This window comes from Pyrus communis, chromosome 6 (genome assembly GCF_963583255.1).
Source record: "Pyrus communis chromosome 6, drPyrComm1.1, whole genome shotgun sequence".
Lineage (NCBI taxonomy): Eukaryota > Viridiplantae > Streptophyta > Magnoliopsida > Rosales > Rosaceae > Pyrus > Pyrus communis.
This window is the reverse complement of record NC_084808.1, coordinates 3364522-3436155: the sequence shown is the minus strand read 5'-3', so window position 1 is coordinate 3436155 and position 71634 is coordinate 3364522. Positions and strand designations below refer to the sequence as shown.

Genomic DNA, 71634 nt, shown 5'->3' with positions numbered 1-71634 from the left:
TAAGTCCAATTTTATCCAAGAAGATGAAAATTTACATCTACAAACACTACCCTAAATCAAATACTATTTTCATATTTTGGTATGTGACCCCTCCTCAACGATATTAGTTCAACAACCGTAAACCCTAGTTATTTAAATAACAACACAGTCCCTAGCTGTCTCTCTCCTCAACTTTTGTCTAAAAACCCTAGCAAGTAGTCACTACTCTCTCTCCCTCCTCCCAATTCCATTCGCAATCATATGCCTTTTCCCCTTCGTGGGTTTTGGATTGATTCGCATCAAATTCCGATCGTCGAGTTTTGATCCGAATTGGAGCTCCGATCGTCAGCTATGGATCTTCCTAGCATCGCTGTGATACTACAGGCTGCTCTCAGTACCAATCCCGATGAGCGCAACGCCGCCGAGCAGAGCCTCAATCAGGTGCATACATCCTTCGGTTCGCTTAAATTCGTTCAGCAATGCCTTGTACTGAAGCTGTTTCGCCATTTTTTTTATTATTAAGTGGTTGTAATTTTGATGCAAAATTGGGCTTTTTATGGTTGGATAAGACCTTGATTGTGCAATTTGATAGCTTTACTTGTTTTTGTGGTTGACTTTCTTTGTGTGTGTCTTTCGGTTTTCTTCTTTTTTCCGTATTATATATAATATTAATGGATACACTTCAATCCCAATATTTAGAAAAACTCTTTTTTTTAGTCTCTCCAACGAAATTTCACTACTACATATCAACTAGAACATGACAAGTGGATAGTTGAGGAGGTTTTTTTCTTCTAACTTACAACTTTATTTCCTTTGACGGAGTCGTCAATATGGGGTTTTTGTTTATTACAGTTTCAGTATACACCACAGCATTTGGTGAGAATGTTGCAAATTATAGTGGACAGCAATTGTGACATGGCTGTGCGGCAAGTTGGCAGCATCCATTTCAAGAATTTCATTGCAAAGAACTGGTCACCTCTTGATCCTGGTATTCAATGATTGTGTAGAATTTATCTAGTATCGAAAGCCCACTGGTGATTCCAGTTGGCAGTTGCTTATTCTTTGCATGTTGATGTAGATGAGCAGCAGAAGATATCACAGAGTGATAAAGACGTCGTGAGGGATCACATTTTAGTCTTTGTAACACAGGTTCCCCCATTGTTAAGGTACTTGCTATTTTGTTCACTGTTTTCAGTTACTTTAGTTGAGATGTGTGCATAGCTAGGTAGATGAAACCACTATGGCTGCGAATGCAGACATAAACATTCTCAGTAGTTTTAGTTTGTTAGCTTTTTATAATTTTATGTGTTGTGTAATAATGTTTTGTTTTTCTTCTTATTTGCTGGCAATGTCAAATTTCAAATGTCATGTTGTACAGGGTACAGCTAGGTGAGTGCCTGAAGACAATTATTCATGCTGATTACCCTGAGCAGTGGCCACGCCTTTTAGACTGGGTGAAGCATAACTTACAAGATCAACAAGTCTATGGAGCTTTGTTTGTTTTGCGGATTCTCTCTAGAAAATATGAGTACGCTATGTTATTTGTGCTAATTTTAAAATAATTCCTAGAATAGTGGCTATTATGTACAGCTGCATTGCCTTCTGCTAAAGCTACAAGCCTGGCTAGTTTTATATCTGATGCATGCTAATGATTTTGAATCTGTAGTTGGTTTGTGAGTCTGACTTATATAATTGACGACATATGTTCTCTTATATGAAGTGCTTCCTATCTACTATTCATTGGAAAACTATAGGATTCAAATTTCCCCAAATTTACTTAGTTACAATTTACAACTTACATGTTGAATAGATTTTATAAATACCCTTTTGTGCTTGTAACCATCTTTGTGTGTGTGTGTGTGTGTGTGTGTGTGTGTGTGTGTGGGTGTGTGTGGTCTATTCATGTATCTAGACATGCAAACTGACTATTGGACATTGTGAAATTGTCATTGCAGTGGTGAAAGCGTGGGGTTGATTCAGTCCACCCAAATTAAAATATAGGATTACGCGTGCATGTTGGTTAGGGTTTATGTATATCTGTAGGCCAATATTATTTCATTCCAAATTCAGAGCATTGCCTATCACTACTAAATACTAATTCAGCTTTCATTACATCATCAAGACTATAAATATGATCAATGTCATCACCTTTATGAAGTACAGTATAAAGTTACTATATCATTACTTCTCTATTATATTTCTTTTTCTATCGTTTTACGCGCACCCGCAGTTTACACTGCTAATTTGATTCGCTCAAAATGAATAGAATGAGTATCAAAGTTGCATATATTTTATGCAGTGCAGAATTCTAATACTTGCTATGCATATCAGAACTGCTGAAAAATTCACAAATTCTCACTTTTTAAGCTTTTTTTTAATTATTTCTATGTTGAAGTTGTATTCTTAACCTAGTTTGTGTAATGGGTAGTTGAGACTTGAACCCACTGTGCGTCTGTAAGTGTAAACCTTCAAAATGATCCGTAGTTTTACGCAACATGGCATCTTCATAGACAATTGTTGTTTTGATTAAGCTGTCATCTTTCTAGTATTTCCAAGTGTTGATATAACTTTCAGAAAGCCTTAAGTTTCTATATTTGTGTAATATCTATCTTCCGAGTTACTTTGGAAGTTTAACTTGTTATTTTAAATCTTAGGTTCAAAACTGATGAGGAAAGGACACCAGTTTATCGCATCGTTGAGGAGACATTTCCACCTCTGCTTAATATATTCAACAGGCTTGTCCAAATACCCAACCCATCACTTGAAGTAGCAGATTTGATCAAGCTTATCTGTAAAATTTTCTGGTCATCCATATATGTATGTTCTGGACATAGAGGTCGAAGGAATCATGATTATTGTTCAGTAGTATAAATTAATATTAGACAAACTTTTATATGTATCATTTTTTGGTGCCTCTTTCAGCTAGAGATTCCAAAGCAACTATTTGATGGAAATGTGTTCAATGCTTGGATGATGCTTTTCTTAAACATATTGGAGAGACCTGTTCCTTCTGAAGGCCAGCCTTCAGATCCCGATCTTAGAAAAGCATGGGGGTGGTGGAAAGTGAAGAAATGGACTGTCCACATTTTAAATCGGCTGTACACTCGGTAAAGATTTAGATAAGGTTTTTTTTTAGAATAACTTTTAGATCAAATTAACAATGAACAAGAACTAGGCATATATCTGACATTTTGTCCCATTTAATATTTTTATTTCTAGGTTTGGAGATTTAAAAATTCAACTGCCAGAAAACAAAGCATTTGCTCAAATGTTTCAGAGGAGTTATGCAGGGAAGATTCTGGAGTGTCACTTAAATTTGTTGAATGTGATCCGAACTGGTGGCTACTTACCTGACAGAGTTATCAATCTCATTCTTCAGTATTTAAGCAATAGGTGGGCAATTTTTTTTTCATGGGTTAAACCCTTCTATTTGACTGCATTTTGTTTGTCTGGTGCTGTATTTATTCTTTTATTAATGATCTTTTTTGTTAAATTTCATTTAATCGATAGTAAGGTGGCCTAAACTTAAATGGTGTTGCCGAATTATTTTTTTGTGATTCATATGGTCCCAAATGTCTAATGAATATCTATTGGACACGGAGAAATCATGCACAAGGGAGAACAATAGTAGTTCTGACCATGCTTTAAATTCAACTCTGCGTTGTCTAGCGTGGGGTTTAAGATGTATGATGTGGAAAAGTTACTTGTTTTCGGTAAAATTATTGTTTTGTGGTACATCTCTGAATATTTTTGGAAAATTGAGTGCTTTTGTCTGTCCAATATAAATTCAATGAAACTCCATAAGGACTGGTATCTCTTGACTAAGATAATTTTTCATGTCAAAATTAGAATATTTGATGTACCAGATTTTTGTGAGCATGGTTCAATAATGTTATCTAAAACTTCAAAGCTTTCTTTTAGCCTGAAGAACCTTAGAACCACCTCATTTGTTACTATTCCATGATGCGGTTCAGCATATTATTCATGAATATTCTGAAAGTTTGACGTGATTGTTACTTTTCCATTTTATTATCTCCTTTCAATTTTAAAATTACTGTGATCCTATGAATATTAAATGTACTTGACTTTTCATGTAGTTCCCCTGAGAAAGAAATCCTTGTTTTTGAGGTGAACTTATTTCATGTGACTAATCAGTAATGTTGTAATCCCTAAAGAAAAAAATTTGTTAAAACTTATGTTGTTGAGTGGTTTCTGTTGTATTGGATCTGTCAACCTTCAATATGAAGTCTCTGTATACAACCATGTTGTTTTTTTGTGTTAATTAACTTATGATTTGCCTAACCTCCTTTCATTTGTTTATATATGCAGTATATCAAAGAATAGCATGTATAATCTGCTGCAACCTCGACTTAATGTTCTTCTTTTTGAGATTGTTTTTCCCCTTATGTGTTTCAATGACAATGATCTAAGGCTTTGGGATGAAGACCCGCATGAATATGTGAGGAAGGGTTATGGTCAGTTTTCAAACTCTTGTTTTATCACTTGAAGATAACTGTTCATTGGTGGTTTATTCGTTTTCTTGCTGGTGCAGATATCATTGAAGACTTATACAGTCCAAGGACGGCTTCCATGGATTTGGTGAGTGAGTTGGTTAGAAAACGTGGAAAGGAAAATCTTCATAAGTTCATTCAATTCATTGTGGAAATTTTTAAGAGGTAGCTTTTCGTGATCTTTTGAAAATGATACGTGTGTATTGGTGATTCAACATTGACTTTTTTTCCTCTTAAAATTTTTATTTCCTGATGCAGGTATGATGAAGCACCAGTGGAATATAAGCCGTATCGACAGAAAGATGGTGCTCTTCTTGCTATTGGAGCACTTTGCGACAAACTGAAACAAACCGAACCCTACAAGTCTGAACTTGAGTGTATGTTGGTGCAACATGTATTCCCAGAGTTTAGCAGTCCTGTTGGTCATCTTAGAGCTAAGGTTTGCTACATGAAATTCCTTTTCTGTATTTCTTACAGTAATTGTTCGTATTTTTTCGGTTATGTTGCACCCCCGTGGTATTCTATAGATCTCTATTAAGACTTTCAACTTGTTGCCCCCATCCAAGAAAGTATTGCATATGAATAATGAGGTGGACGGTGACAAGAGGGTAGTCTTGAGATTCCAAGAATTGGTAGTATGCAAACAAGCATTACATGACTGGTTGACCACCAAAGCAGTACAAGAATTAAGTTACAATCAACTTGGAACACCGACCCTAAAGATCCTTGAAAGGATATCTGATCTTTCCATAATCAAGAATCTTTTGTCTCACTTTATCCATACAATCTCAAAAGAAGCCCTCTTGGTCTTACAAATTGGCGCATGCTTGCTACACGACAGTCAGGAATCTGTCATCACTTGCAACTTTGTCTAGAAGAAACTCGAAATGTATGCCCTCGCAGACATAAATATATTAGATAGATACAGTGCACGTGCACCATAGTGGGAATTATTGGTAGAAAGAGAGGGCCTGTATGCAAGGAGTATGGGTTGGAAAAATCAAAGTAAAAATAGTAAGTCGATTTTAAATGAACCATAGAACATCCTCTTTTCCTCAATCTATTATCAAATGTTTGTGGTGAAATGTTGGACAGCCTCTTTGTCCCGCAAGGGAGAGTGAGCTTTCAATAATAGTATTAATGAACTTCATTGGATTCCAAGATAAAAGGAATAAAGCTTTTCCTGATGCTTGTCAGTAACAACTGTTGCTTGATAACAATAATCTTCAGTCATGATAATTTCTGTGCAATAGTCTTTGGTTTTCATTGTTGAATTTTCGCAAGTGTTCTTAGTGTTTTATTGAACCCTTTGTAAATTAATGGAGGAGAGTAGAAGTTCTGTCTTTATTCATTCTTACACTTGACAGCAGTTTTGAATAATATGTACTTTATTCTTCTTCCCTTTTGTAGAGTTTTCTTATGTATTGTATTCATTATACCTTTTTTTTTTTTTTTTTTTTTTAATTAAAAAGGCATTCTTATCCTTCATTATGAAATGAATATTAGGCAGCCTGGGTCGCGGGACAGTATGCTCATATTAAATTTTCGGATTCGAACAATTTCCGTAAAGCATTGCATAGTGTTGTTGCGGGGATGCGAGACCCAGAACTTCCTGTTCGAGTAGACTCAGTTTTTGCATTGCGCTCTTTCGTTGAAGCTTGCCGTGGTACATAGCTACATCTCTCTCTCTCTCTTGCATTCATGTAGTCTTTTTCCGTGTGTAAATTTTTTTTGTATGCTGTGCAGATTTGAATGAGATCCGGCCAATTCTTCCTCAGCTTCTTGATGGTATGTGGATAGAAAACTTGTTATGCATCATTAACAATCATCATGAGACTTGCCCAATGTGTACATTTTTCTGTGCAGAGTTTTTCAAGCTCATGAATGAGGTTGAGAATGAGGATCTTGTCTTTACTCTGGAGACAATAGTAGACAAGTTCGGGGAAGAAATGGCACCTTATGCTCTTGGTTTGTGCCAAAATCTGGTAATATCTACTTTTCAGTTTTTTTGAGAGTACTTCTGCTTCATTCAAATATGCTTGCATAATTCTGTTGTTTACTTGTTTGTAGGCAGCTGCATTTTGGAGGTGTATGAATACAGCTGAAGCTGATGATGACGTTGATGACCCTGGTGCTTTGGCAGCAGTTGGTTGTTTGCGTGCTATTAGCACCATTCTTGAATCAGTGAGCCGGCTTCATCACCTTTTTGTCCAAGTTGAACCGACTTTGCTTCCTATAATGCGCAGGATGTTGACAACTGACGGCCAAGGTTTGAATGACACTTGTATTCCTTTGTGTCATATATCTACTATCTAGTACTTCTGTTTAGTCCAGTTCAAAAAGTGGTATGTTTTACTGCTTTCTCTAGGGTCAAGGTCACTGTTATATAAAAGAATGTTTCACTCCTTTCACCAGGGTCGAGGTCACTGTTATATAAAAGAGAACATTGCTTGATGGGTGTATCCTCCATCCTGAACATCATCAATTCTTTATATGGCAGTTTTTAATAATAGGGAAAAAAAAAAAAAAAAACTCTTGGGTATTTTTGTTCCTTTAAAATCCCCTCAAGTCAGAAAAAGAAACTCTTTTTCTCTGATGCCCAACTTGATTTATACTACTACTTTGAAAAAAATTTGCAATTCAAGAAACTTACAATGTACCTTTGCAAATTAGTTTAATGATCTTTGTTATATTAGAGTTCAAAACAATAGTAAGATCTTAGGTTAAGATACCTGATTTCTTTCCTTGGTGTTATACACATTGCTGATTAAGACTAACAGATCTACACCCCTCTTGTAATTTCCCTTGCAGAGGTTTTTGAAGAAGTGTTGGAAATCGTATCGTATATGACATTTTTCTCTCCAACAATATCTTTGGATATGTGGAGTCTTTGGCCATTAATGATGGACGCATTGGCAGAATGGGCTATTGATTTCTTCCCAAGTTAGTCCCATATTTTAATATCTGTGGTTTAAACTTCAATTTTACATGAAACAAGCACATGAAAAATAGTATCATTCCATGATTCCCTGCTTCATGTTCTATACTTTTGTTAATTTTTGTGATAATTATCTCAACTTAGGATATTCTGGGTAGAACCTATTGTTAGCGTATAACTAGTAACCTTCCATTTTCTCTTGATGCAAACAATAAAAAACCAATCCAAATAAACCTTAGGATTGAAACAAACCCAGCACCTGGTTGTATCTGTGTTCAGCCCTTGGTACACTTGAACTTGTAAAATGGTACAATGCACTGTACCTAATGCTTAACATGATTGCACAAAATTGATTTGGGGGAAACAGCAAAAATCATTTCGTAATTGGAAATTTTAATGGTTCATGCAATTATGCACTCATGTACTTGTATTATTTGTTCCTTTGTAGATATTCTGGTTCCTTTGGATAACTACATATCCAGGGGGACTGCACAGTTCCTCACTTGTAAAGAACCAGACTACCAGCAAAGCCTTTGGAATATGATTGCAGCTGTGAGTTACTTCTATGTTACCAGTTTCTTATATTCTTGTTAGACTGAAGAATGCATATAGGATATGACTTGTGCCCTTTATTTCTATATTATTTAAGCAACCCCTACTGAATGGAACAATTCATGAATAATAACACTAACTTAATTATCACATGAACTCAAGCAACTCACTAAGTCAATTGGACAGAACTAAAGACCGAATATCTTCTTAATTGGGACAGCTCGTGGTTGACTTTAGTGAGTTGCTTGAGTTATGTGATAATTAAGTTAGTCACTTCATATGGTTAGATCCTAAATTGAGTTTCAGTTGGTCAAATAGATATTTATTGCAATGGCAACCAAGCAGACCCTTAATATCTATGGTGATTGAAATTTATGGTAATACGGTCTCTTTGCTCTTGTTGATGAGATGTGCATCCTTCTTCTTCTGTTCAGATCATGTCGGATAAAAATATGGAAGACAGTGATATTGAGCCTGCTCCAAAGCTCGTTCAAGTAGTTTTTCAGAACTGCAGAGGGCAGGTTGATCAATGGGTTGAACCATATCTTAGAATTACAGTTGAGCGATTACGCCGATCAGAGAAGTCATACTTGAAATGTCTTCTCATTGGAGTGGTAAGTAGCCAGACATCAACTCATGTATTTCTCATTTTAAATCTTCTCTTAAAGTCTTATGTCTGCCTAGTGGATCTGTGCCTTAGAGGAAACTAAACATTGTAGAATATTTATGTCATCATAGCTATTAGCCATATCATTTTTTCCCCTGGACCCAGTTAATTAGTTCGATGAAATTGGTGCTTTTGGCCACATAGGAACGTGGATTTATATTATCATGTACCTAGAAACTCTTATATTAGTCCATTAAAATAGTGAAGTCACTGAATGTTGGTTGAAATCTGACATGATATATATTGTGCTCACAATATGGACGTCTACAGAAAGTGGTTTTTAATTGTCTTCGGACAATGTTTCATTGGCTTTACTGTCTCTAAAATAATTGCTTAACAAATCGACATAATTAAAAGTCAACTCCTCTGCAGTTCCTACACAAGCAAGTTGTAGCCTTTTCCTTTTACTGTATGACTGCAATGCCAGAAGCAATGGTGACCCGTTCAGAACTTTCTAGTATATGTGACATTATAAACTGACCATTTAAAGATTTTATAATGACAACTGTTGGACCCTTTGTACGATTACCCTTTTTTTTTTTTTTTTGGCCAAATTTGTATGATTACTTGATATGTTTTTAATTGTTCTCTCTTTCCTGTTGGCAGATTGCCGATGCACTATATTATAATGCAGCTTTGGCACTCAGCATATTGCAGAAGCTGGGTGTTGCAACAGAGATCTTTAATCTTTGGTTCCAGATGCTGCAACAGATCAAGAAAAGTGGTGTGCGTGCCAATTTTAAGAGGTAATTCGTGAATTTGGTTTCACATTGGTGTTGCCCCATGAACTGAATTTGTTTCCCTGTGCATACCTGCCTGTTTGTGAATGCTCACATTGGTATTGCTCCTTGAGGAAGTGTTTGATGTAGAGCGTGATTGAGTTTTTCATTGCAGGGAACATGATAAAAAAGTATGCTGTCTGGGTTTGACATCATTAATTACACTCCCAGCTGAACAGTTGCCTGGGGAGGCGTTGGGCCGTGTTTTCAGGGCTGCCCTTGATCTCCTGGTTGCGTACAAGGAGCAAGTTGCAGGTATGTTCTCCCCTTTAACCATATAGATTATATACTAATACAGGCCTCCATTCTTTTGTTGTGTGCTTTTGTCCTTTATATGCACTAAATATCTTTTAATCCTCTATTTTTCTTTCTTGGACTTGTCCACAATAAATCCCTCTTTTTTCACTTCAAAATTTTAATGAATTTATCTGCTGTATTATTGTTTTTACTGTTGTTTTTACAAACTTGTAAGCATGTGGCCAGTTTCTTTTCTTTTACATTATTTTTCTAATTTTCTTCTCTTCCATCTCTATTGTTATCTTGGTCTTATTGTTAATTTCACTGGATTTGATTTACCTTGCTAGTTGTATCTCCAATTAGAATAATATCCTAGAAACAAATGAAAGCATGAGAGGAATGTGTGGCAGTGATTTAATTTGATGAATGAGAATATTTAGATTTATAATGTGAATTATATTTAGAAATGAGAATATTTATGCATTTCAATGTAGCTAGGAAAATATGTTACTTTTACATTTTAATTTAAAACTTTTTTTAGCATGGCTCACACATTTATATAAATAAGTTTTTTACTATCAGTTTTAGAGACTTATCAATGTTGTTTTGGCAGAAGCTGCAAAGGAGGAGGAACCAGAAGATGACGATGAAATGGATGGTTTCCAAACTGATGATGATGATGAATATGGTGATGGATCTGACAAGGAAATGGGACTTGATAATGAGGATGGTGATGAAGCTGATAGCGTTAAACTTCAAAAGTTAGCTGCACAGGTGTGCCCTGTTTTCTTATTAGAATTTTTTTTTAGAGAGAATACTTGTTATCCTATGGTGGTTATATTTTATGATTTTTTTAGACTAAGGGTGAAGTTAAACACGCAATGTGTAGTCTTGTCACTTTATACTGGTTTGTGATGCCTAGTATTGACTGAACAATTCACCCTTCTAGCTCATCCCAAATTTTGAATCTCTTTTCCCTTTTTTCCTCTATGAGACTAAAATTACATTGTGACAAGTTAGTCAGGCTTTCTGGTAATTCTCGACGCTGTACTTCTGTTCAAGTTCAGTTCCTTTAAATTATTGTAGTCCTTGTGACGTGTGCTGTGAAAGGCCAGCCTGGTGCTTGTCCGGTACCAAGTCAATAAAGATGCCTAACAGTCCCATAAGACCATTTAGGCATGCAATTTATGCAGTGCATAGTTTCGTGCATCCCTTCCCTCAAGGGATTGTCGCTAGCTTCTTTATTTTCAGTTCAAGTAATTATATTTTCTTTTACCACGTTTTTCGCCTTAGTCTTTCTTGCTATGCATCCTTTGACGGAACATTAATTATCATTTGGGGGTGCTACAGTCAAAGTCTTTCCGGCCTAGTGATGAGTATGACTCAGACTCGGACGATGATTTCAGTGATGATGAGGAGTTACAGTCACCAATTGATGATGTAGACCCTTTTATCTATTTTGTTGATGCGGTCAAAGGTATGAGTACAGTCTTTCCCATGCTATCTGTTTAATAACTTTTTGAATTTATGGCATGTCTGGCATGTTGCCTTATTTCCTATGCTTTTCTTGTGAAGGCATGCAAGCATCGGATCAGTTGAGGTTTCGGAGCCTTACTCAGACTCTGGACTTCCACTATCAGGCTCTTGCAAATGGCGTTGCACAGCATGCTGAACAGAGGAGAGCAGAAATTGAAAAAGAGAAGATGGAGAAGGCAGCAGCTGCCACAGCTTCATGATTTTGCTTCTCACTTGTTGTGGCTTCAATTTTGCCTTGCTCTTCTTTGCCTTTTCCCTTCATGTAGTAATGGGAATATAGAGAACGGTCCATTCAGAGTATTTGGTTGCTTTGGTGGTCACAGTTGTCGGTGAGCCCCAAGGACGTTTCAGTTTGAAGTACTTGGAGCGGTTGTCTGATGAGTTGCAACAATATGCAAAATTTTGGGGAACTCTGGAGCTGGCACATCAATTCTGGGTTTGGTTTTCAGTCATTGTCTGGTGAGTCAGGTCATTCTGTGGAAGGATACGCCTTGATCCGACTGTTTGTGTTGTCATTTTTCCTATTTTTGTTCTTGTTTTTCGTGTCCAAGAGTCTCCTGTGGTATAGGCATACCATTTATTCAGGTCGAGATTCTCTTCTACAGGGTATTGTTGATTTGGATCGCTTAGGTTTTCATTGTGCATACCAGCGAGGGTTCCTTTCACCCCGAGTGTAATATTTTTGAGCGGCCATTATATGGGGGGTTATTTGATGGCTGTATTGATAAATTTTTGTAGAGTGCAATTTTCCCCCTTTCTTCTCATCATTTTTTGGTATATAGAGTAAAAAGAAAATCAGTGGTGTCGATTTATTGGGTTGGGAGTTTTGACATGAATTCAGAGAGAGAGAGCTCCGAGGGTTGCTTTGCTGCTTATTGTAGAAGTGTGATGAACCTATTTTTTAACAGATTGGTTAATTGGAAATGGTGGATTTCTAGTTATTTCCTTGACTTGTGCGTTGTTTATTTTATTTAATCTTTTGTTGTGTTTTTGTATTGTTATAAGGTGGTTTATTGAATCAGCAGGCATAGAGTACATGCATGGATAACACTAGATAGCCAACGAACCATCTAAGCTTTCAAGGAACGGAATAAACACCATTGGTGCAATCCATAAGGATTTATGAGTCCCCTTGAACAACAATATTTTTATGTCCCACTTTTGCATAAGGCCAAGACGTGCTTCCTCTAAGAGCACATTAGAAGAAGCATGAGGCTTAACTCCAGCAATCAAAGGTTATTTGACTAAATCAAAGGGTAGTTTTATTCACACCCCACATTAAAAACAAATTCTTACAAAATTCCAATTTTACCCTGCTTTTCCTGAACCCACCCACCCCCACCCCCCATTCATAGTGGGTGCGTGAGGTTTTTAGCCTTAATCTTAGGTGTTATTATTTTGCAGGTGTATTTTCGTCAAAGGAAGAGACGGCGAAAATTTGCATCCACAAATTCGTGCTTTCATTGAGAGCTCTAATCCAAAGACTCTCACTTTCAACTTCCTTCGTAGATCTACGAAGACAATGGCAAGAAATTCAGAAACTACAACCAATGGGACCCCTTACGTTGAAGGACAAGGACCAACCAATGGAGAACGCAATGTGGCTCCACGCCATCGCTCCTCGAGGCTTACCTCTGCAAAGACCACTCCTTTGCCACCATGAGGCATTGTGGCCATGCCAGCAATGGCAGCCGTCTCTGTAGTGGCCCATGGGGCAACCTCCATTCATTGCGAGGAAACCCTAAGGCAGGATGCCTATGGGCCAAGCATCATCAGGTGTAGACTTATGCAACTGCTTGCCCTCAGCAGTAGCCCTTAGCACCTACCACCTTCACTTGGACACAAATGCCAATCTAAGGCAGCCTAAGCAGCACCAACTGCGATGCAAACTGTAGCCTAACGCAACTCCAGCTAAAGGCCATACAGGACAAGCTGAGGCGGCCTAAAGCCCATGCGCCCAACTTACTCCCGCAGCCCGTAAGACGGTCCAGCATGGTCTCAGACCAGTTCAACCAGCCCAAATCCAAATTTCGAGGTCGACAGTTGAACCAATGGTATCTTCACCCTACCTTTCTGCGAATCTGACCCATCTTGGCTCAAGCTTTTTACCTGAAGTCCATTACACTTCCACAACTCAAGCAGACATCTACCGTCCCAGCTCTTTCACTTTAAATGACGAACAACACCTATCCTGACAGGTCATCGAACTAACAAGTGCCCTCATGCAGTAGACTCCCTTCGTGAATCAACTCCTATAGTGCACCAAGATGCAGCGTGCCCCAGACGAGGTGTCCCAAAGTAGGACAAAGACAGGCGATGAAGTTTTTCTCCAGCTGCATCCTGGCAAGCAACCCCTCGACCAGCCACAAACCGAGCATTCTGGTAGTGTACGTTCTCGCCTGGGCCCTTGAGATAGCGTATACTCTCATCTTAACATGTGGAGGAGTGTGCGCTCTTAGTTAAGCCCACGAACAAGCATACATTCACGACTGGGGCCACATTCCAATAATCAACATGGACAACCTTCCAAGCTAAGTGTTCATTCGCAATTAGGCCACATTCCAATAATTAACATGGACAATCTTCCACCTCACATCAAAGTAGGCAGCACGACGAACGGAGAGAAACAGTCGCTCAATCCGGCTCAAGTTTAATCGACAACCTACAAGTAATCCGCTCATCTGCCAGGAACTTACCACATACATCGTAACTGTGGCATAAATGAGCCGAACATAGGGAAGAGTAACTCAAACCAGCAGGTCGTGACTAGGGGTAGCTGGAAGCCTCACTGCCCTGCAGAGGCAAATTCAAGAAGAAGTAAAGAGACTTCTCACTAAGCGATTGCGTGGATTCCAACGATTGAAACCATAAACGAGGCCCTTCACAAAGACGTGGCACACATGGGCAAATCACGTTTCACAAATGAGATCGAGCAAACAAAGCCCTCGTGTAAGTTCAATACGCTGGATTTCATCCTATTTAAAGGAGACAAAGACTTGGAAAGGCACTTGAAGCACTATCGCAGCGCGATAATCCTCTACAGAGCCAACGACGCTTTAATGTGCAAGATATTCACCACTAGTTTGCAGGGCAAGGCACATGATTGGTTCCATACCCTGCCTCCATGGTCCATCTAGAGTTTCGACAAGCTTTCCATAGTTTTCGCTAAAGAATACTCATCCTACCGCTCGATCAAGAAGAAGTCCACCCATCTCTTCAACATCAAGATTAATCCGAAGAAGTAGCTTTGCAACCTCAGAAGAAGTCTATGACAACTCAAAATAAGGTTGACAAGAAGCAGTCCAACGACTGAAGCAAGCAAAGGGCCAAGCACATAAACCGGTCCCCAGTAAAAGAAGGTAAGGCTACCAAGAACTATACCAAGTTCTCAATCCTAATAAACCAAATCCTCTGCGACCTTAAGAGTAAGCCTTGGTTCAAGCTACCAAGACAACCCAAATGAAACACCTCAAAGCTAGATCATACCAAGTACTGTGTGCTCCATCGAGGTCCTGGTCACACGACCGAAAATTGCTATACCTGGAAGGACTACCTAAAGAAGTTGGTGAATGAGGGTAAATAGGACATATACATGAACAAGCCAGCTGTGTAACTGAGGAGGAACACAGACAAAGACGAGGAGCCGTCTGCTAAGACCTTCAGAATCAACATCTTCATCGAGTCCGAATACTTGGGGGCCACAAACAATTCCAAGAAGAGGAAGATCCAGCAGGCTATAACAATCTCCTAAGTTCAGGCAGTCGACACCAACCTGAACCTATTGTTGGTTTCATCGAGCAAGATGTTCAAGGAGTTGACTTCCTACACGATGATGCTCTGGTAATGTCCGTTCAACTGGCACATGCTATAGTCGACATAATGATGGTGGACAACGGCAGCACAATAAATCTACTTCAGTTATCCGTCATTCAGAAGATAGACCTGGAAAGTACGATAATACACTAAGTGGAGGTACTTACCAGATTTAACGGATACACCTCAACTTCTATTGGTAACATAACACTCAATGTGAGAACACCACTAGTAGTCTCAAAGCATACATTCATTGTAGTCAACGACCTGTCTCCTTATAACGAGATTCTAGGAAGACCCTGGCTAGTGAAACTGGGCACCATAACCTCTGTCGAGTACTAGAAAATCTGATTCCCCATCTCGGGAGGAGGAGTTAGAGAGATCAAGTCTGACCAGGCCACATCTCGACAATGCATGGTGTAAATGCTGAAAGAGTCAAAGAAGAAGTCTTTTACCCCCGTAAAAGCTATCGAGGTTCAAAAAGACAAGCCTACTACCAAATAGCAACTATAGCAGACGGATCAAGATGATGGTATTCAGGAGGACACACCAACAGAGGAAAAAGGTTGAAAGCCAGAAAAGGACGCCAAATACATCATTCTTGATCTCAAGCAACCAAAGAAGATGGTTAAAATCAGCTCACGACTGAGCCCAAAGGAAAAGCAAGAGTTCACGGCCTTTCTTAAGGAAAACCATGATGTTTTTGCATGGTCACCCTTCAACATGCCCAACATTGATCCCAAGATAGCTTGCCATAATCTACATGTCAACTCCGCTGCCAAACCGGTGATCCAGAGAAAAAACACTCCGCTCCAAAACAAGTAGCGATCATGAAGGCAGAGATAGACAAGTTACTAGAAGCTAGATTCATCAAGGGAGTGGCGCATTCAGCATGGCTAGCCAACGTCATGTTGGTAATGAAGAAAGAGAAAGGCAATTGGAGAATATGCGTAGACTACACTGACCTCAACGAGGCTTGCCCAAAAGATCCGTTCCCTGTCCTTCGAATAGATTTTTGATGGACTCAATCGCTAGGAACCAACTGCTTAGCTTCTTGGACGGATATTCCAGCTACAATCAGATTGCCATGTTCGAGCCCGATAAAGAGAAAACTACAATTGTGATTAAGAATGCATGAGCCACCTATCAGGTTAGTAAACATAATGTTCAAGAAGCAGATTTGGGTTACCATGGAGGTCTATGTCTACAACATCATGGTAAAAGGAAAGCAACGATCAGACCACCTTAGAAACTTGGCAGAGACATTCAGTATCCTTAGGGAGTACAAGATAAAGCTCAACCCTGCTAAATGCACATTTGGAGTCTCCTCAAATCGATTTTTGGGGTACCTCGTAACCTAGCGAGGAATCAAGGTACATCCCAAATAAATCAAAGCAATCTTGGAGATGAAATCCTCCACCACTTTGAAGGAGATCCAAAGTTTGACAGGACGAGCAGCCGTTCTCAACCGTTTCCTCTCGCGCTTAACAGATTGATGCAAGCCCTCTTTTCAAGGCCATCAAGAAGGCACAAAGAGACAAGTGGGACGACAAGTGCGAGAAAGCATTTCAAGACTTGAAGAGATATTTGACATCCTCTCCACTATTATCCAAGCCGGAGGCAGCCAAGGAATTATACATCTACTTGGTACTCTCAGACGTAGCAATAAGCTCTACCTTCATATGAGAAGAGTTGGGGGTCTAATTGCCAGTGTTCTACACTTCTAAAGCTCTCCTCAATGCTAAAACAAGATCCCTGAGGATTGAAAAGCTAATTTTGGCACTAATTGGTGCAACTTGAAAGCTCAAACCATATTTTTAGGCTAATACAATCGTCGTCATAACTCACTATCCTCTATGATTTATCTTACATGGTTTATATGCTTCTCAACGAGTGATGAAGTGGGCGTTGGAACTCGACCAATATGACTTAGTTTACCAACCCCACACGGCAATAAAAGCTCAAGCCTTGGCAGACTTCATAATAGAGTTCATTCCCGGCCTGGAAGATGCAACAACACAGCCTAAAGATGCCTTCGAGCATGCCTTGGCCGAACCAGCTCTTTCTGACAAAGACTTTTAGGCCTACATGTCGACGGTTCATCCAACTATAAGGGTTTTGGAGCCGGCTTAGTTCTCATCACCCCTGATGGCTCGATGCTCGAGCAGGCAATCACTCTAGGCTTCAAAGCATAAAAAAATGAAGTAAAGTACGAGGCCTTATTGGCAGGCCTCCAAATGGCACAAGATCTGGCAGTCAAGAAGCTTATAATCCATTATGATTCTCAACTCATCACTAGCCAGATTACCGGGGAGTATGCAGCAAAGCATCCAAGGATGACACTATACCTCAAGAAGGTATGAAAACAGCTTAAGGCGTTTCAGACTTACACCCTTACACAGGTGCCATGGGTCGACAACGCTCATGCAGGCGGCTTGGAAACCTTATGCTCCGCTTTGGACTACCAGTTTAGATGTTTCATCCCGATCGAGTATTTTGAAAAGTCGAGCATAGAAAAAGAATCGGCAGTCGAGGTCCAAGCTGGCAAGAACCCATCCTTGAATACCTAGTCAATGAGACACTCCCTACAAAAAGATTGGAAGCTAGGAAGCTCCAAATAAAGGAAGCACAATACTGCATGTGGAACAGAATTCTCATCTAAATATCCTTTTCAAGCCCACATCTCCGCTGCCTAGCGCCTCCTAATGACTTGAAAGTTTTGAGTTTGATCCATGAAAAAGTTTGTGGAAACCACTTAAAGGCCGATCCTTAGTACATAAGATCTTCAATGCCGGCTACTACTGGCCTATCGTGCATTAAGATGCTAAGGAATTTGTTCAAAAGTGTGATAGATGCCAACACTTCAAGCCTGTACCAGCACTTCTTGCCAGCGAACTTCACCCGCGGACAAGCCCATGGTCATTCATGTAGTGGGCAATCGACCTGGTAAGGCCTATGCCGCCCGTTACTAAGGGTAGAGGCATGATGATCGTGGCCACCGACTACTTCACCAAGTGGGTAAAAGCCGAGCCCATGACCACCACTACTCAATCAGACATAGAGCGCTTCATATGGACGAACATCATGTGCTGATTTGGCATCCTATAATCTATCGTCACCGACAACGACCCGCAATTCGTGGGCAAATACTTGGCAAAGTTCTTCCAAAAATATGGCATCAAGCAGCACATGTCCACACCTAGATATCCCCAAGGCAATGAGCATGCAGAGGCATCCAACAAGACAATCCTAGACAGCGTTAAGAAATCCTTCACAAACAAGCAGGGAAAAGGGCCAGATGAACTTCCTAGTGTCTTATACGTGTATCTCACAACCAAATGGTGAGCAACTGGCAAAACTCCTTTCTCTTTGGCATTTGGTTCAAAAGCATCATCCCTTCTAATGTCATCGTGCCGAGCATCAACACTATACTGCCAACTCTGAAGCAAAATAGAAAGTAGATGGCCACAAATCTGAATCTAGCAGAGGAGGAATGCGAGAAGGTTATCACTTGTATTGCAACCTACCAGCACCAGCTCATCTCTAGCTACAACAAAAAGACAAATACCCAGCAGTTTTAGCTTAGAGATATAGTCTTAAGAAAAACATTCATCACTGCCCAAAGAGAGGGCTCCGAAAAAATAAATCATATCTAGGAAGGTTAGTACAAAGTCAGCAGAGCAGGCGGCAAGGGTAGCTACACCTTCCCCACCATGAACGACAAAGAAATCGACAAGCAGTGGAATGCCTACAACCTGCGGAAGTACTACGCATGACTTCCCACTTCACCCTGAGCTCTGGTCAGACGAAATAAAGCTCGAAGGCTCGAGCAACTTGACGGGCACTACCTCGCAAGATGAGGACACTCCAGTTATTATGCAGTTTCTACCTTTCAGCTAAGTTCGATATCCTTCATCTCGTTTTTCAATGAAGATTTCTAAAGTTATTCATCACTTAGCTCAACTACGTATTTGCAACAACTGTTTACTCCTGCTCTCATTGAAGATCTCGCCCAATTAGGGACCTACTGCAAGAATTGCGCCCCCCGTGAACCAACCATGATTTCCCCTAGAAAAGGGTAAACTATGCACTCCGAATATCCATACGTGGATGGGTCAGGTTGCCATGGTGTAAATAGAGCATGATGGTATGTGCCATAATGGTCTTTTTCAAAGCCTAGCTAAACTAAAAGACTTTAGTCCTTTGGTTTGATTCGCAGGGACCTGAGTCTCAGAGACAAAGAAGGCACGCTGCACAACTCGCCCTTTGGACGACTGCCCATGAAAATAAACCATAGTTCAACATCCTTGATGTGACTAGCTGCTAGCAACCTCAACTGGACATTCTGTATGTAACCAACTAGCGATCTTCATATTACAGAATAATATTCCCTCTACCCGTTAAAGGGACATCCATTTTGGGCTCCACAATGTAACCAGCTAGCATTCGCAGTTGAGCATTCCTGGTGTAATACATAAGCAATATCTACGAGGATATGGAATTCTAGCTCCAACTACACGCATAGGGTTTATACGGTTGAGTATCCTTGATGTAACTAACTAGCATAAGTAGCTGAACATCTTGTATGTGACCAACTTATGATCTTTGCGCATCCTTGGAAACATAAAGTCGCTGCCAATTTAATGAGTAGCCTATGGTTTTTGAAAGATCCCTGAAAACCTAAAGTCGCTGCGAATTTAATGAGTAGTCTACGATTTCTAAAAGATCCCTGGAAGCCTAAAGTTACTACGAATTCAACGATCAGCCTACGGTTTTTGGAAGATTGCCTACGGTATACCTTTCGAGCAGTTAGCCGCCTAAACCTATACAACCGCACAATTTTGTGAAAGGTTAACATACTAGCACGCATATACACTGCCTCGCGCAGAACAACCCTTTGGGTTCACACTAATTTCTAAAGTGTTGTGTTACTTGCTACACAACCAATCCCGACGTGCCACGTGTCACTATCTGTTTACAATAATTTAGCTAAGATTTCGATAAGATTTTCAGCCAATCTTGTCACGCCATGTGTCTTTATCTAAACATACTATTTTGTGGTTAGATTTCTAATTAGATTTTCATCCAATTTGGACGCGCCACGTGTCACTATCTGTGTAGAATAATTTAGTCAAGATTTCGATAAGATTTTCTACCAATCATGTAGTGCCACGTGGCATTGTCCAGAACCTCATCCTTTCTTTTTTTGTCCATATAAACCCTACATCCTTACATCCATCATCATTCACACACCAAACTCAATCCTTCTCTTTAGCTCAGAATCTTTCTTCATCGTTTTTAAATCTTGAGTTCTTACAATGTCTTCTTCAAGGAGATTGTCCAAACAATTTGAGGAGCAACAGAAAAGATCGTTGGCACAACAGGAAGAATTGTTCAATCTCGAGAAAGGTGGAGATGAGGCTTTCGCAATGGAGGAGGATGAGGATGATGAACATAAAAGGCAGAGGGCCTCACATTCTCGCCATGTCATGAAAGTTGTGGGTTAAATATCTAAACCCAGACGTGCTGCAAACTTGGATAGAAAGAGGGAAAAACGAGGTAAAGATCTCTTGGAAGATTATTTTATCCCTAACTGTGTATTCCCTGATCATGTTTGTAGACGTTGTTTTAGAATGCAACAAAGTTTGTTCGACAAAATCATGAGTGCTACTTGCAACCATGATCCATACTTTGTGCAAAAAAGGGTTACTTTTCATGTTCAAGGTCTTCTTCCTGAGCAAAAAATTACTGCTGACTTGCGGATACTTGCATATGGACCATCTACAGATCAAGTGGATGAGATAACGAGGATGGGAAAATCAACTGCTCTGAAGTCCCTGATGCAATTTTGCTCCACAATCGAATCCCTCTATACCAATGAGTACCTCCGAACACCCATGCCAAGGGACATGTGAAGGCCACTGAGGAAGGGTGAGATGCGAGGCTTCCCTGGCATGATTGGAAGCATTGATTGCATGCACTAGACCTGGAAAAATTGTCCAAGTGCATGGCAAGGAGCTTATGGCAACTGAGCCAAAAGTATCATTTTGGAAGCGGTGGCTTCATTTGATACATGGATTTGGCATACAATTTTTGTTGTTCCAGGAACTCAGAATGACCTAAATGTCCTTGCCCAATCTCCAGTCTTCCACGAAGTGCTACAAGGAAAAGTACCTAGAGTCACACATATTGGGTCAATGGCCATAGATACGAAGGACTGTACTACCTTGTAAAGGGCATTTACCCAAGGTGGACAACGTTTATTGTTCTCCACAACATGATTGTTGAAGATGAGTATGATTATGATGCCGTCAATGAATACAAGCCAGACATAATGAACAACTCAAGAACATGTATCTATTGTGCTCATGACGCCATCTAAGATCCCTATGCAACACGAGCCATTGGAATGGGATGGACGTTACAATCAATTGATCGTTGAGCGGTACACTTCAATGCAAGAGCCATACTGGCATTGTACTTGTCAAAGTGACTTGATTGAGTACCAGTGGGGATTGCAACAAGGTGAAGATAATTACAAGGAGTTTGTGGTGGAAGAATAAAGTTCTTGGTTTATTTAGTGTATTTTTTTTTTTAAGTTTATTTGGTGAGTTTATGTAATTTTATTTCGTTTGTTTTTTTAAGTTTATTTTGTGAGTTTATGTAATTTTATTTCGTGTGTTAAGTTTATTTTGTGAGTTTATGTAATTTTATTTTGTGTGTTTTTTTAAGTTTATTTGGTGAGGTTATGTAATTTTATTTTGTGTGTTTTTTTAGGTTTATTTGATTACCTAGCTATTTGCTCTTTACTTGTTAGTTTTTTGGTTGTTTATGGTGTGAGTTTTTCTTTAATTAGTCTAATTTATTAGTTGTCTGTATGGTCTCTATGGTTTCGTTTTCGAGGGCCTCGCGTTCTCTCTTCTATTTATTGGGACTTTTGGCTCTTCCGGGTTTTGTTGTTTGGGTGAAGATCCCATCTTTACTGGTGTTTCATGGGGGTTTGGGATAGTTTTGCTTTTCTTGGGGGCTACTATCTTTAGGAACGTTTAATCTTCCCCTACTTGGTTTGCTTTGTTGTGATTGGTTTTAGACTGTTCAGTCTAGTTGTGTTTTATTAGGGCTTTGATCCCAACAATTGGTGGCTTGGGATAATCATGATATTTGTTAGTTTGTTTTGATGGTTGGTTTCCTCCTAATTGGCTCCTTATAAATCTTCACTTAGGTTTTCTGCTCAACCCACTAACCCTAATACTCTCAAGCATTTCCTTTCATTTCTCTCTCAAGATGACCAACCCTCAACTTGCTGCCTTCTGCTCGTCCTCTGCCCGTAGACCTCATATCTACTCAGAGGGCTACATCCCCAGATGGGAAAACCCTTTTCCTGTTCTTGAGCTCGGTCAAGACCCGATTATCGTCAAGAAAGTGATAAGCACATTCACTATGGAAAGAAGTGTAACTAGGGTCACTACCCACCTTGCTTCCTCTATCAATGTTGACCACATGCTCTCTAGGGTTCTTATGGGGAAGATGTTTGATCAACCCCTTGATGCTTATCTGATTAAATGGAAGCTGGGTTTCTTGTGGAAAAACAAGGTGAAGAGTACCTTTTATTTGGACCATTTTGGAAGGAAATGGTTTGCTCTTGAGTTCACAGATGAAGACGACTTGAAGTATGTCCTAAACAATAGGCCATGGTATGTCCAGGGCCAAATTTTCCATATAGAATGATGGACACAAAACTTCAAGGATATTGATATTATTACTACGCTGGTGGTGTGGGCGAGATTGTCGTATGTCCCGGTGGAGTACAAAGAAGAACAAATTATCAGGGACATCACTCAACCAATCGGGAAAGTGATTAGGGTTGATGAAGTAACTTTAGGTCTGAGCGGGCTGTTCGTGAAAGTTTTGCTGGAGGTGGACTTACATTTCCCTCTGAGGCGTGTTTTAATTATAAACCACAATGAGGTTCACCTATTCTGATTAGCTATGAGAAATTATTTGAGGTTTGCTTCTATTGCGGACGAAGACGTCTTGAAAGACATAGCTGTGCGGAGTTTGAGATTAATGATGGTTGTTTCATGATTGATAAAGATTTTGAGGATGAACCAACTGTTTACCCAAAAGATGTAGTTGTTCATGAAGATATAAAAGCTTGTCTTCAAGATGATGTGATGCTATGTTTTCTTAAGGCTGCTAATGTGGAGGATGATTATATAGAGTGCTAGAAATTGGGCCAGTGAGTGGATGTTAGCATACCAGATGAAGAGGGCTGGACTACGGTCATTCCCAAGTGGAGGAGGAGAGGTGAGAAAAGAATTTCTGATGAAAGCTCAAAGGAGGGTAGGTCCTATAAGGATGTGGCTTCTAGCCCTAAGCTGAAATGGACTCCAAAGGCAGACTTAGTGCATGACAGGAGGAGGGCTGGGAAGGCCAAAGAGCATGATAGACAGGTAAATGTAGATTGTCTAGAATACCGAGGCATTGCTAGTGATGACTTCCTTTTTTAAGTTAAGTTCATTAATGAGTAGTTCTCACCTAGCTACCTTGTTTTCGATAATCTTGTTGATATAACTTTTCAATGTGAGTCTTATAATTCTAGTGGACTTAGACTAGGAAATTGAATTTTTTTTATGCCATGTCTATGCTGGAACAAAATCAGGATGTTATGATGCCATATGTGCAAGACAATGAGTCTGGAGCTAGAGAGCACGCTGGGGACTTTGTTGCTGCTTTGCATGCAACTGAGATGACTTCTACAACTACTAGACCTACGGTGGGAATGCTGAGTCCTAGGAAGTGTATCCAAGAGGAAAATGTTGAGGAGGTAGGTCCATCTGCTTATCTTGACGAGTTAGATTAATGAAGGGTATGGTGTGGAACTGTAAGGGTATGGGAATACCAATGTTCATATCTAATTTCAATTATCTTTGTAGTTTGTCTAAGTTAGATTTCTTTTGCTTTGTTGAAACCAAGTCCGCTGTGGAGAAAACCCATACTAGTTATTTTGTGAGACATTTTGATCAGTTTTTGGATGTAACCCCGAGGGGAGGTCCAGGGGAGTATTTCTATGTTGGAATTCTAGCATGTTATATATTAATGTTATCTTTGCTTCTTCGCGTTTTATTCATGCTTCTATTAGGGATGTGGTGCTGAATGTTGAAATTTTTACTACTTTTGTTTACGTTTACCCTCAGAAAACCCTTCAAGAGAGTATGTGGCAGGAGTTACTTACCCTCAACCCTGGTCATAAGCTTTGGATGATGGTAGGGGATTTTAACTGCATCATAGACACTTAGGAAAAGTGGTTTTGGGAGGGGGGGCAATCGAAATAACAATTGCTATATGACAAATTTTGTGAATTTTTTTAGCAAAACTGATCTTATTTCTTTACATGCATCTGGGTTCCTTTTACTTGGACTAACAACCATAAAGATGAAACTCTCATTTTTGAGAGACTTGATAGAGTAGTAGCAAACTCCTACTGGCTTGAAGCCTATCCTAACTATTTCCTTCATAACTAACCTATTCTGGGTTCTAACCATAGTCCTATTTTCTTGGATACGGTTGGACCTCATGTTAGTCAAAGAAGGAAGACCTTTAAGTTTGACGCTATGTGGAATTTACACCCAGATTTTAAAAATTTTGTGAAGGAAACTTGGAGTTACGATGAGAGATTATCCCCATTGGACTATTTTAGGGGTTGTTTAGGTAAGTTTTCTTTCCTTGTGAGAAATTGGAATCGTGTGGTGTTTAGGTCAGTTAAAGAAAGAAAACAGAAGCTCCGAAATGATCTTAGCAAAATCCAACAGGAAATTATGTCATTGAATAGCAATGATAATGTTTATAATACTCTGCAGGATAAAATTCAACTAAAAGTGCAAATAAATGATCAACTCTCTTGGGTTCTCAAGGAGGAAGAAGTAATGTGGGCTCAAAAAGCTAAAGCCAACTGGCTTAAAAATGGTGACAAAAATAAAGGTTCTTTCAATTGAGTGCAACAATAAGGAAAAAACGGAATGAAATCAACAAATTTCGAGATGGCAATGGATGGTCTAAAGGAGAAGGGATGGAGCAGGTTTTTGTTAATGAATTTAAAATGAGATTTGCACGAGGGAAAAATCCCTCCATTGACCAGATTAAGTTGGTTACCCACATCACTGAGCCTTGTATAACAAGTGAACAAAATTGTAAACTAACTGTTATTCCCATGGATAGTGAGATATGGAATGCTGTTAAAAGTATTAGAGCTCTTAAAGCCCCAGGTCCTGATGGGATCCATGCTAGCTTTTATCAGGAGTGTTAGAGTATGGTTGGACCTTCTATGTGCAACATGGTCAAGGATTGTTTTGTTAATTGTACTAACCTCCATTTGATTAACCATACAAATATTGCTTTAATCCCGAAAGTGGAGTTCCCAGAGACCATAAATAATTATCATCTGATAAGTCTTTGCAATGTGAGCTACAAAATTATAACTAAGGTTTTATGTGCCAGGCTAAAATCCATTATTCCTATTTGCATATCCCCTAACCAGGGAGTGTTTACGTCGGGAAGATCTATTCAAGATAATATTTTCATTGCTCATGAACTATTCACAAGTTTTAATAGGAAGAAGGGAAGAACGGGGGATCTTGCCATTAAGCTTGACTTGGAAAAAGGCTTATGATTTACTTAACTGGGCTTACATCAAGTGTCTTGGAAAGTTTTGGATTTTGTCAAAGGTGGGTTAACCTAGTGATGAACTGTATTTCCTCGGCTTCTTTTTCTATCAATATTAATGGTGAACCTCATAGATATTTTAATGCAAGCAGAGGTATAAGACAAGGTGACCCTCCTTCTTTGTATATTTTCATCCTTTGTATGGAACCTTTAATCAGACAATTAAATGCCTTAGCAACTGTTCCTAAATCTCATATTGGTTTACTCACCTCTCCATTTGGCTATAAAGTTTTAAATCTTATTTTTGCGGATGACAGTCTCATTTTTATTAAAGCTACTACTAAGGGTGCTAGAAATGCTATAGATGTTCTAAGTAAGTTTGTCATTGCTTCGGGGTAGCAAATTAATTTTAATAAATCTTCTCTTTATTTTTCTTCAAATACTAATAGCCAAACTAGAAATGAGGTTGTAAATATTCTTCACATTCAACATAAATCTACCATTGGAAAATACCTTGGAATTCATAACATTGTTTTTTGGAAGGATCCCTTGAATGGAAGTGAGCTGATTAGAAGAGTGAAGCAAAAATTAGTGGGTTGGAAAGCTAATTCTCTATCTAAGGCGGGTAGGCTCACTCTTGTTCAAGCGAACCTCTCAGGTATGCCTAATCATATAATGTCTTGTTTCAAGTGCCCTAAGAAGTTAACTAATCAACTAAATAAATACTCTAGACAATTTTTCTGGGGTAATACCCACCAGTGCAATCCAGTAAGTTGGAAGGAAGTCTGTAGACCTAAACAAGCGGGTGGCTTAGGTATTAGAAACATTGATCACTTCAATAGAGCTTGCCTTGCTAAGTTGGGATGGAAAGTTTTATTTGATAAGGATAACTGGTGGGCAAATATAGTTAGAAGGAAATACCTTAGGAATGAGAACTTTTTGGATAGTAAAGTAAAGCAACATCATTTGGTTGCTTAGAAAAGAATACTGGGATCAAGGAATATAATTTCAAGGGGTATGCGATAGGTGGTCAATGATGGCAAAGACATCTTGTTTTGGACCCAGAACTAGGTTTTTCCTCACCCCATTTTTCATCTTATACCAGAAACCAATTCCATTGTATTAAGTGGGATATAAAAGTTGCTAAGTTTATAGTTAATGGTTAGTAGGATAGAAACAAGCTTGAGACTGTTATAGATACTAATATTGTTAATAAGATTTGTGACATTCCTCTTCCTATTAATAGTACCTCCAACTCTACTATTTGGGGTCCTAATCCTAATGGAAAGTTTTCAGTGAAATCTGCAACTTAGTTCCAAGTCGAGAATTTAAATACATCCCCAACACAAATGCTGATTAATAGGATCTGGAAGCAGACTCTGCCTCCTAAGGTTAAATTATTTGCTTGGACTTTTGTCAAAGGAAGGTTACAAACTAGTAAACGTCTCAACAAGTTTTTACCCAATGTAACTAATCAATGCCAGATGTGCCATAATCATGAGGAAGACAAGGACCACCTTTTTCTTCACTGCTATTACGTTGTGCAAGTCTGGACCTGTTCGAATGAACCTTATTTTTGCAATATTGCAAATAATCCTAAGGTAAATGAGTAGCTAAGTACCTTGCCACATGATTGAAAATTTGAAGTTAGCTATTTAAGTAAAGCTTTGTCCAGTTGTTGGCAAATCCGGAATGATAAAAATGCAATTATATTAAAAAAATGAGAATCCTATACCGTACCAGTATGTTATTCGCGCCCTAACAACGACTAAAGAGTTCTTTAAAGAGAATACTAGTCATGAAAAGAACCCTGAGGTTGGTTGTCAAGATAATTTGATTAAGTGGCAGCCCCCTCCACCTAATTATGTTAAAATAAACTTTGATGGATCTGTTTCTCACTCTTTGGCTGCTAGAGGGTTCGTGGTTAGGAATTGGGATGGTAAACCTATCCTTGTTGGTGCAATGAAATTCGGATTTATGAGCATCAATGTTGCCGAGGCTTTGGCTCTCCATGAAGCGCTAATCTGGGCAAAGAGAAGGAATTGGAAACATGTCTTGGTGGAAGGCGACTCAAAGCTTGTCTTGGATGCTATTTGTGGAGCTTATGATGTGCCCTGGAACCTAAAACCTATTGAAGACATCAGGTGGTGTGCCAGCAGCTTTCATGACATTAGATGGAGCCACATCTTCAGGGAGGCAAACTTCGTAGCGGATGCTTTGGTGTCTATTGGTCTTCATAGTTCGAACTGTTGTATTTGGGATGCTTGTCTCCCTGTGGATGCTCACTTGGCTTTTCAATTTGACTGTATTAGTACTGGCAGTGTAAGAGGTTTTTCGCTATAATATTTTCTTTTTCTATCAAAAAGAAAAAAACTAAAAATTAAGACGAAATTAAATAAAGTAGTACAAATAAATACAAAATTATACAAAATGTGGGTTAAGACAATATTATAAAATGCAGGTGTAACACAAATAAATAAATTAAAATATTGATGCGTGTCGAATACATATAAATAAACAAAAATATAGCCACCTGATCTGCTAAACTTGTCCCACTACGTAAATTATTGGAAGCAATCAAGAGAGTGTTTTTCCAACAAGTGAAGGATATGTTGAGTTTTATCCAATGCCCTTGAAGGCCTTGACTACTTCTAGTGTTTTTTCCATGCCTAGTGCAAAATGCTTCTGTAATTCTACTCCACATTTCTCGCAACTCCAATTCATTACCCGTAATCCGGTCATGAGTAATGTGAACCCAGCATTCACACAACTTAAGATCTTCGATAAGCTTCCACATAGCCATTTTTTTCACACAAAATGTATATGAAAGCTTTGGTAGAAAGTGTTGAAAATATTGAAATGTGGTGTAAGGTGGAAGATGAGGGTTAGGTATTTATAGATTTTTTTTTTTAATTTTTTATGTATTTTTTAACAATTTTTAATAATTTTTTATTAATTTTAATTTAGTTAATTAATCTGGACTGTTGGATTTGAAAAAGATTCAAATCCAATAGCCCATATGTTGACATGTGGCCAACGGTTATAATTCTGACCGTTGTGCCTTTCTTTCTTTTTAATTTTTGGGGGGAAAAACGTGGATCGTTGATCTTTGGATCAAACGACCTAGATTACACCACGTTACTAGCCGTTGATTTTCAAATTAAATTTTTTTTTACCGTTGGAAACCCAACGGTCCAAAAAACTAGCTGTTGGAAATCCAACAGCCTAGAATGAGCCACGTGGCCTCTCCATCGGAACTGTAAGAGCACCCACACAAGCGGCCCCCGTCCACGTTTTCTTGTAGGGGACGCGTGCCCTGATGCAAAAAACAAAATTTAATTGGCTTGTGATGTCATGATGGCATAAGCATGATGTCACATAGGCCGGCCCTTGGGACGGCTTGGGCTGTCAACTGCCCTATTGGATTGGGCTGGAGGGAATCAGTTGGGTGGCGGCCTAAGAGCTCCCGATGGACTTGCTCTAAGCATAGACAGTGCACAAATTGGAGTTTTAACAAAGAAGTTGCATGTTTTAATTTGGAGGATAAAAGGGTAATTTTGCAATAAAGAAAGTTAAAAAGGGGGACAACATCCCCTGCAGAAGAGTACATGCACAACAGATTTGCTGCTGCTCCGGAAATGAAATCGTGCGAGGTATGAGGGTGTGGATATCGAAGTCCTCGTTGATTTGATATCGCACACACACATCTACATCTCTTATGGCGCATTTACTAATCTGTAATCAGAATGAGGGGAATTGAATTGAGGAAGAATTGAATTAAGGGGGAATTGGAATGAGCTGGAATTATAATTATATTCATGTTGAAGTTGTTTACCAGAATTGTCTGGAATCGGAGTAGAAATGATATTGATCTATATAAACTGTTTACTAATTCATATGAATAGGTATAAAATATAATATAATTACTAAAGTACCCCTGCTTAACTAATCTATTTTTGGTAAAACTTTTACTCTTTCATTTTTTTTTTAGAGAATTTTTTTTTTTTTAGTAAAACTTTTAGTACAAGTTTAATATGAAAGAATATTTTTTATTTGCTTCTACATATTTGAGAAGATTCTTAATCACCCTAATTTATTTCATTTGCTCTCTTTCCCCCTTTCCTCAGTTTTTCTCAGCAGTCGCTCCCGATTGACCAAAACGCTATCACATACACCATCCTCTCCAATACCCATCACCACCACCACTCTCCTCCCCCATCCTCTTCTCTCCCACCCTCCACCGCCTCAACTCACTCCCCCTCATCCACAAGACTCTCCTCATCGCCAACCACGTTCTCTCTCATCCTTCTTCCCTGCTGTTCGTGGCTGTTCACCAAATCCTCGCTGACGAACGCCTTAGGGAATAAGGATTTGCTGTTCACACCAATCCAAGCAATCAATTTTTGACTCGCAACCCCAAATTGGTCTGCAACATTCGCATAAAGAAGGGTTTGCCATTCCAGGACTCGTTCCGGAAGAACATGACTCGACCCGAGTCTGTAATGTGTAAAGGCAGTGTGGTGGTGGTGGTCAAGATGTAAGGAGTCGGCGGAGGAGAAATGAAGGAAAGGGTGTGCTATTGGTGGAAGGTACAAGGGTATTTTGGGTAGAAATGTTTGATTCCAGAAGAAGGCTTCCTTCGGGAATTCAATTACCTACATGGATGTAGGTAATTGAATTCCGGAAGATTAAGGAATTCGATTCCGGATTTTAAGTGGGTCTCACTTATTTTTCATTCCCTACATGTTAGTAAACGCGAAATGCTTCGGTAGGAATGCGATTCCGTTTCTTTCCATTCCATTCCTGTTTGGTAAACACGCCCTTTTTGTGTAATCAATATTTATACTTTATTAGGCTTTGATACATTTTGTTCATTTTTTATGTTAATATTACACTTTATATACCACAAAATATGTAATACAATTCGATCTATCTGAAAAGCACTCATGGCGTCGAGTGAAATTTTTATGTGTTTAGAATACGGTTGGTACTTTATATTTCGTTATACGAGAGGATGAAAGGTTTTTTCCTTCAAGTGTCAAATCATTTTGCAATCTAAACTGTTAAGGTTGGTTTGGTATTGCTGTGCTTTGAAAAAAAGTTGTTTCTGCTGTGTTGTGAGAATAAGCAGCTGTTAAATAAAGCAGCAGAGTGTTTGGTAAACATTTTTGTAAAAGTGCTTTTGAAAAAAAAAACAGTATTATAGTGTTTGGTAAACTTTTATATAAAATAGATGTGAAAAAAAGCCGGTTTTTCAAAGCTGGGTTTTGCAACTTCTTGTTTTTGGCTTTTTTTTTCACCCAAAACTGTGAAAAAAAGTTGAAGCTGAATGTTTACCAAACACAAAATAACTTCTAACTTTTTTTTATACCAGGTTTTTTTCAGAATCACTATATTATCAGACGTTAGGCTGATCCGGCACGAGCTTCTAAAATATGAGTCTAGCGCGCCGCAGACGATCTTGGCCATTTCCCCGCTTCCGCTTGCAGGAGACTCTTCTTCTTTTTCTTCTGGAATTCAAAACTCGACTCTGCAATCTTCGCCTCCCTCCCTCTCTCTCTCCCCCAAAATTTCAGTGCAGTGAATAAATCTTAATTGATCCTCTATGGAAATGGAAATAGACCCCGATGACCTTTTCAGAGACGACGACGACGACGCAGACAATGAACTCTTCCAGGTTCTTTCTCTCTCTTTTTCCCCACTGTTTTTGGTGTGTTTCCGGTTGATATCTCTGTTTTCTTTCATATTTTTTTAAAATAATGTAATTTAATTTTGGTAATTCAGGGAAGGGAGTCGACGAAGGAGCTTGTGGTGTACTTGGTTGATGCTTCCCCCAAAATGTTTAGCACTACTTGCCCATCCGTGAGCTTCTTCTTGTTTTTCTTCTCTATTTGTTTTTTTCTTTTTTTTTCAAGAAATCTACTTAATTGTTTGCTTAATAAATAGTTATTCATCCATAATTCTTTTTTTTTTCAATTTTGCGTCTATAATTTCTTATATTCCTGTTAAATTTGCATAATGGGTACCATATTAACTTTGGTGGAGCTTAATTTTTCGAAGTACTACACTCATGATGCGACACTGTCGAAGAAATTATGCATGGCTTTGCATTCCATTGTGATGGACGCAAAATGTGCTTCAAGCTTCAACAGTACTGATTTCGCTGATTTGATGGAGGATTCTTTGTTTTGCATGTTGACAGGGGGACGATAAGGACGAAACTCATTTTCATGTTGCTGTGAGTTGTATCGCACAGTCTCTGAAGACACAAATCATTAATAATGCATATGATGAAGTTGCCGTATGCTTCTTTAACACTGTAAGATGGAGGCTGGATTAAGCTAAAGGATGTTACATTTGTTTCAAATATTTCTTGTTATTACTTGATGCTTACATTTTTTTTGTTCGGTTTCTTTCTAGTATTTTTGTTTTGTACATGCGTGTGCGTATATATTATATTTGTTTTCATCCAAGAATATCTTGATGTTGCATGTGTTGCTGTTTAACGATAATGTATACCAGCATAAAGAATAATTTGCCTTTAACTTGGGATTTTATTTGTTTTATTGATTTATTTTGTTTTGCATCAAGAAACTGTTATATTTTAGAAGAAAGAAAGAGACGAAAAGGAGAGAGAATGTAAGAGAAGGGGGATCTTAAAGAAGAGAATAATTTGTGATGTGGTACTTTCCGAGGATATGGAAGGAAAATGTAATGGAAACTAAGATGGGAAAAACATCAGGCACAAAGGAGTGTGCAGTTTTGTGTAGTATATGGGGCTGCTTTTTATTTATTTATTTAAAATGTAGAGATCTAGACCCTTTTTATGCTCACTGTACCCCCTTACACCAGCTCATTATTTCTTGAAATTTATCTTTTGTTCAACATTATCGACCTTAGTACCAAAATGCCTTTGTTCCACCTGAAACACAACTTTTACTTTTTGTACTCATATTGTAGTTCTCTGTGGATAATGAGACGTTCCTGCATACTTTGAGTGATCCTATCTTTATGATAACAATATGAGTTATGAAAAGAAAAAAGATATAGTTCCTATTTCTATAAGGGAACATCTAATGATGTTTTTTATTGGATTGTTTTCCGAAAGGACTTCCTGGAGGCTGAACAATATGTATTCTGCTGGATTTGAAATTGTCTTATTTTCTAGAAAGACTTTTATTCTTAGTCATAGTATGAGTCATTCTCATGTTAAGCTTATGTGTACATGTGCAGAGGGAAAAATGGAACTTGCAAGATTTAAATGGTGTTTATGTGTTTAACGTTGCTGAACAAGAGTATCTAGACAGGCCAACAGCAAGGCTAATTAAAGAAATTGATAGCGTAGAAGGTATTCCTTAGTGAAACGATATTGTTTAGTTAGAATCAATTCCAAATGTTATAATTTAACAAACAGTGTCCACTTTGAAATTTTACTCTTTTTTTTTTTTTTTCATTTTTATTTTAAAATCAAGATATTATAGCTTCACTGGCACTAACAAAAAATTTCAGGCAGAAGTTTAGTAGAAGTGTATAAAGTCAGGTAGCACTTTTTTGTGCCTTTTGTGTGTGTAACTGAAGAGGGGTGTTCTATGTGGGTGTGACTCTGACGCTGTATTTTATTTAAATCTACCCAAAAATATACTGAGGAAGTATTTATAGAAAATCATATTTTATTTTGTAAAGTTGTCACTTCATTTATATGCTTTGTGGAGCTCTCTGTATTTTGTATTGTAATTTAGTCTACTTATCTTTTCACTCTTCTTTTCCAAGACATAGCTTGTAACCTAATCATTTTAAAGGATGTTTAAAATGAAATCCTTTCCATTTTGTGTTAGCTATGCTTTATTTATGTTGAACCTCTTAGATTATGGTAATACCCTACAACAAAAGGGCCATGTTGATGTCTTAACTGGATTTAATATCTAACTCTCAGGTGATATAGCTCTGTTAGCTTTAAGCTCTTATGTTTGACATATATGTTTATATATGTTATGATCTGCAGAAATTGCTTGTCTTACCTATGAAATATATAACATTAAATAGCTTCCGGTTATGGATGTAAACTTAAGACAACACATGTTGCTTTTGTGTGTGAGCTGAATTCTTCCTTTTGATTAAACGCCTCTTTGGACTGTTGAAGTCAACTGTTTCCTCCTTTGTTTTTAATTGCAGAATCATTTATGAGCAAAATCGGGAGTCAGTATGGTATTGTCTCTGGATCCCGAGAAAATTCTCTTTACAATGCCCTCTGGGTGGCCCAAGCACTGTTGCGTAAAGGGTAAGTGTAAAGTGTTATCAAGTTTGGCATTCTCTAAAAAGGGGAAAAGTGTTACTGCATTTCTTTCTCCTTTAAATCATTTTCTGTCCTATTTTTATGTTGGTAGAATTAAACTGCCTCTGTGGACTCTTTACTAGCAAACTACTTTCTCAGATCTTTGAAGACAGCCGAAAAGCGTGTTCTTTTATTTACAAATGAAGACAATCCATTTGGCAACATTACGGGAGTGATAAAGACAGATATGATGAGGACCACATTGCAGCGGGCTAGAGTATTGATTTGCACTTCTTTGTAGTTCAATGGTATATTGAAAATTCACTGTAATAAGAAGTCTAACCTTTACCCATTTCTTCCAGGATGCACAAGATCTTGGCATCTCAATTGAACTTCTTCCATTGAGTCGACCTGACAGTGATTTCAATGTTTCTACTTTCTACTCTGTATGACAATACCCTTTATTCTCATTATTTTTATTTATTATATGCTTCTTGGATTGTTACATTCATCGCACTACTTGCTTCTCTACTTTTATGTGTTTCAGGATTTACTTGGACTCAAAAGTGATGATCTTGCTCAATTTATGCCCGCAGCAGGAGAAAAGTAACATTCTCTTTTCAGTATTAATTATTGGTTGCACAGTCATTGTTATTTTTAGTATGTTCAATTTGTGCAAACAATTGCTCCCTTTGTTCTTTCATATATTATTTCTTTTGTGCATTTGTAAGGAGGCATGTAACATTGGAATTGGGGCAACCAGTTGTTTCCTTACAGACTTGTCATAGCTAAAAATCTCAGCCTATTGATCTTCCACATCTTTAGAAGATTATTGCTTGTACAAGTGGAGTGAATATTGGAACATGATGATGTAAAAATAAGACCGTCCATGATATTAGGGAAACCATGCATTGAGTTAAATACATAAGCTTTAAATCAAGTATGTTCTTAAAAGACAAATATGAAATAATATACGAATAATGTACGATCTTACCTGTTGTTCAAGAATCTGGTAGCCCTCTGATTGGTATGTGAACGATAAGCATCCAACATGGGTGCAGCTGTTGTGGTTTTTCTTTCACATGTACGGGGTGCTTAATATGGTCTCAAAGATTGATATGTGCTCCAAGCTCTCCTCAATAGAGTAGTAGGTCCTTAATGCAGACTTGAGATTTTATGATTTGATTATCACAAAAAGTTAATGGAAATGTTTGGAAATCTAAGTAATTTTGAGATTGGGATTGGTGAAATACTTTTAGAGGAGGCTTAGAGTTAAAGGTGAGGTGGAATATGGCTTATCTTATTTCATATGGAGAGCATACCTAGACTTATATTTATTGAAAAGTATCCACCAATTATTACGTTACTGGACCACATCTGACTTCTTAAAAATATCCAGTATGATTTCGTCGGAGAAGTTGAAAAGGTTGTCCCACATATAACAATCTACCCAACTGCAACATGTGCGAGGAAAAGGGCGTGCCTAGACAAAGTTGCCGTTTGTTTTCCCCACAATTTTTATGTTACTAAAAGATATAATGACTTGGTACACTGTTCCAGAAAAAAAGAAATACAATTAGAAATACAGACGTGGTAAACTGGATTTTCTATTAGCTATCTACCACAGCTTTAATGTAACATAATATAAATCTTATGTTTACTAATTCATATGTTTTATAAATGTTCAAATAATCTTTCAGTGTAAATATATGAACTTTGATGCTTATGTGTGCTCTACTTATGTAGAGAATACTCTTGTTGTTGCATAGCGTTGCCATCCAAAATAGTGAGAGGGATACCCTTTCTCTACGTCATTCACTAATTTTGTCCCTTATAAGTTGTATATACCTGCTGAAGGTAATTATAGTGTTGATGCCTAAACTTTCTCCGGCATTAGCTAGCATCAGACCCTTGTTATCTTGAATTTAAATTCTATGGTTTATGTGGCATTTTTTTGTATTAAGAGGCAATGATTAAACTAGATGCAATTATCTATTAGGTTGTGTCCTATGGCAACAAATCTTAAATACTTACTCTGCTCTTAGTCTTTTAATGCACAATAATTAAATCTCGCTCTTTTCCTAGTTTACCTATTTTATTTTGTAACTATCCACTCTAAATTCAGATTGGAAGATATGAAGGATCAGCTTAGAAAGAAAATGTTCAAGAAGCGCCTAGTTAGAAAAATCACTTTCTCAATTGCCAATGGATTATCAATTCAACTGAATTCATATGCTTTAATTCGGCCCACTCTTCCAGGTATTTGTATAGCCATTTATCCAATTACTTGTGGTTTCACTACAAGTCATCTTCTGCCTATCAGTTTGGGCTGAGAATTTTGTTTCATTGCCTTTTGATAATAGGAGCGATAACCTGGCTTGATTCTGTGACTAATCGTCCTCTCAAGGTGATACTGCATTACTACTCTACATATCCCTGTCTAATTATTGTTTCCGATAAATTGGTTACTGAAGCCATTCAAATGAGATCTTGATCAGTTTCTATGTGTGTATTGTGCAGGCTGAAAGATCTTTCATCTGTGCTGATACTGGGGCATTGGTGCAAGAATCTGCTAAACGTTTTCAACCTTACAAGAGGTAAGCATGTTGTGGTGCTTTTTATGCCATAGTTGTTCCTAGCTTCTTTTTATTTTTTTCCTGCAATAGTTGGGATAGTTGTAGCCCAATCCAGCTTAACCTTAACCAAGTGAAGCAACATTGGGAAGTTTATTTTTATTTTGTAGACAGACTTTTTTCTTCTTGATCTCTCTCTCTCTCTCTCTCTCTCTCTCTCTCTCTCTCTCTCTCTCCCCCCCCAATTTTATTTATTTCGTTATTTATTTTTGTTTGCTTCTTCTTGTTTATTTAGTTACTTATATTACTTACACGAAGTTGACATCACCCTAATCATCATTCAAATTGGCAAGTAACTTTTTAAACTTTCATTTCTACTTCGTTATTCTTCTTGTACCATGGTTTTAGTCATACAAAGTTCCATGTTGCGTGGGACAAAGATGTGATTGTCATGAATGAGATACATAATTGGGCATGGGAACTAGCTCCAGATTCTTTTGGCAGCTGCCTCTATACTGGTTTCAGTAGTGTCATTATGACATGATCTTATCAGTCTTAAGGTTTCACTTCTATGTTTAGATAGTGTACTGTTAGTTGGCTTCTTGAGAATTTTGTCTGATTGTTTTATTTACTTTGTAGTGAAAATATAAAGTTTTCGGTGGAGGAGCTTTCGGAGATTAAAAGATTTTCAGCTGGACATCTTCGTCTTCTTGGTTTCAAGCCATTAAATTGCTTAAAAGAGTTTCACAACTTGAGGCCGTCAACATTTGTTTTTCCTACTGATGAGGTTGCTTCTTTAATCCTTCTGTAGAACTGAAAATCTTATTTCTCTGCAGCCATGTTTTTGTTATTTTTAAGCTTTAGCATAGACTATATTTTTCGTAGTTTTATCACACTAGTTATATTTTGAACATTTAGGCGATCACTGTTTCTTTCATTTTTAATCTGCTTTTGGGATTAATTTAACTGCTCTCTCTCTCTCTCTCTCTCTCTCTCTCTCTCTCTCTCTCGCTATGATAGCACTAAGTCTAAACGAAAGATCCTAGATCCGTTATTGTTAAGGCTTACATGAGATGAATTTGTATCAATTTTAATAACGAATGAATACTATTTATATATTGTTAAAATATTCTGTAAATGTGGACCCAGGATAGATCTCAACTGTTTAAATTCATCAGTGTATATCCTTCACTTGTTTATCTACAAATGATTCATCACTTCTAGGATTTTATTGATTGTGCGTATAACACAATTAGAGTTACAGATGAGTTATATATGCAGAATGAGGAGGGAATATAATGGGTTTAAGGTTCAACAATCAGGCCCTTTTTTCCCATTCTGTTTTTTAACTTTTAGTAGCATCTGTTTTGGGGCCTCGGGATTCTAGAACGTGTAGATTGTTCCTGTACGTTGTTGGTCACTCAGTGTTTCCATCTCCATTCCCCTACATTTTGGTCAGTACTTGAAAATGATATTTTTGCATAACTTCCAAATTCTGCTCAGAAATCATAGGTTGAAAGTTGTAATGTAATTTGAATCTTCATTGGATAACTACTTCGAATTAAGGATTCAGTAGAAACACTACTGTTGTAATGCTGCGCTAATGCAATAAATGAATGATGGTGTTTTTCCCTCTTTATCATTAAGTTGGCTTCATTTGTACAAACTTCTGTCCCCACTTCTGAAGTTACAGAAGTTGAAACAATATACCTGATGTTTTCTGGTTCTTCATTGCAGGAACTGATTGGTAGCACATCTATTTTCATTGCCCTTCATAGATCCATGCTAAGGCTAAACCGGTTAGTGCATATAGTATACAGTTTCCTTGTATTCTTACTTCGTGTTAATAATAAGAAAACAAATGATCTTTTATTAATGATGTTATCATGATTTTCTAATATAAACATTACACTTAATTGTAAGAACAAAAAAAATCAAGTTTGGATCGAAGAAAAAGAATAGGCCCTTCCCTAGGAATAGACCTATCCGGTTTGAGGGACGAGATGGTCCCTGTTTCAGGGAGGTGTCGAGCCTATGGCTTGTGCTACGTAAGATGGGTCCAAAAAAAAAAAAAAAAAATAACACTACTGACTTGATATTGGGGGAGGAATTTCACAATTAAGAATCAATTAGACATCACATCAAAGCTGGATAGATGAGGGGGTTTTTTTTTTTTTTTTTTTTTTTTTTTTTTTTTTCCTCTTCTCCCTTTCTCTCCCTTCAGTTGAGCTCTTGAGGTGTTTTTGTATAAAACTTATAGTTGTCGGGGGATTATTTTTTTATTCTATTTCTTATTTACTATTATTATTTTTCAGTTTCGCAGTTGCATTTTATGGGAGTTCATCTCGTCCTCAATTGGTTGCTCTTGTTGCCCAAGTAAGATTTTATAAACATTCACTAATAAGTTATGGTTTAATACATAAGAGTTTGTTACATCCACAAATATATGTGTATGTATATGTCTTATGTATATTCTTTTGGGTGTTTTTATACATGTGACTGAATGAAATGACAAGAAGGGTGTGATTTTGTTTGATTATCTACACTGAGTCACCATCTCAGAAATAGTTCTAGTGTTTACAAATGGTTTTTTAGTGGTTGTTTGTTGTTAAGCAAGGCAAGTGGCTGCTCTAATTTTTTTTCAATTTTATGCTTTGCACAAAGTCCCTTGTGGCATTTGGTGAAAAGAAAATATAAGTTGTATCATTGTCATTGGTTAACATTGTGGTCATGTGAGCTCTTCGTAAAAGAAATGCCATTTTCATTGTTGATATTGGATAACCAAGTTAATTATATACAAATTACAAAATACTAGTAAAGCAAGAATTTGAATTTTTTTACTAAGAACAGAAAATGTAGATAAACCAAAATTGAAAATCTAAAGGTCAATTTTTTTTATCCATTGTGGCCTCGTTTGGTACGTCAGACTCTATTGACTATTTGACTTAGACTAATCTGTGCATTGGATAAAAATGACTATATACAAAGTGTATTTTTAATGATGGGAAAGAAGGCTCTATGTCTCAGTTCTTAGAAAAGTGCTTTCTGAGAGTTCCACCATGATATGTATAGTTTATGACTTTGCCATAGGCAGAAAAGCGGGTTGAAGGAGATCATGTTACGTATTCGAATGTTGGGAGGGTCTGCTAGGGTCTTCATACCTACTATGAATAGAGAAAACTTTCCCCATTGCACTCACTAGCAGCCCAGGTCTTTCTATTCCTAATGTCCAGTGTTTGGTGTTGTACTGGACTAAAGACCGAGTACTTTATACTGCACGGACAAGAGGACTTTGGAACTACTTTTGCCATAAAGTCCCAAAAATTATATCTTGGATAATACAATTTTATTACCTTCTATAAATAACTTAATATTCTAAAAACCATAAATATACTTAAATAAATAAATTACATTAAAAAAGAAAATTTAGAAAACGAAGGGGGTCGATAGAAGGGAGAGAACAGGGAAGGGGGTGGGTAGATGGGAAAGGGGTTGGTGAGTCGGCGAATGGACGAGGAGGGGTGGGCTCGTCAGATCAGACCCTCTCAGCGACTATGGGACTGCTCTCGCTAGAGCTAGAGAGCTCGCCGGAGTTGTTGGGGATCAAATCGAACCTTGAAGCAGTGGCGAGGCTGCCTCTTTGATGAGTCTGAAGGGTGGAAACGGGAGAACTCAGATCGAGTCATCAAAACTTGGTCTGATATGGAATCACGGAATCGATCAGTGAGTGCAGACCTAGATGCTCTGATATGGGCTTCTCGGAATGGGTTCAAAGGATGATGATGGGGTTGGTGGCTGTGTAGAAGATGATGAACCAACTGGCAGCATGAAGAGGATGATGATGTGAGGCGTGGTTCTGGTGTTCTGTGTATTTTTGAGCCCGACTAAATTATACATGGCATTTCGAATGGATTATTAGAAGGTCGTGGAGCGTACCTGGACCTAACCGGATTCGTATAAAATGGTCCTCTCTGGTGTCCTATACGGCGTGACAAACAAGGCCTGTATGTTATAGATTTGTAAAAGAGAAATCTGCTTAATGGTGCTTGCTCATTTCAATGGCAAAATACCTATTCAAACTGCTAAATACGTGACTGAATTGAGCTGACATAGAAGTTTTAACAAAAGATGATTAGAGGTTTTCTGATTAGTGGTTTTCGTACATTGTCGTGAATTTACTGTGTTCAGTTTTTATGATATTAAGGATCACAAATATCCTTGCCGAAATTTGTCTTACACAAACTCACTTATCTCTTTTGACAAATCACAGGATGAAATAATTAGTGCTGGTGGTCAGGTTGAGCCACCGGGAATGCATATGATATATCTTCCGTACTCCGAGGACATTAGAAACACTGAAGAGGCGAGGGATATAATTGAATCTGTAACATAAAGTATTTCTTACCATAGTTATTTAACAAATGTTGTGCTTGTGACAATTTGCAGCTTCATACAGCTTCAAATGATGCACCACCTCGTGCAAATGATGATCAAATCAGAAAAGCTGCTGCTTTAATCAAACGTTTTGACTTGAAAGATTTCTCAGTATTCCAATTTGCCAACCCTGGTATGTCATGTTGAAAATCCTTCATTGAAAGTATATTGTCATTATTCGATTCATTTTTCTGCATTTTGTTTGTGCTGGTTGCTTATTGTATGCTTAGCCATTAGTCTATCCTTAAGTCAACTAGAGGTCAATGACTAGTATTAACATTGTAAAAGCAGTGTTCTCTGACTGGATTTTTAAACTGAATCCCTGTGCAAGTGGTGTTAGGAGAGACAGATGCTCTAGGAATTGAATCAGTACAAACATGAGTCAAATATCGTAATGAATCAGTTCCCAGAGGTCAACAACCAGTATTAATATTCTTGCTGAGTTGTCTTTTTTCGTTAATATCGTAAATGATTCGGTACAAATGTGACTCAAATTACTCACGTCTTGTTTTGGAAAATGGAATATGTCAGTACAACTTAAACTTTAAGAATTCTTGTTGAATGCCTCTTTGGATGCTTTGAGGAAAATACACCTCCAAATGCATCATATTAATGTCTATGTAAGTAAGAAGATACATGTACTAGTGTGTGGCGTTTGGACTTTCAGAAGTTGATATCTTGGTGAGCTCTTGCCCATCTTCTCAAATTGTGGCTGTTGACCGCACCAAAGGCACCAATCTTTTACTTATGCTGTCATGTGTATTAGTATGTAACAAAGATTCTTTTCAGCCTTGCAGAGACACTATGCAGTACTGCAGGCCCTAGCGCTGGAGGAAGATGAAATACCAGAAACCAAGGATGAAACAGTGCCTGATGAGGAAGGAATGTCTAGGTAAGGAAAAGTGTACACATGCATCTTTGTCTGCTCGTGTTTCTCTTGCTTTGCAAGAACTGAATAACATTTGCCTTTGCTTATTCCTCCTGCATGAACTTCCTAACTCGATATCTTTGCGCACGTGGCTTGCAGACCCACATTTGTTAGTGCATTAGAAGAATTTAAGCTGTCTGTCTATGGGGACAATTATGACGAGGAAAATGCAGTGGGAAATGGAAAAGAAAGTGAGACCTCCAAAAAACGAAAAGCTGTTGCTGAAAATGCAGTCAAAGAGTGTGCTAACTATGATTGGGGTGGCCTTGCAGACAACGGAAAGGTGAAACTGAAACTGCTTTGCTATTCTTGAACTCATGTGAGTTTTTTTTTTCCCAGTAAAAGCGGTAACCTTTTAATAAGCTTTAGGAGGTAAAGGGCTGATTGGATTGGCCTCAAAATCGTTCCCATAAAAGCAGAAAGGAAATTAATTGATTAGATCGTTCCCATAAAAGCAGAAGGGAAATTAATTGATTAGCAGAAAATTTTGGTTTGTTTAAGCAGACCAATTATTGTCAGGGAGAATTTGTTTGAGACCTAATTGGAGGAAAGGAATAATTCTGTTTTGAGGCTATCTATTTGACAGGTACTGAAGCATTCTTGCACGTGTTTTGTAAAAGGATTCTTCGTAAAGCTTGATTGTGTACGGATCCAGAAGGATTATGAACGATAAAATGATGAACCCGCTGTCTAGATTTGGTCAAGGGTTTATGTGAATACCGCCGCCTTCCCATTAGTGTAAACCTGAACAACCCAAATGCTTCTCTTCCCTCGAAGGGAAAAATATCAGAGAAAAAGTAGTGTGTAATTTTAAGAATCTTGGTCATGGTAGTTTTAATGTAGTGTTGGTTAATAATTTTGAGGATGCTAATCACTTGTACTGTGGTCCATGTTGTGCAGTTAAAGGATATGACAGTGACACAGTTGAAGTACTATCTGACCGCAAATAATCTTCCGCTTGCTGGGAAGAAGGAAGCTTTGATTAGTCGAATTTTGACACACTTGGGGAAATGACCAAGGCTAACTATATAACTTGTTTGCAAGATGGAATGCTGTGCGGCTGCCGTTGCGATGCATGGAATGTTTTGATGGGGTTTGTGTACTACCCACTAAGGACCCTAGATGCATCAAAATTACCTGGTGTTTTGCAAAAGCTCAAGGCTCAATTTTCTGGTGTAGAAGACAATCTACTCATTGTAGGATTACAATTGTATTTTATGATCAAATTTGTCAACTTTTCCTGCTTTTCGACTATTTTACTGGAGTGCTGGCAAAACGTGGTTAACTAATATTTAGGCGTCTTTTGGTATATGAGATGCGTTGCTCCAGAAGAAAACATATCCATTCTAATCCTCCCCATTTTTCGTCGGTTTAGTGATTAAAGAGTGCGGCGTCGAGATTTGTTATTAGGAATGTTGTGGGAACGCTCTCATTGCCGGAGCCAGAAACTTAGGAAGAGCTCTAGTATTCCTGAGGCAGGTTGCTTTGCGAGATGCTCTAAATTTGCTTTGCAGAAGGATTATAGAGAGATTTTGGTTAAACAATAAATTCAAGGAATATGAAACTAAGAGAATGTAATCTAAAGAAGTCAGGTTCACGAGACTTTTCTCTTTCATACACATATCCTAAACATTCCTGATTATAGGATTGTCAATTGGGCATTGACAATCCGGATACATCATCACATATTATGTCTTTTTCCATGGAGAGTGATCTCGAGTCATTGATGTGAATGACACAACACAAACAACTGCACACCGTGTAAGGCAATGATTAAAGGATATAACATAATTGAGTAAAGACAATTAAGTAGTTTAATTGTTTATGTCTAGGATGAATTAATGTGTTCGTTAATGAAACCAACGAGCCCGTTATAGATCTTGGGTTAGTTTTGAGCCTCATGGCCCAAAAGGTCATTCGATGGTCAAATCCATTAGCTTAAGCTGTATGACAACTTAAACACAAAAGAGAACAAGGCCACCTAACAAGCTTTGGCCAGCCTAGAGAGAAGAAGGGCCTTTTGTTCCAAGTTGCTCACAAAAGTTGGTGAGTATAAAGAGGTATTATAGCCTCATCCCTCATGAACGTGTCTAAGAGGAAATGAGAGAAAAACACAAGCTCTCTTTCTCTCTAGAAGGTCGGCCACATGGGAAAAGATTGCTAGCATTTTCTTCCTCCCATGTCACTCATCTTCTTCCTCAATCATCATTGGTGTCGAAATTTAGAGGTCTTCGACTTCGGTGGCTTTTGGAGAATCCATTCAAGCATCCAAATGCAATAATCTAAAGATTAGAGTGATGAAGACGAAGGCTATGGAGTCCCCTAGTTCTATTAAAAAGATGATACAAATGATTGTACAAATATGTGGTAATTGTAGCATTACTCTTCTTTCTTTTCTTCTTTTGATCCACCTTTTTTTGAAGTCGATATCCATAATTAATAGAGGTGATGCTAATAAAGGATGGTCAAGGTTTTAATTTCGTGTTTCTTCTTTTGCTCATATTTCTAGTTGTAAAGCCCAACATGACAACAAGAGAATCTTTCATGCATGAATTAAATTTAGGGTTAATCTTAGTTTACTACCCTAAAATTTATTGATTTTCAACATTTGATACATGAAGTTTTTTTCATTCCAGATAAGTCATAATTTTGGGACACTTTCATATATCCGTTAAATTTTTTGTTAGAACCTCCGTTAACTGGTGACGTGGCAAGTGACGGATCCAGAATTTTAAACTCGGGGGGTCCCAATAATAAAGGTAAAAAAAATTTATAGATAAAAATAACATTTAAAAGTGAAATTATAATACATTTTATTCATGAATCATACGCAAACAATATTACAAGCGTCTACGACGATGTTTAATTGTGACATCCCACATCGCTTAGGGGAGTGGATCCTGTAAGCCTTTTGGGAGCTCACTGGTTTCGGGTTCTATCGGAACTCCGAAGTTAAGCGAGTTCGCACGAGAGCACTCCCATGATGGGTGATCCATTGAGAATTTCTCGTGTGAGTTCCCAGAAACAAAACCGTGAGGGCGTGGTTGGGGCCCAAAGCGGATAATATTGTGCTTCGGTGGAGTCGAGCCCGGATGTGGTGGGGCCCGTGCCGGGATGTGACATTCATAGTTTGAAAATGTTCCATTTGCAAGTGTGCTCTTTGGCTTGAAAAACCTTTCCATATTTCTTATCTCTACACTACACATCAAGAAAAAAACACAAAAAACATATACCAGTTAATCAATAAACAAAATTCCAGTAATTAAATGAGTATGCAAACATAAAATATATTTATAATCATATCAATAATAGATTATAAATCTCCATCAATAAGTAATATAATTTAGTTGAGATTAGATTAGAATACTAAAAAATCTTATTTGAATCTTGAACCAAATGGTGGTGGTGTGGATATTTGAAACAAATTGAGATATGATATTGGAGTAAAATTAAAATATGAGTTTGGGTGGGAATTTAGGATTTTAGGGTTCTGAGAATTGGGAAATTGAGGATTGGATATGTGAAAATGGGGGGTTTCAGGTTTTGGTAGGGGTAAGGGATGAGCAAGGTATGGGGATTCGGGAAGAGTGACGGGGGTCTTAGGGACTTAAAAACAAAAAGGAAGCAAACAACAGCATTTTGCCATTGTCTAATATTTTTATTTTTAAAAAAGGTTTTAATTAGTTGGCTAAAACGTGTGTTTTGGGCCAAGGTTGAAAAGGGCAAAATTTTCTTTCTTCCTCCGCGCATTCATCTTCCCTGTGAGGACGCCATTGATGCAGCTGCACAACCTTCATTCAAGTACGAGGCGTCCCTGCAAAATTTCAAGCAACGATTCAGGGGTCTTCGAGGTGTCCTGGGACTCCTAGGTCCCTCTATGGATCTGCCACTGGATGTGGCACCCACGTGGACAATGACTAGACGCCAAGTGTCAATATGGTGCCACGTGAATATTAAAAAAATTAAAAAATAGGGTAAATCTCAGTTTACAATGACTGGGTGCCCAAGTCATTGTCCATGTGGGCCATGTCACCAGTTAATGGAGTTTCTGACAGAAAACTTAACAGATGTATGAAAGTGTCCCAAAATTATGACTTTAGGTATCACTCTGGGACGAAAAAAACTTCATGTACCAAATGTTGAAAATGAAGAAACTTCAAGGTAATAAACTCAGATTAACCCTAAAAAATAATTTTGGGGATAACACTTATTCTGACACTCATTAATACTTTTGAGACATAAACATACATTTACATTTACGTACTTTCCATTTATATTTTTGGGAGATACATATTTAAGTTATACTCTAATGAGTGAGATGTAAATTAGGGATATGGTTTTTTCAAGTGGCTGATACTCACCTTTTGTAGATGTAAAAAAAAACTGTAAACTTATAGTTTTATTTATATTTACGACTAAGATGAGTATTAGCCAACTCAATAACATGCAGTAACTGAAAGAACTTAAACTAGGGTTTGAAAGATTGATTGCATTGTAAACTTTATGTGGTTATATAATTAAAACACAAACAAGGAGTTGGCTGACCTGATCGTGAAGCAATAGTCATTGGAGACCAAGCGGAGATGATGTAGGACGCGGCAACATCAAAGTCTTCTACAAAGCACCTAGCCGGACACAGCTACTTTATGGGGAGCATTTGTTGTGTATCTAGGGTTTATAGGGACCTTAGTATTTATACTCGCTAAGGCATTAAGGTTTTGTCCATAAAGGAATCCCAAATCCCACTTTTTTAGCCTATCAATTAGGTATCATAACCACATAAAATCAAGGACTTTGTCAATCTTACTTGTATTACAAGACACCTAATATAAGATCGATTTCTTTAGGAGATCAAATCACAATATCTACATTAGTCTCCAAAATTACATTCCTATTATATGTTGTAGACCATTTAAGGTTGATTTACATTGGAATAAATCCAACATTCTCCCACTAGTCTACAAATATAATATTTATGTTTACACTTGAGATTGGGGAAACTAATGTCACTTTAATGGGCATGTAGTTGTGATAACATCTTATCCTTGATACAAGTTTCTGTCAAATAAATCTTTCAACATGGAACTAACTAGGTTGTAAGGTTGACACAACCTAAAACCATCATAATCACAAATGCTAAAATCCTCATTCACATGAAAACACCGTCAAATTATGATTGCAGAGATGAACTTTAATTACCTGGATGTGTCTCAACTTTTATCACCTTAGGTCCTCTTATAATGCAAACTTCTAATGCAGTTCCAAACTTCATAAAACATAACTAATTCAACACCCACGAGCAAGATGAATTAACATGTTTTTTACACTGGTTCATACATCATATCAATTACTTTCGTGAAAAATTTTCAACACTTACAAGCAAGATGAAGAAAAAAAACATTCACAACTAATACAACATATAAATCAAGTCATGCCATTTTAAGTCGAACCAAAAGATTTAATCCACACATATGAGCAAGAAAAGATTATGTCACATCCCAGCCCGGGCCCCCACCACATCTCGGGCTCGACTCCACCGTAGCAAGATATTGTCCGCTTTGGGCCCCAACCAAGCCCTCATGGTTTTGGTTTTGTCTCTGGGAGCTCACACGAGAACTTCCCGGTGACCCCACCACATCTCGAGCTCGACTCCACCGTAGCACGATATTGTTCGCTTTGGGCCCCAACCACGCCCTCATGGTTTTGTTTGGGAACTCACACGAGAACTTCCCAGTAGGTCACCCATCATAGAAGTGCTCTCACGCGCTACTCGCTTAACTTCGAAGTTCCGATGGAACCCGAAGCTAGTAAGCTCCCAAAGGGCCTCGTGCTAGGTAGAAATGGGAATATACATATAAGGCTTAGAGGATCCATTCCCTTGGGTGATGTGGGATGTTACAATCCACCCTCTTAGGGGCCCGACGTCCTTATCGGCATACCACGGCCAGGGTTAAGCTCGGATACCAAATTGTCACATCCTAGCCCGAGCCCCCACTGTAGCACGATATTGTCCACTTTGGGCCCTGACCACGCCCTCACGGTTTTGTTTCTGGGAACTCACACGAGAACTTCCTAGTGGGTCACCCATCATGGGAGTGCTCTCGCGCGCTACTCGCTTAACTTCAGAGTTCCGATGGAACCCGAAGCCAGTGATCTCCCAAAAGGCCTCGTGCTAGGTAGAGATGAGAACATACATATAAGGCTTAGAGGATCCACTCCCCTAGGCGATGTGGGATGTTACAGATTAACTCTTCCATTATGATTTAAAATGCAATTTGATTAACTGGATATCAAATATATCATCATCTGATAATTGACCAACACATAAATATGTGACTCAATGAATCCAACTGGAGATTAAACTGAATACATGGATTCAAAAAACCATACATACCTTATGGGTCATCTGCAAATGTAAGCCATTACTAACATGAAACTCAAGCTCCCACTAATCTACAACATCGTCACTTAATTTGCAAATCCATACTTAAATCATACCTTTTGAAATATGCTTGTGGGAACACCCTTACTTAGTCAATGAATACATATCACTACAAAATTGTCTTTCTTTAACCTTTTCTTAACACCTTAATTAGCATAATCTCAATGAAAGGTAAAACTAAGACATTCACCACTGTTTATACAAAATCATGCATCCAACAACCACCTTATTTGTATTAATAATTCCATATTTATGCTAAGTCCCCATGAGCTTCAAAATTCTTTCTAAAGATTAACAAATAATCAACAAGGCATCCAAATGATTGCAAGTAAAAATATACACATACACCAAGTACTCATTCTTGCAACTTAAGCATATTATTGTCATTCAAGTCATGATGTACGTAATTCCAATTTCATCCACCAAAACACATATTCATGCTAGATAGAATAACACTTTAATAGATTGATGCAAGTCCACTTAATGCTCACAACTTTAGAACAACTCTCGCTAAGCTTTTAGAGTTTATACACTTATTCAAATAAGTTAATGAGTCTGAAGCCCAATTTTCTTTCACTAATTCTCCCAATTGGGCAAACAGTCATTCATACTTTCTTTCAAGGATGTACCTAAACAAAATTGCTTCATATTTTAGACATAATAAAATAGACATCACAACCAACATAAAGTTGTCAAACAGAATTTCAGCAATGAGTTACACTTACTTTAGAATTTATCATAATCAATTTATATGCCTAATTTCTACCAAAATTATACAGATCAAAATAGACATACTAATCTTCATAAAATAAAATTATAGAGCCGTTTTGGGTCATAATAGTAGTCTAAAGTGACGTCTCAAAAGACCAACGCAATCTGCCAGTAAAACTATCTATACAAGCATGGGTTACTAGTGAGTTCACCATAATTACAATACATAGCAAAAAATTACGAAAATTTGCAGACACATAGTACATTTTGGTGACCATTAGACGTGTCATTCATCCGATTTAAATCAATACATGCAATATGCCAGAAACAATTATGTGCATCTATCATGAATTTATGCATCCATAACAAATTCAATTTCATATCATTTCAATTTTGATGTCCAAAGGAAACTCTAGTGGTCAAATTTCATCCTCTAAATCGACATTATAGTTCAAATCGAAAAGATTTACAAGCATAAGACTTAAACAATGCGTACCTTAGCAATCCTTGATTAACCTTCATGGGTCCAATATTTTGCATCAACAAGTCTCATAAAGAGACACCAAAATACATCATGATGTAACCGATTTCCATGCCTTAAAAACCACAACCTATTATGGGGCTCACAGTGGAAATATATGTAACTGAAGGCATGAAACTTAATCCCCCAATAAAACTTCATTAAACTAGGTTAATTTACACCTGCGGGCAAGCAAATTAATTAGTTTCTAGTACTGGATTATATGTCACAAGAGTTTCCTTCATGAAAAAAACTTCAACACCTATGGGCAAGATGAAGCTTTCACAAACTCGTGTGAAATAAAACCCATACTATGCCATCTTAACTAAAACAAAAGAAACAATTCACCCCTACAAGCAAGAAGATTATCCTTTTTAATTCTAATTAAGATGCAATGTTGATCGAAGTAACTTAAAACCACAGTCCCAACATCAACTAAGCTACTACGACTTGCTTAGTTGACAAGACATTGATCATCTCTAGCTTGAAACATTACAAACATGACATGGATTAATTAGCTGTAAGTGACAAAATTATGAATTATGTGATTGAAATGGTTGAATTATATGAATATGCATATATTCATTAGAGCTCATCATGGCTGCACCCCGGTATTAGTGCTTCTCCCGGGGCCAGGGCCAGCCATCATGTGATTGTTCACATCCCGCACAGCATGCTCACCTTGGATCCAAGTCTGGTGCCAACCTCTCGTACAAACCATAATAGGTGGTTCCAACTCGTAGAATCGTGATTTATCGCATAGCTTTCACGTGATCGTAGCACTTGAACGTACATATTTATACCCAGCCTATCATACAGGTCACACTAGGTGACTCCGACTCATGTGCTAGCCTAGATTGATGAGCTATAAGTCTAGTCGTACAGGTCAAGTAAGGTGACTCCGATTGGCATACTATTTTATTTTAGTTGCACATCTGGTTTACATCTTTTAGTGGTGAAATATTATGACATGACATATCTCAATTTTCGCTGGTCTTGTGCATTGGTTTTTATACCTACGTAGTACTATTATTTTTTGGAAACTATACAGGTTTTACGGCGAGGGGTTATAACATTTTCAAAAGGTTTTTATTAAAACTTTATTTTCAGGCCCACTCACCCTTATTTTTCGCCCCTCTAGGTTCTAGTATCAGAGTTTTCGTATTGACGAGGATTATTGGCAAATCTTGGAGTAGAGGATTACCATCGATGATATAATTATCACCTTATTTTATTATACTCTACTTATGCTTTGTTATCACGTGTGAAATGGATTCACACCCTCTCACCGTGCACTCTTGTACTTAGGCACTTTTAGGTTTAAATTTGTTCATATCTTCCACATGAATACACTTTATGGTTTCGTTACCTTCCAGGTGTCAGCCAACACAGCTCGATTCAGAGTCCTAGTGGACATCCCGGGTTGGAGTGTGTCATAGAGGTAGGCATGTACATATAAGGCACATCACCCCCTCTCCGTTGGTCGATGTGGGATGTTACAATCCACCCCCTTTAGGGACTCAACGTCCTTGGCGGCACACCCGCACCACACGACATAGTGGCTCTGATACCATTATACCTATTGGGAAGTTCTCGCATGAGTTCCTAGAAACAAAACCGTGAGGGCGTGGCCAGGGCCCAAAGCGAACAATATCATACTACGGCGGAGCCGGGACTAGGATGTGACACATTCGGTAGACTCTAGCTGAACTGAGTCTATACGTTTGGGCTCCATTATACGACTGCATAGCAGCCTAACTTAACTGCAAATCAGCAAGCCAGGGAAGAAGGGCAAAGCCCAACAACGATAGGCTTGCTAGCTTTGGGCAGTGGTGAGAAGGGAAGCCCAACTTTCGCTGGCTTCTGGTTGACGCAATGCAAGCCCAGCAAGCAATGGCTTGCTGGCTAGTTTGGGGCGAGGGCACGGACAAGCCTAGCATAGGCTGGCTTGGTCTGGCCCAGGATGGACCATGAGAAAGCCTAGCAAACAAATGTTGGTATGCTGTTTTATAGGGCTACGGGCCCAACAACTTTCAAAACCCCAGGCCGTGGCTCATCCAAATATTTCCCAAGAATTTTAAATTCTTTTTCAAAATTTATAGGGTTTGAAAAATCCTAATTGCTTCTAATTTCTTTTGATTCTTTGGCTCACATATTCCACATAGCAAAAATTGCGTAATGCATGAATGTGTGTGTGTGTATATATATATATTGACAAATATATGAAATATATATATCGGAAGGTAAATATAAATGTAGAGGGTTCATGCATTATGAGAATGTTTTCATGCTTCATGGTCGTTTCAAATATCTTAATTTATTTTAAAAGAACTTGATTGGCAGAAAACAACTAAGCTTTTGAATTAATAGAAACTCCTTCTCTGAAAGCCGGAATTGCATCTCCAATGGGTTGTATCACGTTCAACAAAGAAAAATTAAATTGAATCAATAACATGTAGATCAATTTAATAAAATAATAAATTAATCATAAAAAGAATGATTAAAACATAATACTCTTTTGATTGAAGATCAAACTCTCTTTAGCGCAACGTTTATAGCGTGCTGATAATGTGTTATAGGCATAATTTACTGAACAATTATGGAGGCCATAAAGAGAGAGGGGGTGCGGCACATATAGAGAAGAAAGAGATGTGTAATTGTGAGCTGTGTTATCTCAATCCATTGTGTCTTTATTTATAGTAGTAGGAAAGATTAATTCCTTACCCTAATGTGATTACAATTCTAATAGAATAATATCTAATCCTAAAAAATATTTCAAGATATCCCTAGATACACTAGGATTTAAACAACCACGTCCCTAATCTAATAGGATTGCACCAACGGCCCATTTGATTCCTCAACCCAACCACCCGCTACTCTCACTAGGGTTTTAGACTATTAGTTTTTCATCGTACTGTTCCGGACTTTGGAGGTTTTGCCGCTCGAAGCCCTCCAGTTGCTGCAGAGGCTCTTCTCTCTTATTTGATCCGAATCGTCGAGAGCCATTCTTCCCCTTTCCTTCTCCACCCGATACCCTCCGAGTTTTGTTGCCGACCGAAGGCAGAGCATAAACAGCACTAACAATGGCGGGCCTCGTTCCTCCCCCTCCAACCGCGGCTGATACGATTCCGAAGCCGAAAGAGGATGAGAAAGTGGATTACTTGAATCTTCCTTGCCCTATTCCCTATGAGGAGATCCACCGTGAAGCTCTCAGTCAGTCTCTCTCTCTGTTCCTCCCTTTTTTGTTTCATTTTTCTCTCTCTAGTTTACACTGATTTGTTCTTTAATTTGAAAAGTATGTGGATTTGTGTTTATTCTTGTTAGGATTTAAACATTTGCTTTTCTGGGCTTTTATTTTACATGCAATTGATGAAAGTTTTATTGTGAATTAATATGTTATATAACTTATATTTGAATTATGAATTCTCGGAGAAATATGAATGTATTAGGTCTTGTAACTATCATTTTTGTGTCTCATGTTACACAGCCCGATTTTAGAAATCGAATGGAATGGCTTTTTATTTTTGGGTTTACTTGGACAATAAGACGAGATTATTTGTGTGTGTATGCAGTGTCTTTAAAGCCTGAACTGTTTGAAGGGATGCGCTTCGATTTTACTAAAGGACTCAATCAGAGATTCTCACTCAGTCACAGGTCTGACCGGACTTCCAATTCATTCCCATCATCATTCTATTTAATCCTTAGTATTTAGACACTGATCTGAATCATAACGCTCCTATGCCATCAGCGTGTTCATGGGACCTACGGAGATTCCTTCACAATCTCCTGAAACTATTAAAATTCCCACTGCTCACTATGAGTTTGGTGCCAACTTTATAGATCCAAAGGTAACTAACCGTCTTATGATATTAGTCATCTGGGAACTTTTCTATGACAAGTTGAATTTAAATTCCCACTTAAATATTTGGTGTCATGCAGTTGATGCTTTTTGGGAGAATGATGACTGATGGAAGGCTTAATGCAAGAGTAAAGTGCGATTTATCTGAGAATCTTACTTTGAAGGCCAATTCTCAGGTGATTTGAAAGACTGTTGAAGAACTTTATCTCTTTTTTTAATTTCAGACTTTGTGCAGATAATCTGTAATGTCTAAGCTAGTTAGTTAACTTCTCTGTGCTTCTTTCCAGCTTACCAATGAGCCTCACATGTCACATGGCATGGTCAATTTTGATTACAAGGTAAGACGTTGACTTTGGAATATCTTTCAGTTACTTTTCTTTTTATATAATGGTGTTCCAACCAGGAAGAGGTTAAACTTCTCTCTGAAACAAATTACATGCATTGCAGTCATTGTGAAAGAACTTTTATATAGCTATTTTAACTTTTAAGTACCTGTTTGGGACAACATTTTGAGCAATGTAGAAGTTTTTCTGTAGTAAAGGCGCTTTTTTGTGTTTCCATGTTTTGCTGCACTCAAAAGAAAACTTCCTGTTGGGTCATGCAAAAGCTAAAAACTGCTTGTGATAGAAAATGAGACAGTTGTATTAAATCTAGCTAAGAACTTTTTGTGGAGAACCATTAAGTTGTAGGCTTTATAGCAGAGAAACATCTTATGGTGGATGCAGTTACCCTCTTTAATAACTTTTTGTGGAGAACCATTAAGTTCCTTGTAATTTTAATTTAATTTCATCAATCCCTTTTACTTTTGAACAATAATCAGTAATATGGATGGCTAGTTGGTTGGTTTCAAAAATTGTTGCTTGATGGTTTATTGGGTCGAATTAGTTTTTATTTTCTTGCTGTCTGGTAGTTGGTAGTGTGGATAGTATGAGATTTTGGGAAGAATTTGGGTGGGTGAATTTAATTTTAGAAGCTTGTCTCCTTGGTTGTTAATTTTATTGTTGTCCAGGTAGGCAGGTACCATAATGGAACCATTTAGCCTTCATTTGACATATCTATTCTGGTGAATTGGGATTTTGGTTTTAGACTTTTAGGAGGTACTTAATGAGGTGGGGGTTGAGGAATTATCTTCTTTCCTGGTTGTTTTGCAAAAGGGTAGGTTTCGGATGCTAGAGTAGATTCAAGAAGATTGAATCTGGATCTTCAGCTTCCTACTTGTATGTCTTATTTGGAACTTAGTTTCACTATGACACAATGCTAGAATTTCTACCAGCAGGAAGGGGAAGCTGATTTTGCTCGTGGTAGGGTTAACATGTGCAATTTAATTCAAAGACAAGCAAATTGATGTATTTCAATTTTCTTCTCATTGGTGCATTTTTGTATAAGCAGGGTGAGGAGTGCTGATGGTATACATGTTCTCTGTCCAGTATCTCTAAGATTATTGCAGAATATATTCAGGGAGGTCAGTGAGTCGGGTGGTTACAGCAGGTTTTTATCCACTGTTAAGTGATAAGGCTTAAAGCCCTTTGAGAATTTATTGTGCTGGTAAGTCAAGGAGGTTCTAGGAGTATATAGGGGTTTGTGAATCATGGCGGATCCATATAGGGACCCAGGTGGTCCCAGGACCCTTCGGAAGCCCAAAGAAACACTTATGATCAACCTTTGTGACCCTCCAACAATTTGGGCAAGTGCAGTGGAGAGGCTTGTTGCCTCCATGGATGTGCTGGCAGCAGTGCTTATAACAAAGAAGACGAAGAGGTTTTTAATTTTTGTTTTAAAAGACCTAGCCAAAACAACAGCGTTTTTAAGCTAGGTCATTATAAAAAATTTAAAAACTAAAATATATCTTTTTTCTCTATAGGGCCCGAGAACCAGTCTTTTCCAGTATCCCCAAATTATATTTAACAACTCCCAGCCCCAATCGTCGCAACCTTCCAACTTTAAACCCAAGTTACCCTATTCCCCACCACCCACCACCATTTGTCGTTCCACTGCCCTTTAGCTGCCTAATTTTATTTCTTCCAAATTCATATAAGTTTTTTAATACTAGACTCTAGTCCCAACTCCCAATTAATAATATATATGTTACATTAACAAATTTTATCTTTGTAAAGTCACTAATTGTGTTATGTTGCTGAGGAGAATTTGACGGTTTTATTACATTTGAGAGTAATCTTGATTTATTCAATGAACCAAAATTACCAAATTTAATAGAAATAGTGATATGGAACCAAGTTAGTGTAAGATTTTTTTTGAACTTTTATGTTGGGACCCCCCGATCTTGAAAATCTGGATCCGCCATTGTCAACAGAGTTAGGTTTTGGGATTTGATTTGGTCATCTGTTTCAGTTGAATTTAGGGGGTGTTCTTTTCTAGTCATCTTCTAGATTGGATGGTAGTTGTGCCTTAGTTGCTTCTTAATCTAGTTTTATTTAAATTTTAGAAGTTATATGTAGTAAAGTAGGTCTGGTGTTTTGCTTTCAATTTGGACTTCTCCACAGTATTAAAAAAATACCAGGATTTTAAGGATAGCTATTAGAATTTGATTGGAATGACCTTTGATCTGCTTTAGGGATTAAGCGCAAGGGCTTTAAGAAGAAATGATTTAGACTTCCTTTCCTCCTCCCATCTGTTTACTTTTCCTCATTTTTTCAACAACTGGAACTCAATACACATGGGGGTGACCAAATGATGTGGTACTTTCTATTTGAAAACATTGTCCAATGTATATGGAGTTAATGCTCTTTTATTTGTTTTTAAATAACATGATTATTTGTTAATTTTTGTTCTGTATTTTGAGCTAACCACTTTGGTATTAATTTTCTAATAATCTTTCTGTACTTATATGGCTTTACCCACACATTGACTTCCTCTGTACAGGGCAAAGATTACAGGTCACAGTTTCAACTAGGAAATGGTGCATTGTTTGGAGCAAACTACATTCAGGTAAAATATTGGATACCGTATTCTCTGTTTAGCCTTTTCATTAGTTTATGACAAAAGAAAAGTTCTTTTCACAATAATTCTTATTGTTGTACACTCTAACTCTACATGTATTAATGAGCACAAAATGGATTCTATAAGTTTCCTTTACGTGAGAGGGTTCATTATTTGCTTCCCTTCTAGGCTTCTGTATCTTCGAATTTCTGGATAACTTATTTTCTTGTCATGTGTTAATTGGCAAAGATGCTATAGTTTAAATATTTGATAGGGTTTTTTTGTTTTGTTTCATGTAATGCTTTTTTCAGTTGGTGACTGAGCTGTTCTGTAATTGTTTATGGGCTTGCCATCAGTGGATGCCTTTTCCATGGTTTCTGTAATCTTTTTCATTTCTCTAAATTTCTGTGTTCTTTTCTTTCGGTTACAAAAGTTTATGTTTTCTCTTAATGAAGAAAAAAGTTATTTTGATTTTTGCATGTGTTGCGTATTTCACAACATTTTGAGAGAGCACTTAATACAAAAAGACAGAAATGTATAATCTGTATTAATTATGCTAAATATAATTTAACTATATGATGACCATGTCTTTTTGCCAATTACTATTAACTGCTTGTTTTCCAGCATTTATTTTTCATTTCCTTCGTTTTCCCAGCTTTTATCATTTCTATGATTCTATTAAGATGTAGAAGCTGTTATTGGCACTCCATAAAGGTCATCCTGCTCTCCTCGCTTATAAATCCAAGGAAGAAATTGCACTTCAAGTGAAGGATGACTTCTAGTGTGCCAATAACTGTTTCCTAAGATTTTGTCAAAACTCTTTTAGCTGTTAAAGCACTTGGATTTTATTTGAGCATGAACCAAAGGTAAATGGAGCAATAAAAGTAAGTATATAATATAATTACAGGAATGACTCAAAATTTATCGTCTTACTATTAGTAGTGACATGTATTATGAGTTACACTGGCATTTATTATGTATTCTCCATTGTTTTTCCCTGTAATTAATTGTTCCATTTTAATTCCTAGTGATAAGCATATTTTGTTGCCTTTATGTCAATGGCACACCCAGGGGATCATTTGGAAGTGCATTTAAAATGACTGAAAGAGCTTTTGGTGAAAATGTGTTTGGAACGAATCCTTTGTAAAAACGTAAGTGAATCTTGGAAAAGCACTTGAAGTGCATGCTTCTTCCAGGAAGCACTTCAAGTGCTTTTGGAACCCAAAAACATTTTCTTTAAAAGCGGTTTCAGTCATTTTAAAAGCACTTCCAAATGAGCCCTAGTTCTCTCTATTGATTTACCTAGCGCATTTTACCAATCTTCAAAGTGCTTATTACTTTTCAGAGTGTGACGCCCCATCTGGCTTTGGGTGGTGAAGTGTTCTGGGCTGGTCAGCATCGGAAGTCTGGTATTGGCTATGCTGCTCGGTATAACACAGACAAGATGGTAAAGTCTTGAAGCCTTAAATTATAACTTCCTGGTTATCCGACATAATGTTTTCATTGCATCTGACTGTTGTTTACTCATTTATTCTTGTATGGAAACAAGATATTAGTTTGTTTGTTGCATTCTATGGCACCAGAAAGGCATCAAGATTTGTGCATGTAGAATGTATCTAAAGTTAACTGTATGCTTGCTCACTCTTGTTTCTTTTTTCAAAAACCTTGTTTCATGCCACAATTTTAGGGTGAAGTAAGTCTTGGCCCATGATGTAGAGTTAAAACATCATGAACATTTATTGCAATGTTTCCTTTTGAAATTAATTTTATGAAACTCTTACCATTGTAAGGGTTGGTTCAAAAATGATGTTGAAATAATTGGAAATAAAGGAAACTAATGATATGACAGATCAATTGGAAATGAGGAATACTTTTTTTTTTTCAATAAACCAAATAATTGCTTACTAATAATTGGATGGGGTTGCAGGCTCATTGTCTCTATTGTAGAGGATATGTGGCTAAGATCCTCCACATTAAACATTGGACTAATGCTACTATTTTCATGTACCTTAGATCCACCATTTGAGTACCGCAGCTTTCCTTCTTTTTTGGTCTGAGGGTTGAGTACCGCAGGGCCCTGCTTTCCTTCTGTTTTTTGTCTGAGGGTCCTGCTTTCCTTGAGTGAAATATCTTTTTTTTTTTAAATTATAAATATAAACTCTTCATCCAGGACCAGGAGAGAAGTAGCCCACTTCTGAAGTAAAAAAAAAACCTCATAACTGCAGTAACTCCCTAATTCTTAGAGGAAGCTTCAAAGCAAAACAGAAATCAAGGGTTACAAAACATTGTGAATGGTCTTCATAATCATCTTAGGTACTGTTTCAAGCAAGACCTGCCCATTCTATGAACAAAGGTGATATAGGGTTATAGGAAATTAAGCCCCAAAATGTTGAACCTTGAAAGGTCAACCTCAGCTTATTGAACATAAGGAGTATGCTAACCGTTGTATGACCGGGCAACTCTTAAACAAACTCCACTACATTTGTTTTCATATGAGATTTCCTGTGTATGACTGGGCAACTCTAAAACATATTCCACTGGATTTTGTTTTCATATGAGATCTCCTTTGTATGACTGGGCAACTATAAAACAAACTCTACTGGGTTTTGTTTTCATACGAGATTTTGACTCAAGTAACTGTTGAGTGATTCATACCCTAATCCAACTTTTCTTTGCACCCCCAGGTTGCCACAGGGCAAGTCGCTAGTACCGGAATGGTTGCTCTTAGCTATGTACAAAAGGTGTCTGATAAGGTGAGAAAAGTTTATCTATTTTAACCTTTTATATTGTTGGATATCTTGATGGAGTTTTCCTTTTTTATGGTTTCTCCGAAGTCTTTCTTACAGTCTTTCTTTCTTGTAGGTTTCTCTTGCATCAGATTTCATGTACAACTACATGTCAAGAGATGTCACAGCTAGTTTTGGTTATGATTACATTCTTCGACAGGTAGCTTTCGTATTTTAATGTCCAAATATTCATGAATCATTATAATGGTGTAGTGGGAGATGTATAAATCAATGATTCCTATTTCATTGCAATAAATAGACAATCTCTTTTTCTTCTTATGTTGTGATCTTACTAGTAGGTGAACATTTTAGGGTTTAAGTTACACAACCAGTGGTATCGGATTGCTGCTGGAGTATGTTACCACCTAGTAGGTGAACAGTTTCATGAAACATGATTTCTTGGACATTGTGGCCTGTTTAATTCTGTGCGGACCTTGATCCAGATTCAGGTTCAGTCTGGCATCATAAGATTGTTATGTATATACGCAGTGTATCCATGCAATACACAAAAAATGCTGCCTTGTCTTTTGAAAACCTATATATGGATTTTTTTCCTCGGTGTTCTATTGCACTGATAGAAAACCCAGTTCATGTCTCATCATGAATTTTGTTTGTGCCCTTGGTCGTGATGGCGTCAAGGAGGATTGTATGCTTACCTAATTTGTGTTGGTAAATCAAATATGAATTTTTAAGCATCGACTGTTCTTGGCTAACTTTTATCATTGTTGCAGTGCCGTCTTAGAGGAAAGATTGATTCCAATGGCACCGTAGCTGCATTTTTGGAGGAGCGACTAAATATGGGTCTTAATTTTGTTCTTTCTGCAGAGGTGAGGATTGAGCAATGTTGTGTGTGCCCTTCTTCCTCTTCTCAATTAGGTGAACTTTTTTTTGCCACTTCTTTGTCAAGTACTAAAATATACGCCTTGCAGATTGATCACAGAAAGAAAGACTACAAATTCGGGTTTGGATTGACTGTCGGGGAGTAAAGTGCAGGACCAATGCTGTTTCGTCATTCTTGCGGGCAAGATATCTCTTTATTTTTCCATTCGAGTTGAACTAGAGATCCCTGTATACTTAATCCCGGGTAACATTATCACAGGGTGGGATCAGTTGAGCCCGTTTTAGTGGCCGGTGTCTGTTTGGAGTTCCCTTTATTTCAGTTAAGAGTTGTAGAATAAGATTTCTAAATAATTCAAATTGTATTTATAGTCACAACATTAACCTTTGTTCGAAAAAAGAAACTTTATTTCTTGAACGAATCTGATGATCCTCTACCACAGTTTCTTCAGTGCCAACCCACCCCCCCCCCCCCCCCCTCTCTCTTTCCTTCTTGTTCAAAATTGTTGATTAATTTGTATGACCAACGGGGAACTTTTTTATTAATCCACATAATCTTGTGGTTGCAACCTCTTTTTTACTTGCACATGATTTTGCAAAGTCATCCATGTTACACGACCACCTTATATTTTGTCCTTGAGAATCATTTCATACTCCTTTTTCTCGAAACAACGAATCATTTCATACTTGGAACATTCTGAAAAGTTGGCTACCTATATGAGCTTCTAGCTAAATTTTAGCCAAGTCCATGCAAATTCATCCATATTTATCGTGCCAAGCCATGTTACGATATTAACATCGTACATAAATCACGCCTGCCAAAGGGGGCGCAAGCCATATGTATCAAGGCTTGAAAGTGAATCGTGGTTTGGATGGTTACAGAAGTTTATTGGACTACATGAAACTAAGGTTATGGAAGATTGGGCTACTTGGGAGCACCAAAAGTTCAAGCCCATAGTTTTGAGTTTCACATAGGATAGTCTGATGGAACAGACCAAGTAGCCCCTTCCCTTGCAAACCAAATAGGGCACTTACAAAACAGCCAAAACCAAAAGCTGACCTGCCTAGAGAATCATGTTCAAACATAGAGTTGTGCGCTTCATTAAGGAGAGAAGTGATCTTTCCCTTCCAAGCTTATACAGTAAAACAAGGAGCGTTGCCAAAAGAGAAGTATGTGGAAATTGACTATGGATTTTTGCAATTGCTATACACATTAACCACAAGAAATTTATTTAATCGAATTTTTTTTTTATTTTTTTTTATTTTTTTTTATGGATTTTTGCATTTATCATCTTACGAGAATAGAGTATGGTATAGATCAACCAGAAGAGGTATGTGTTAACTGAAGCAACCATTGTTGACTAAAGAATTAGGAAATCAGACATGAAATCCATTGTAATTAATAGAGTAGTTGTAAGCAGTAAATTTAGATATAGGCAGTAGTTTCATAGCAGTTTTTTATTGACTTCTTGTATTGGTTTCATACCTGATCATCATTGCTTGTATTCCTATATAAATCCTCCGATTGGGAGATGAATATATCAAGAAATTAACTCTATTTTGGCATGGTATCAGAGTCATTCTGATCCAAAAAAAGAGTTTCTATTCTGATTAACCTACTGGCACTAATGCCATCTACCCCATAAGACCTACAGAATAGCAGGCCCTTTACTTTCATACCAATCCAATCTCTCTTTTTGGCCATATCTGCCAACATCACTACTCATATTGAGCTTGTTAACTATATACATTCCGCTGCATCTCTACCCATCTTCTGTCCATTTGCAATATCTCCACGAACCCATAAAACTTTCCAAAAAACAAAAAAAATTTAAATACTACCGCATACCCTATAAACCATACCCGTTGGAATCACCCAACAAACCCGTGCCGTTGCCTCTTCCTTCTTGCATTTTGTTCCTGCATCTCTCTCTGTGAGACTGGCTCTCTCTTGTTTCAATAAAGAGAATTCGTTGCAGTAGTAATGGGTGGCTCCAAGACCACTGTTTCAGCTGCTGTTACACAAAATGATATGTCTCTGCATATCACCCTAGACAAGTTGGATGGGTCCAACTATTCCTCGTGGTCCCAAAGTGTCCGCATCTGCATCACTGGCAGAGGCAAATGGTCTTATGTCAGTGGAAAAAAGAAGGCACCAGCAGAAGCTGATGCATCGTATGCTATATGGGAGGAAGAGAATGCCATGGTTCAATCTTGGCTTCTCTACTCCATGACCAGAGATTTGCGTGCCATTTTTCTCCGACTCTACTGCAAAAGATGTTTGGGATGCTGTTACCCAAACTTACTTGATTGAAAAAGATGCATCAAAATTATATGAACTTCGCCGTCAAGCACTGGCGACTCGCCAGAATGGTGAGCCTTTATCTGCATATTATCGTAAACTTCATCAAACATGGCAGAAATAGACTTCTTGCGTCCTGGAAAATTGAAATGTGCTGATGATGTTGCTGCTCGAGAGACAGAAATTTCAGAAGAAAGATTGTATGATTTTCTGGCTGGCCTTGATCCTCATTTAGATCATGTTCGTAGTCAAGTTTTGACTCAAACACCTTTGCCATCTGTTCGTGCTGCTTATGCTCTTGTGAATGCTGAAGCAAGTAGGCAAACCATTATGTTGGTTGGCCCACAAGTGGAAGGATCAGCCATGGTAGCTTCTCCGTCTCGATTTCCCTGTAGAGTCTCAAATTCTCGATCAGGTGGATCTAAAGTTACTGATACAAGGAAGTGTACTTATTGTGACAAGGATAAGCATACTAGAGACACTTGTTTTAAGTTGCATGGATATCCTGATTGGTGGGTTCAAAAGAAGGAAAATCAAAAGAAAAGCATTGTTGGATCACAAGCACACCTGACTACACCAACGCCTTCCGTGCCTCGAGTAGATCAATCTGCTCACTCAGTTTCTCCTACTACTGCTTCCACTTCCTTAGTCAACGCATGTAACTTTGGTTTTGCCTTGAACACCACATTTGGTGCTCCAAATAAACCTTGGATCATTGATTCAGGGGCTTTTAACCATATGACCAATAACTCTTCATGGTTTGCTTCTCACACAACTCCACCTTTAAATACCGTTAAAGTTGCTAATGGTATTTCCACTCCAGTGCTTGGAGTAGGCTCCATCTCATTAGCACCATGCCTATCTCTCTCGTTTGTTTTACATGTTCCTAATCTTTCTCACAATTTGCTTTCCATTGGTAAACTTACAAATCAACTAAACTGTCTTGCCATCTTTTCTCCTACTCATTGTTGGTTTCAGGATATTCGAACGAAATCATTGATTGGTCATGGTAGAGAGAGGGGAGGTCTATACTACTTGGACTTACCACCAGATTGTGAGAAGACAAGTTACAGTTGTCAAGTGGAAGCTAAACAATTTGAAGCTTCTGAAAAAAATTTGGTTATGGCACAAAAGATTGGGACATCCTTCGTTTCAGTACCTGCAATATCTATTCCCTCTTTATTTTCTAAAGTCAAGGTTTCTAATTTCCATTGTGAAACTTGCATCTTTTCTAAAAATCATCGTGTCTCATTTCCTTTAAGTTCCAATAAAAGTGATGTTCCTTTCTCTCTTATTCATTCAGATGTTTGGGGACCATTTCATAATCCTACTTATACTGGCGCTAAATACCTTGTCTCTTTAATTGATGACTACACTCGAGTTTCTTGGGTATACTTACTAAAAAGTAAGAGTGAGGTTATGTCTATTTTTTCAATCTTTCATCAAATGATTCAAACCCAATTTAATGCTAAAATTCAAGTTTTTCGATCTAACAATGGGAAAGAGTATTTGAATTATGGACTTGGAACATTTTTTCAACAAGAAGGTACCATTCATCAAACATCTTGTCCACATACTCCTCAACAGAACGGTATAGCAAAACGTAAAAATCGTCACCTCTTGGATGTGGCTCGATCTATGCATGTTCCTAAACGTTTTTGGGGTGATGCCATTCACACAACGGTTTTTCTTATCAACCGCATGCCATCACGTGTTCTCCAATTTCAAACACCTATCCAAACCCTTTCCCAATATCATTCTCTTCCTTCACTCCTTCATATTCCTCCAAAAGTGTTTGGTTGTGTCTACTATGTTCACGTCCACATGCAAAATCATGATAAGTTGGATCCTCGAGCCATCAAATGTATGTTTATTGGCTATTCTGCTACTCAGAAAGGGTATCGATGTTACTATCCTCCCAATGGGAAAATTTTTGTCTCTATGGATGTTACCTTTCAGGAACAAGAGGCTTATTTTTCAGAGGGAGATTCGGCCACTTATCTTCAGGGGGAGATAGGGAGTAAGGAGGAAGAGCAGTTGCCACTTGACATTGGTGGTATGCATTTTTCGGATGAACACTTGTCTGATGCCGGTGATGGTGCAAATTTGCCTAATGATGATGCAACGAGTGGAAAAATATTGAAGGTGTACGAGAGGACAAGAAAAAAGGGAGATAAAGGAAAAGAAAAAGAAAAAGTGGATGATGAGATAGACCACCCACAAACAAAACCCCTCATTGACCAACTCTCTGACCAATCAGTTGCTACTCGTACGAATTATCCTGAGGTAACCACTCACTCTCCCTCTATTCAACCTACTATATTTGATGAGTCCAATCATGAGATTTCATTAAGTGCTGATCCAAGTGATTCAAATGAACCACATCATGAGTCTCAGGGTTCTCGTTATCCTATTCGAGAAAATCGAGGGATACCTCCTATTCGTTATGGTCATTCTTCTACAAAGGGTATTCAATATCCTATATCTAATTTTGTTTCATCTCATCGCTTGTCAGACTCTTATATAGCTTTTGCAAACCAATTGTCATCAGTCTCAATGCCTAATAAGTTACAGGATGCTCTTAAAAATCCAAAATGGAAAAAAGCTATGATTGAAGAGATGGAAGCTCCTTGAAAAAACTCCACTTGGGAACTGGTTAAACTTCTTGAAGACAAGAAACCTGTTGGGTGTAGATGGGTGTTCACAGTAAAGCAAAAAGCTAATGGTTCAGTGGAGAGGTACAAGGCTAGATTGGTAGCCAAAGGTTATACTCAAGCCTATGACATTGATTATCAGGGGACATTTGCTCCGGTAGTGAAGATCAACACTATTAGGGTTCTTATGTCATTGGCAGCAAATCTAGGGTGGCCTCTACGACAGTTTGATGTGAAAAATGCATTTTTACATGGAGACTTGGATGAAGAGGTATACATGGATCTTCCTCCTGGATTCACTACCACTTGCGATATTGGCAAAGTATGCAGGTTGAGAAAGTCCTTGTATGGATTGAAGCAATCACCAAGGGCATGGTTTGGCAGGTTTGCTCAATCGATGAGAAATTATGGGTTCAAGCAAACTCAGGCTAACCATACCTTATTTCTTAAGCATGATAGAGGTAAACTTACAGCCTTAATTGTTTATGTGGATGATATGGTGGTTACAGGTAATGAAGTCGAGGAAATTCAAAAACTTCAAAAGTATCTAGCCAAGGAATTTGAAATGAAGGACTTGGGTATTCTGAAATATTTCTTGGGTATTGAAGTTGCAAGATCAAAGCATGGCATTTTTCTTTCTCAAGAGAAATATGTTATAGACTTGTTAACTGAGACTGGGATGTTAGCTTGTAAACCCGCAAACACACCAATTGAGCAAAACCATAGATTGGGAGACTATCCTGATCAAGTTTCAGCTAACAAGGAAAAATACCAAAGATTAGTTGGGAGGTTGATTTATTTGTCTCATACACGACCTGACATAGCCTATGCTATAAGTGTGGTGAGTCAATTTATGCATAGGCCAAGTGAAGCCCACATGGATGTTGTACAATGCATTCTCAGGTATTTGAAGTCTGCTTCTGGAAAAGGCTTGATGTTTTTCAATCATGGACATCAAGAAGTTGAAGGATACACTTACGCAGATTGGGCTGGGTCAGTAACTGATTGCAGATCGACTTCTGGATACTTTACATTTGTTGGAGGAAATCTAGTTACTTGGCATAGTAAGAAGCAACAGGTAGTGGCTAGATCCAATGATGAAGCTGAATTTAGAGGTATGGCACACGACGTGCTAGAATTGTTATGGCTCAAGATTTTGTTGAGAGAATTGGGTTTCAATTCTACAAAGCCATCAAATCTTTATTGTGATAACAAAGCTACCATTAGCATTGCTCATAATCCAGTTCAACATGATCGTACTAAACATGTTGAAGTGGATAGGCACTTTATTAAGGAAAGGTTGGTTGAAGAGTGATGACCAGCTAGCAGATATTTTAACAAAGGCAATGTCAAGTAGGATTTTCCATCTTTCACTTAGCAAGTTGGGCATTCGAGATATTTATGCACCAACTTGAGGAGGGGTGTTAACTGAAGCAGCCATTGTTGACTAAAGAATTAGGAAATCAGACATGAAATCCATTGTAATTAATAGAGTAGTTGTAAGCAGTAAATTTAGATATAGGCAGTAGTTTCATAGCAGTTTTTTTATGACTTCTTGTACTGGTTTCATACCTGATCATCATTGCTTGTATTCCCATATAAATCCTCCGATTGGGAGATGAATATATCAAGAAATTAACTCTATTTTGGCAGTATGCATAAAAGTATTTGGCCCAAGGAGGAATCCTATGGGAAATATCCATCATCCTTTGTGCTTATAATTTTTCATGCAAGAAAAACAAGCAAGTTGGGAAACATCTGAGTTCCTAAAAACATTTAGATGAATTTGATGAAGTACTTTTGAAACGGTTGTTTATAAAATAGAAGTCGTTAATTTGGTTGTAGTTTGATCCCTATCCTAATTAATAATTGTGTAAAGATGGCCACATTGTACATTACATAATTTGGGATTAGACTAAGCAATTGGCTCTTATGATAGAAAGTTAAATGGGTCATCTACATAAAATGCACAAATTATAGGATCGATTTCAAGCTAGCATGTGACATTTGAAGACAACTCATACTCAAAATCACGGAAGTTTTACATTTAAGCACATCCTTTTGTTAGACCATTTATATGTTTGTAGAGTCTTTAGAGATACGCTCCCAACTTAATATCAAGCTTATAGTTTATTGCAAAGCTGGAACGGCGCAAAAGAAAATGCCTTACAATGTGCAATTTGTTCTGCTTCAAGTTCACAAACAAAGCAATGGAGCTGCTGGGGATGAATGGTACACAAGCAAGGAATACCATCTTCTCAGCACCCTATGAAGCCTTCGGGTTGGGATCATGCAACGTGACTACACGTACGGTCATCTCATTCACCTTAACCCATCCGCCAACTCTTTGCGAGGCATCTTGGCTTTTATGGTTTTGCAAGAACAAGGCAAGTTAATCACAAGCGGGACCATGTACTGCAAAGTAAAGAATTGCACGCATGAGAATTGAAATGAAAGGGTTATGTTGCGGTGCGTTTTCACACACTAAAACTGAAATCCCACAAAGGTGCATGCGAGTGTGCTAGATATCAGACACACGATGTTTACCAGAAAACGAAGGCAACTGATCAAATATATGCAATCATGATCTCATTCTGAAAGGGCATAAGTTGACAAAATGACTCTCCAAGGACTTTGAAGTTAGAATAACTAAATATAAGAAAAGAGCTCCTTCTGCTAGACCAAAGGTGCATATAAAATTATAAATCAATGTTAATGGGAACTGGTCATTTATAGCACACGGTGTGGCACCCCAGAGATTAAACAAGATTACGTAACTTCATAGGTAAAATCCTATGATAGGAAGGTGACTTATCTTCAGCAAAGGCAGTCTAAGAATTGGCCTAAGTATCTGTAGGTCAATCTGTAAGAATTCTTCAATTCCTTGAGCTTCAAGGAGGGACCATAACTAGACTGGGCAACAAGTAGCAGTTGATAAATAAGGTTGAAATAGTAGGCTTGTGATAATTCAGTTATAACCATTAGATTAATATATTGAACCCGACACCTCGTCCTTGAAAAAATTTAAAGAATATAAATGGATTCCAACTATGTCCTTGAAGCATGTATGTTAATAGCGAGTCCATAAGAAAAGTTCAATGACCAACATACAGATCTTAAGGTGCAGGGCTTTAAAGTGAGTCTGTGTCCGCCTCTCTGTTGTAGTAGTGTAGATTAGTCCTAATACTGTTAGGAGTAGACCATGAGTCCTAGTATATCAGTGATTGATACAGGTAGAATACATGCTTGTAGCTAGATATGTTATTCCTTAAAAAAAAAAAAAAAAACAGCTAGATAATGTTTGGGAATCTTACTGGAAGATCAATGGAAGGCCTTCTTTAAACCTGACCTTTCAGTATGCTGCTGAGTCGAACTGGTATGAAACAAAAATAAGCGATGCATTTAGAAGGTTAATGAAAAGGATGCATAAAACTTCAAATGATAAAAGAAAGTCATAACTGAGGGCCCACAGGTTGATGTTTCCTGTTCTGCAAAACTTGATATTTGGATTCTCTGTCATAAAGGTCTACTTTAAACTAATCTAAATTGCAGGGACATGGATTCAAACTCGGGTGCATAGAGGGGAGCATGTCTGCTCTGACCAATGTGGCTACACCCATTATTGTGGAAACGTATATGATATTAAGAATTCAACTTAGCTTTTCTTTAGTTTTAACTTTTTATCATTCTTGTAATACTTCAGAAAGTACAAAGAAACGGATGCTGCATTGCCAATTCAACACTAGAGCATATGTGGTGTCAAACAGCATAAAAGCAGCATATCATTATGCAAACAGACCAGTGGGTTCGCTGGAAAAACAATTGTAATAACAAGAAGCTGTGCAACAGTAAACAAAAGTGTGATGCGGCAAACGAAAAATATATAGACTCGAAAAAGTACCTTAGCATGCATCTAGATTTTATATTTTCATATGCTTAGACAGCAATACATATTTATTGCTATACGCAGAAAATTACAGAAACAAGCATTCCATTTCAAGTTGCACAAGCATGCAGTTTTCTAATGAGAGCAGAAACAACACATATTTTCTCAGTTATAATTACTAGTTTTTAGACACAGGCACCTTCTCATACTGATCCTCTAAATCTGCAGGGAAGGAAACAACGCCCACCAAACTGCTGATGCAGATAAAAAGCAGAATCCAAAGTTCATTCTTTGACGCATTTATAATAAAAAAACTGATATAAAATATAATACAAAAATACACACTGGCGGCTGGAGCTCTGCTCCTTCTTCCTCTTCATTACGTGACTCCGTCTTCCATTGTTGAATGCTAGCTACAGGTTAAGATCAAATCGGACCTTATCATCTCCTTCACCAGTAAACCGGACCCTATCATCTCCTCTACCAGTAAACCACCCACTCTGACCGTCCTTCTCCACAATCAAGCTTCCGCCCTCCGATCGCCGCCAAGACAGTATCAGATGCAGAAATTGGGAGATTTCAAGCTTCCCCAATTCTTCAATTACCCTCCATACTTCACACTCCAACCCGTCAGAGAGACCCGCAAGAAGCAGATACAGCTATGGAATGACCTCATCCTTGACTACTGCAAAACCCATAGCATCTTCGTGATCGGATTGGAAGACCAAGACTTTCCACTCTTCTCAAACCCCGCGATCGAGCGATCTCTCACCCACGAAGCCCGGGAAGCCTTTCTCTCGACGTTGGTGGCACAGGGCCGAGCGGAGTGGCTGGATAAGGGCCGCCGGAAGTGCCTTGTGCTCTGGCATCGGATTCAGGACTGGGCTAATATTGTCCTAGACTTCGTCAAGGACAATGGGTTGAAGGATAGTGTGATGACGGTTGAGGAAATCCGATCTGGGATTGAGTCTAGGGGGACGGAGCTTCATGGGATTGATCGGACGGTTCTGATGAGGGCTTTGAAACTTCTGGAGCAGAAAGGGAAGCTTGCAATCTTTCAAGGGGACTACGGCGGATGATGAGGGCGTGAAGTTTTCGATTTGATTTTGGTAACCTTTTGACTCTTAATCCAGGATTAGGAAAAACCCCATTTGTAATATGTGCTGTTTGTTTTGATTAGATGAACTGGTACTTGTGTTCATCAGATGCTTAAATGAGAATATGATTTTGAGCACTCTTTATTTTTCTCTTAAATCTTTGCTGCATTATACATTGGTATGCTTTTATTTATAGGTAATATATAATGATGGTCATTTGCTATCGTTGCTGTTAATAAAAGGGAAATATCTAGAAATAGGATAATTTCTTCATTTTAGGACATTTCGATTATGCATATGTCATGCATAAAAATGACAGAAATATGATTTTTTTTCTACACTTTGAAATGATTAAATTGTCCTCCCATATAAATGGGTTATCTAAAAATTTCAGCACTCATTTCTCATTTTATAGAGAAAAATAGAGAGAGAGGAGAGAGAAAATCTCTCTTGCCCGATTCCAGTTGGAAGAACCCTAACCCACCCAACTTCTTCACCTAAGAGCTCTTTTTCTAACCCACCCATCTTCTTCATCCAAGCTCTCTCTCTAACCCACTCATCTTCTTCATTGAAGCTCTCTCTCTCTTTCCCCACCCAAGTAATCGACCTCACAACTCCCAAATCCACAAATTTGAACTTGCAAAATTCGTTCGAGTTCAATTCAAAGCCTCTAGTCAATGGCAAGTACTTAGAATTCGACCGAAAACCTCAAATTCTGAAGCAAACGGATCCAAAACCCACCACCTTGACCTTGGATCTAGTTTGCAAGCTCGGACTAGGCCACCGCAAAGTCAATTACGGTTCAAAAAGAGATTTTGAAACCCAAAATCCCACAAAAAAAATCAAATCCTTCACTCTCAGAAAACTCTATTCGCCATGGCCGTCGCCTGTCAAGCTCTCCACCTTTGTCTTCCGGCGAGGGCCCAGGCGGATCAGAGGTGAATCAGACGACGGCAAGACAATGGTGATGATTCTAGGGTCTTGTTCGAATGAGATGACGACGAGAGATTGGGTTTTCCGGTTGAGGTTCGGGGCAATGAGAGTGTGGTGGTGGTCTGGTGGCGATCTCGCCAAAGTTGGTGATTATAATCGGTGGTAACCCTCGGTGTTCGTGAGAACAGAGGGCAGATAAAGGACGCGAAGCGAATCAGAGGAAGGGGAGGTCTTAGCAATCCCATGGCTATTGGGGGGGTCTCGCTAAGAACTCCTAGCGAAGGAGTTTGTTCGTGTGAGTCCCTTTAGTCCCATTAAACATAATCTCAGTACTGAACAAATAGAGGGCTAGACTAATAGTTAGTCCAATCTAGTCCTATGATGCTTAGTGAGGACAAACAAACGCCCCCTTACAGTACTCTTGTGGAACTAGATATGTTGAGAGGCTATTATCACTCTGCAGAACTACTAGGATCGATTTTAAAATACATATTCAAAGAGAAGAAGAAACACTGTCGGGGAGTCTGACAAAGGTCGTTGGTTATGAGAAGGGTGATGGAATCGGCGACATGCGAGTCAGTTTCCTAATTTCAATTTTTACCTTTTCATTTATAGGTTTTGTGAATTGGGTTTGCATAATTTTTCTTTTTGATTGATGGATTTTTGGAGTTAAAGTGATTGATTTGGTGTTTCTTGGAGGAGACCCAAATCATTCCATTTTTATTTTTTTTATCATTTTTCTAATTTATATGTGGGTTTTCATTCTTCTGTCTTCTCCCTCCCTCTATT

At 38.0% G+C, this 71634-nt stretch overlaps 5 protein-coding genes across 5 annotated transcripts; all 5 read left to right on the top strand.

The window, feature by feature from the left end:
- The first annotated feature begins 126 nt into the window (after positions 1 to 126).
- Positions 127 to 12149, top strand: LOC137737006 (importin beta-like SAD2). Its single transcript, XM_068476346.1, has 22 exons — positions 127 to 420; positions 832 to 967; positions 1058 to 1145; positions 1358 to 1507; positions 2634 to 2796; positions 2902 to 3086; positions 3199 to 3372; positions 4309 to 4454; positions 4532 to 4655; positions 4749 to 4929; positions 5997 to 6156; positions 6237 to 6278; positions 6357 to 6475; positions 6561 to 6759; positions 7302 to 7433; positions 7877 to 7980; positions 8415 to 8594; positions 9254 to 9393; positions 9542 to 9681; positions 10277 to 10437; positions 11014 to 11140; positions 11239 to 12149. The coding sequence occupies exons 1-22, from the start codon at positions 331 to 333 to the stop codon at positions 11397 to 11399; spliced, it is 3102 nt and encodes a 1033-aa protein (XP_068332447.1). The 5' UTR covers positions 127 to 330; the 3' UTR covers positions 11400 to 12149.
- An 8181-nt stretch (positions 12150 to 20330) lies between these two features.
- LOC137737396 (uncharacterized) lies at positions 20331 to 20927 on the top strand. Its single transcript, XM_068476854.1, has 2 exons — positions 20331 to 20473; positions 20633 to 20927. Exons 1-2 carry the CDS (start codon positions 20331 to 20333, stop codon positions 20925 to 20927), a joined length of 438 nt encoding a protein of 145 aa, XP_068332955.1.
- Positions 20928 to 31083: 10156 nt separating this feature from the next.
- LOC137738320 (ATP-dependent DNA helicase 2 subunit KU70) lies at positions 31084 to 43135 on the top strand. The gene is made up of 19 exons (XM_068477958.1): positions 31084 to 31351; positions 31459 to 31536; positions 31877 to 31993; positions 32908 to 33022; positions 33847 to 33952; positions 34106 to 34223; positions 34309 to 34392; positions 34494 to 34552; positions 36072 to 36205; positions 36310 to 36353; positions 36467 to 36543; positions 37159 to 37306; positions 38257 to 38318; positions 38835 to 38895; positions 40790 to 40882; positions 40966 to 41086; positions 41743 to 41845; positions 41981 to 42164; positions 42782 to 43135. Exons 1-19 carry the CDS (start codon positions 31280 to 31282, stop codon positions 42893 to 42895), a joined length of 1890 nt encoding a protein of 629 aa, XP_068334059.1. The 5' UTR covers positions 31084 to 31279; the 3' UTR covers positions 42896 to 43135.
- A 9296-nt stretch (positions 43136 to 52431) lies between these two features.
- On the top strand, positions 52432 to 60424 carry LOC137737914 (mitochondrial import receptor subunit TOM40-1-like). The gene is made up of 11 exons (XM_068477497.1): positions 52432 to 52767; positions 53127 to 53208; positions 53303 to 53402; positions 53494 to 53589; positions 53701 to 53751; positions 56294 to 56359; positions 57696 to 57797; positions 59035 to 59103; positions 59213 to 59296; positions 59868 to 59963; positions 60066 to 60424. Exons 1-11 carry the CDS (start codon positions 52638 to 52640, stop codon positions 60120 to 60122), a joined length of 933 nt encoding a protein of 310 aa, XP_068333598.1. The 5' UTR covers positions 52432 to 52637; the 3' UTR covers positions 60123 to 60424.
- A 7825-nt stretch (positions 60425 to 68249) lies between these two features.
- On the top strand, positions 68250 to 70086 carry LOC137737457 (vacuolar protein sorting-associated protein 25-like). The gene has a single exon (XM_068476935.1). The coding sequence runs from the start codon at positions 69376 to 69378 to the stop codon at positions 69892 to 69894; it is 519 nt and encodes a 172-aa protein (XP_068333036.1). The 5' UTR covers positions 68250 to 69375; the 3' UTR covers positions 69895 to 70086.
- Positions 70087 to 71634: the final 1548 nt, after the last annotated feature.

Coding starts and splice junctions, on each gene's coding strand:
- LOC137737006 (XM_068476346.1), top strand. CDS start 331: ATGGATCTTCCTAGCATCGCTGTGATACTACAGGCTGCTCTCAGTACC. Junction 9,394..9,541: donor GTGCGTGCCAATTTTAAGAG/GTAATTCGTGAA, acceptor TTTTCATTGCAG/GGAACATGATAAAAAAGTAT. Junction 11,141..11,238: donor TTTTGTTGATGCGGTCAAAG/GTATGAGTACAG, acceptor TTTCTTGTGAAG/GCATGCAAGCATCGGATCAG.
- LOC137738320 (XM_068477958.1), top strand. CDS start 31,280: ATGGAAATGGAAATAGACCCCGATGACCTTTTCAGAGACGACGACGAC. Junction 36,354..36,466: donor TGACTAATCGTCCTCTCAAG/GTGATACTGCAT, acceptor TGTATTGTGCAG/GCTGAAAGATCTTTCATCTG. Junction 36,544..37,158: donor CGTTTTCAACCTTACAAGAG/GTAAGCATGTTG, acceptor TTTACTTTGTAG/TGAAAATATAAAGTTTTCGG.
- LOC137737914 (XM_068477497.1), top strand. CDS start 52,638: ATGGCGGGCCTCGTTCCTCCCCCTCCAACCGCGGCTGATACGATTCCG. Junction 52,768..53,126: donor GATCCACCGTGAAGCTCTCA/GTCAGTCTCTCT, acceptor GTGTGTATGCAG/TGTCTTTAAAGCCTGAACTG. Junction 59,104..59,212: donor TACAAAAGGTGTCTGATAAG/GTGAGAAAAGTT, acceptor TCTTTCTTGTAG/GTTTCTCTTGCATCAGATTT.
- LOC137737396 (XM_068476854.1), top strand. CDS start 20,331: ATGTCTTCTTCAAGGAGATTGTCCAAACAATTTGAGGAGCAACAGAAA. Junction 20,474..20,632: donor GAGGATGATGAACATAAAAG/GCAGAGGGCCTC, acceptor TCATGTTTGTAG/ACGTTGTTTTAGAATGCAAC.
- LOC137737457 (XM_068476935.1), top strand. CDS start 69,376: ATGCAGAAATTGGGAGATTTCAAGCTTCCCCAATTCTTCAATTACCCT.